The sequence below is a fragment of the Vigna unguiculata genome, chromosome 6, assembly GCF_004118075.2.
Source record: "Vigna unguiculata cultivar IT97K-499-35 chromosome 6, ASM411807v1, whole genome shotgun sequence".
NCBI classification, from domain to species: domain Eukaryota; kingdom Viridiplantae; phylum Streptophyta; class Magnoliopsida; order Fabales; family Fabaceae; genus Vigna; species Vigna unguiculata.
Window position 1 is genome coordinate 27,981,127 of NC_040284.1, and position 52,353 is coordinate 28,033,479.

The 52,353-nt window shown below is 28.8% G+C and overlaps 4 protein-coding genes across 4 annotated transcripts; 1 reads left to right on the forward strand and 3 right to left on the reverse strand.

The window, feature by feature from the left end:
• Positions 1-4,235: 4,235 nt before the first annotated feature.
• LOC114189179 (RPM1-interacting protein 4-like) lies at positions 4,236-5,636 on the reverse strand. The gene is made up of 4 exons (XM_028077885.1): positions 5,523-5,636; positions 4,894-5,349; positions 4,564-4,761; positions 4,236-4,479 (listed from the first exon to the last, which is right to left on the reverse strand). Exons 1-4 carry the CDS (start codon positions 5,526-5,528, stop codon positions 4,432-4,434), a joined length of 708 nt encoding a protein of 235 aa, XP_027933686.1. The 5' UTR covers positions 5,529-5,636; the 3' UTR covers positions 4,236-4,431.
• Positions 5,637-7,734: 2,098 nt separating this feature from the next.
• LOC114188821 lies at positions 7,735-10,818 on the reverse strand. The gene is made up of 4 exons (XM_028077466.1): positions 10,179-10,818; positions 8,981-9,430; positions 8,435-8,744; positions 7,735-8,341 (listed from the first exon to the last, which is right to left on the reverse strand). Exons 1-4 carry the CDS (start codon positions 10,578-10,580, stop codon positions 8,208-8,210), a joined length of 1,296 nt encoding a protein of 431 aa, XP_027933267.1. The 5' UTR covers positions 10,581-10,818; the 3' UTR covers positions 7,735-8,207.
• Positions 10,819-15,915: 5,097 nt separating this feature from the next.
• LOC114186666 (ubiquinol oxidase 4, chloroplastic/chromoplastic) lies at positions 15,916-20,429 on the forward strand. The gene is made up of 9 exons (XM_028074643.1): positions 15,916-16,224; positions 16,295-16,472; positions 16,871-16,964; positions 17,216-17,331; positions 18,041-18,149; positions 18,888-18,956; positions 19,432-19,503; positions 19,583-19,630; positions 19,990-20,429. The coding sequence occupies exons 1-9, from the start codon at positions 16,130-16,132 to the stop codon at positions 20,202-20,204; spliced, it is 996 nt and encodes a 331-aa protein (XP_027930444.1). The 5' UTR covers positions 15,916-16,129; the 3' UTR covers positions 20,205-20,429.
• Positions 20,430-29,370: 8,941 nt separating this feature from the next.
• LOC114187947 (1-aminocyclopropane-1-carboxylate oxidase) lies at positions 29,371-31,537 on the reverse strand. The gene is made up of 4 exons (XM_028076385.1): positions 31,300-31,537; positions 30,961-31,187; positions 30,157-30,490; positions 29,371-29,970 (listed from the first exon to the last, which is right to left on the reverse strand). The coding sequence occupies exons 1-4, from the start codon at positions 31,402-31,404 to the stop codon at positions 29,683-29,685; spliced, it is 954 nt and encodes a 317-aa protein (XP_027932186.1). The 5' UTR covers positions 31,405-31,537; the 3' UTR covers positions 29,371-29,682.
• Between the last annotated feature and the right edge of the window lie 20,816 nt (positions 31,538-52,353).

Here is a 52,353-nt window from a genome sequence, read left to right on the forward strand (position 1 = left end):
TTAATTAATATAGAGCAAAAGGAAAGTCGTTTTGTAAATACATAAAAGTTTTTTTAGCACCAACACCACAATCTTAAGGTCCATCTTAAACAGTTTAAACATAATGTATTTTCCCAAATTAAATATAGCAAGTGTATAAACAATAACATAAACATACAATATATTTTCAATAAAAAAAATCCAAAGGACAAGCTTGAATTGGTTTGTATTCATCTTTCACACAAATAACTATTTTGTCAAAGTGGAGAACATAAAGTTCCAAAATTGGTAAAAGTCTAAATATTTAAGAAAAATATTATAAGACGATAAAAAAGAAGTAAAATGATAGTAGTGAAGCATTGAGTATAAAACAATGAGAAGAATGCAAAAGACATATAAGTGAAGGATAAAATGTTAGTTGGGGTTAAGGTTCAAAAAAAAATATATCAGTTGAATGGGATGTGAGATGTTAGGATTGCACTGAAGGTGATAAGGTGTGACAACGAGAGTAAGGCGACATGACCTTATATAGTAGTAATGGGGATGAGAAACTCACGATCATTGTCTCAATGGTGTGATTGAATTTAAAAAAAAGAGTGTGTGCGGTGTTTAGGATAAAATACTACTGAAGAAAAATGAGAAAATAAAATACATAATTCAATTAGTGAGCACTTAACCGGTAAAAGTTCAATTTTTTAGAAATAAACGATAAAACAATACTATTTAATTTTTATTATTATTTTTACTTGAATATTTAATTTTTATTAAAAATATTATTTTTTGTTACTTTAATATAATACATATAATTATAATTAAGTTTAGTTAGATTAATTTTGTTCTTCTATAACAATATAGGATATCCTCTTTTGTGTTTATATTTTGTTCTTCAAATTTTACCCTTAATTATTATTTTATAAATAGTTTACTTTTAACCGTTAGTCTAAAATCCTCTTTTGTCATCAATAGTTGTTTTAAAAACATCTCTTATGTACATATTTTATTTTTCTAATTTTACGTTTAACAACTATTTTAAAAATTCATTATATATTCTTTTTTGAATTGAACCGAACCGAACCGAATCAAATTGAACTGAATCGAACCGGACCAAACTGAATCGAACTGAACCGAACTGAACCAAACTGAACCGGATCAGACCGAACCAAACTGCACTGAACCGAATTGAACCGCACTAAACTGAATATAAGCGCACTAAACCGAAACGAAACGAACTGGACCAGACCGAACTGAACCGAATCGAATTGAACCAAAATGAACCGGACCAAATCGAACTAAACTGAACTTAACCGAACCGAACCGCACTGAACCGAAACGAACTGGACCAGACCGAACCGGACCGAATTGAACCACACTAAACCGAACCAAATGGAACCACACTAAACCGGACCGCACTAAATCGAACCGGGCTAGACCGAACCGAATCGAACTAAACCAAACCAAACTGAACCAAAACAAACCAAACTGATATGAAATACTCTTTAGTTGTGCTGAATTTTAAAACACCTTCAAAAAAAGAGGAAAAAACTTAAAGGAAAATTTTACTCTTTCATAATTAATTAATATAAAGTAAAAGGAGAGTTGCTTTGTAATGTGCGCAAGAAATGTCATAACAAAAAGTTTTTTCAGCACCAACACCACAATCGTAAGGTCTCTCTTAAACAATTGAAACATAATGTTTTTCCCCAAATTATATAGCAAGTGTATAAACAATAACATAAACATACTGTATATTTTCAATAAAAAAAATCCAAAGGACAAATTTGAATTGATTTGTATTCACCTTTCACACAAATAACTATTTTGTCAAAGTGAAGAACATAGAGTTCCAAAATTGGTAAAAGCCTAAATATTTAAGAAAAATATTATAAAACGATGAAAAAAAATGTAAAATGAGAATAGTAAAACATTAAATATTAAAAAATGAGAAGAATAAAAATATATATAAGAGAAGGATAAAATATTAATTAAGATTAAGATTCAAGAAAGACATATTAATTTTATAGTAATAATAATCAATTATTATTTTATTATATTTAATTTAAAAAATATATAAACAAAAATGCGATATCGCGTGTGTATATATGTTAGTTTTATAATAATAATAATAATTGATTCTTATTTTTATTATCAGAAGACAAAAGTGAAGGGTACGTCACACATAATTTTTTTTTGTTATGTACGTATACAATATATAATTATAAATAAAACATTATTTTTTATGATTATTTTTTTAATTGTTTTTGATATATATAACTTATTATCAATTTTATTCTTATCAAACTTATTATAACTTTGTTTATAGATATAAAAAAATAGTTAAAAGTAGGGTAGTATTTTGTAAATGAATTTGATTGATTATTTTATTATTACAAAACAAAATATATAAAAACAATCATCTCTCTAAAGACTATTATATTTTTCCCTGTCATTTCTCTATTTCTAACCATTTTATTCATATATTTGAAAATAAAAAAGTGGTACTGAGTATACTAATTTGTTCCAATTAAATCTTTTATTAAAGTGAACTTATCTTTTATCTTTTTAAGTTATTCAAAATATTACATGTACGAGTTGTTATGTGATTACATATGGCTTAAAAGGATTTAAGGTGAATCTCTCCTTATTGGAGTGTGTCTATGTAATTGATTTGGTAATGTATTACATTTTGTGTAAGTGAAAAGAGTAAATAAATGATGAGTTTATTTATTCAAGATAATTCAAGATACCATGGTTGTTGAACGTTGATTAAGATTTTGATTTATGATATTTTTATGTGATTGAGGACCAAACTAAGAATATGTATATTAATTTGATTATATTGATCTATGGTATCATATTTTAAAACTGAAATAAACTTATTTTAATTTATAAAAGAGATAAAAAGACAATAACTAATTAATTAAATTAATATGTATAAACATATGTTTTTTAATAATGTTTTTTATTTTAATAATTGTAGTGAGGTTTTTCTTTATTATAAAAAAATAATCATATAGTAAAAATTGTTTCCTATTATATAATAAAAAAATTAAGAAAAATAGAATAAAAATTCTTTAATCCCTATAAAAGTTTCCTATAAACTAAAGTTAAATCAATTTAGAATATATAAATGGGTGCAACCCCTGTCTTAAAAGTCTGTTAAGTTTTATAAAGTTGAATTAGACTTAAAAGTCATCTTAACATAATATCAGACTTAACTAGAATATATATTAGCGAAATTAATTGTTTATTGTTTCACCCCATTATTTGGCCGTTATTAAACCATTTATTAATGTTTAGATATATGTATGAGATATACATGTCTCGGCCTAAAGATATGTTAAAAATACCACATCTATCATAGATAAACTAATTAAAAAGTTCAAACATACTTTGCTAATCAATGTTGTAAGATTAAGTTATCCTTAAAGTTACTCTTTAATATCCCTTCAATTATTTTTTTTCTTGCATGTTTGAATTTGAAAAAAATCTAATATATATATATATATATATAGTATTAATAATAATATTTTATGGCATTTTTAGTTAAACGGTTATGTTATAATAAATAATTATTTTATTTATTTATGTTGAATTTAATAATTTTAATATTAGAAGAATATTCTTTCATTAAGCAAATTACAATTAGCGTTATTTTTAAAGAGTGTAAAGATATTAATTCTCTTTTTTTTTTCAAATAAAATTTAATAATGCTAGATAAAACATATAATTATTTAAGAATATACTCGACTAATACGGCGGAAAACATATAAGGCAAAATTTGATGAAGGTTTCAAAATAAAAATACTCATATTAGGAATCTTTGAAAATCATATTTTATAATGAGAATATTTTAGAAAACTGATGAAGATGGTGAATCAAATATTTAACAATATTGAGCATTTACAAATTACATCAAATATTGATAATAAACAAGTATTTTACTATGAGAATAAATGTAATCAGTACAATAGGTCTCACCATTGCACAAGTATATTGTCGACATAAGGTATATGTTAGTTTGTGAATCACCAAGGATGAAGGAATACACATGAATCGATAACAATACTACAATAAAATATTTAACATTGAACATCTACCAATAACATCAAATTATTGATAATAAAAAAAAATACACCGTAATTGTATGTATTGAAAATACAATATATATATATATATATATATATATATATATATATATATATTTACAAATTATTATAATTAGTATTTCATGTAAGATAGATTCCTCATTTGTCTTAAAATGTCACACCCAGAAATTATTTTTCCTTCACTCAATTAATATGTGCACATACATTATTACATTATATTAGAATGACAAAAGGCTCAAATAAATGAAACTGAAACAATTTGAAGAATTGGATGAACGTCCCAAATAAATGGAATCACACAACGGGGGAAAACAAAGTCAATGAGGGAAATGGGACCTTCATTATATTAAATTCTGCCTTCATTTGTTTTGGCTTGGAAACCACAGCAACAGTACTGCATCAAATTATGAAAATATTCATGACATCAGCACTACGGATGAAGTACACGAAATGAACTTGATTTGTTATATAGCATCACCTTAGAAAACCAGGAGAAAGATCCAGCATATTGGTTCTGAATATTTGATTTGTGAAGTGGTGGAGTATTGGTGATGTTGGTGGACTTGATTTGCCTCTCTTCTTTTATTTTGTTGAATATAGCAGTATAACCCTCTCCTGAATTGGGATTTGTGACATCCCAAGTACCAAATTTTGGTATTGCAGGTGCTCTATTGTTCTGCCCCAAATTCCATCACCACCATAGAAAAGATCAAGACGAAGAAAACAAGATGTAAAAATAATAGTAACTATTTATAATATTGACGCAATTGCCCAATCAGAGTATTTAATTAAGTAGTCGGAATATTACCGGTGGGTCGTTGAAGGAAGAGTTTCTACTCTTGTTTGTAGTATGACTCGACGAAGAGAAGCTCTTAATGCTGCTTCCTCCTTTCGATATGTTCCGCTTGTGATTTGATCGGGGGCTTCTCTGACTCTCAGATTCATCAAAATCCGTTGTGGAGCCACCATCACTACCCCTGCTCCTGCCACGCATATGCCGTTGAGTGTGGTTCCCCAAAGCCACAAACCTTCCATTTTCCAAAGAATTTCCGTTGTGGGAATACCCACCAAAAGCCGTAGCGTCATCCATATTAACACCAACTCTCATGCACTTGTTGTTGAAGGCCTCAGGGTTTTCTATTGGGTCATTAGGATTCATCATCGTCATCCTACCCTTTTCTCTGCGTGCATGCTCGAAGTATGCAGTGTATGGAACGTTGTCACTGTCCCAGTTGCCAAACTTGGGAACGTGATGAGAATGTTGCTGCCATCATCAACCATTGCCAAAACATTTGTAAAACATGAATATATAATTTGATATCCAAACATATGTACAAGCCTCGGGATCAAAGTTTCTCCCATGCTCGTTTTGCCAAGAAAGCACGACTTTTAAAGTTTATGAACATAAAATGTTTAGTAAGAGAAGAGAAAACTTACAGGCATTTTATTAAGAAGAGTGATCTTTGACCTCTCTGTGTGTGTCTCTGAGATAGGGTGTTTTGAGAGTTTCTGGAAGGACTAAAACCCTTTATAGTCACCGAGGAATGATTATTAAAATCAATATCTTAACAATATGCAGAATGAGAAAAAAATTGATCTCAAAAATCAGGGGCCACACCCCAGAAAATAATTCGGTAGTTACAAAGTTTCTTTGAATATGTTTATATATAAATAGGAGTCGTTTTCTTCTGGTGTAGCATTTTAAAAGACACGAAATGACTTCGTAGTTGGCTTGGCTTAAGTTTTGTTCTGCTCTTGGTAGCATTGTTCACCTTGTCACAATCTCATTTACGCGTATTAGAATTTCTTTCTAGTGGCATGTAGAAATTATTTTTTTAAAATATTTATGTATTAAATTCCAACCCATTTTTTTTTTTATCATGGTAGTTGCTCTCAAGTCTTACGTACTTTTGTTAACCGTATGAATGATAAAAAGGATAAAAGATAAAGCAATTAAGACAAGGAATGAAAATGAAGTGTAGAAGTAAGTTACCATATATATCATAAAGGTTAAAATACTTTGGTCCCAATTTTCGTCAAGTTTTTTGAAACAAGTCTTAATTTTGGTTTTGTGTTCAAATAGGTCACAATTTTCGTCAATTTTGTTCAATTGGGTCCTTTTTTGCTAACACCGTTTAAATCATTAACGGCCATGAACAGTGACTGCCACGTGTCACTTCGTGGTTTTTTTTATTTTTATTTTTATTTTTTTAAATTTTTTTAAATTTTTTTTAAATGTACACGTGTCAACCTAGGGGTGTGCCACGTGTCACTTTGTGGTTTTTTTGAATTTTTTTAAAAAAAATTTTAAATTTTTTTTAAATTTTTTTTTAAATGTCCACGTGTCAACCCAGTAGAGTGCCACGTGTCAAAGTCAATGTTCTAAATTCAATTTGGTCCCTATATTTGTTATTTTTGTTCAATTAGGTCCAAATTTTTGTTAACATTAACCAATTTGGTCCCTCTCCAAATTAAAACCAAATTTAATTTTTATATTAAAATTCATATTTTTTATTAAATATCTTTATTTAATATATTAAAATTCACATCATTATAACTTTGATATAAAAATTAAATTTGGTCACATCTTCTATAGGGACCAAATTGGTTAATCTTAACAAAAATTAGGACCTAATTGAACAAAAATAACAAATGTAGGGACCAAATTGAATATAGAATGTTAACTTTGACACGTGACACACTACTAGATTGACACGTGGACATTTAAAAAATAATTCAAAAAAATTCAAAAAAATAAAATAAAATAAAAAATAAAAAATTCAAAAAAACCACAAAGTGACACGTGGCACACTCCTGGGTTGACACATGTATATTTAAAAAAATAATAAAAAATTTAAAAAAAAAAATCAAAAAATAAAAAAAAAATAAAAAAAAATTCAAAAAAACCACGAAGTGACACGTGGCAGTCACTATTCATGGCCGTTAATGATTTAAACGGTGTTAGCAAAAAAGGACCCAATTGACCAAAATTGACGAAAATTGGGACCTATTTGAACACAAAACCAAAATTAAGACTTGTTTCAAAAAACTTGATGAAAATTGGGACCAAAAAGGTATTTTAACCTATCATAAATGGAAGCAATAATGTGAGAGAATAATAATTTTAGAACCATTGCTGGCGGTTGTGAGCTATACAAATGTATAATTTGTTTATACCATACAGAATAATTGGTTATTGAGTTCTGAAAGTTGAATTTCACCAAAGATGGAGAGCTGATGGTCTTAGTGGTGGAAATATGTTAAAGATCTTATATAATATATAAATGAAGACAAATCTCATTTTAGATTAAATTAGATGTAACTATCTTGATATATTAGAGCTCATGATACTCAAAAATATGCTAAATAAATTAGTTTTAAGAAAATGTTTTTTTAGCAAAAATATAGATGCAAAGGGGAAATTATTGAGAAGATGGTGGAAGAAAATTAATGTCCCAAGTATCTGTAGCTAAAATGGAAAATAACAAAGATTAAGATTTATAAGGATCCAGCTCCACATGAGTTGTAACATATAGGCCTTTGTTTCATATGAGACGGCGAGTTAAAGAAAAAAATAATAACAACGCTAATAAAATAAGCTTAAAAGGGTAAGGATCCAGATTGACACACGTAGTATCACAGTCCACTCTTTGCGATTGAACATAGGCTTTTGCTCAGAAGTGGAAAGGAGCTAATACATTTTCACTTTTGTAATTCGAGGAATATCAAATAATTTTAGTTATTAATGAATAAAAATAAATTTATACAAAAACCACGTACGCTAATACGTTTTATCACACTATTAACAACTATTTTGTTTTGATCTATAAGCCGAATGAACACTTACATATACGTTTCAGCCATGTATCACCACCAAAAGTTTGTTTCTGCCTCTGCAATTCGATGTGCTGTACCTGTGTCATCTGATACTAGAACTCGTTCCTTTGTACTGTAGTAGAACATGCAGTCACATTCACAATAGTCTCAGCAATTTGTGGTGTAAACGTGTATCGTTCACATTTCACAGATCATAACCAGATAGATCCAAATGAACGCTTGAAAATAAAAAAATATACAACAAACATGATACGAGGATCAGATCACAACAGTTACAGTCTGTCCCTAAACACCAACTGTCTTGTTAAGTAGCCAAAGGCAAAGGGCCAATTGAATGCCAAAAATGGAGTGGAGCCAGGTTCTGTCAAGCGTGAACCCAAACACTGTGATTCCTGCTCTATTGTTCTCCAAGTAAGTCACTGCATCAAAAGCTAGATAACTCAGGACAAAACACAATTGGACTAATACTTTGGACAAGAAAATTACCATAAAGAAAGAAATTCCCCACTTACCTAGAGCCTGCCTCTTGTGGAATGAGATTGTTTGGGTGTAAATTGGCATCAATTTTGTGTTATCCAACTCGTCCTCCTCATCTCCCACCTCATCATCCGATGATCCCCAACTAATATTTGCAGCAATAGCTTGGGCTGAAATTGCTTGCGCAGTTGTTGGTGTCTCTCCATCAATGTTGTCAAATGAATTTATGGTAGCACATATATGCCACTTAGCTGCAAGGCCTGTAACGGAGTGTGCTTTATGTGTGATCTTGGTTGCACCTCGCAAGAGTAAGAAAAGTCCACTCACCAGGGTGATAGACACGAACTGCAACATTGAACTCAACCTATTACATTCTATTTGCACTATTTAGTGCTTCAAACATGCCAAACATTTTGGACAAAAGCATAGTAGAATTCTCAATTAAGGACCCTTATGAAGAAAATTAAAAACATTGATTAAGTTTGAGTATAATTGTTATATAAGTACAATGTGTTATGACATAATGTTGTTTGAATAAGTACGTGATTAATCTGTTTATGAAAGGAGTGAAGAGGCTTTACCGCAAGTTCTCCAGACTTCATGATATCAACATCAGCATGGGGTCTTGTAACCATAAGCAGAAAAATGAGTTGGCTTGCTGTCACCAAAAGCAGAGAAGATAGAATGAAAACTCGGAAACGATGGCTTATGATCCGAAGATTCCTTCTCAATCTAAGGTGCTCCAGCAAGATTGACCCCACCTCAGTTTCTCGATGAAAAACTCGGGCAAACTCATCTAGTCTGAGTATTTGCAAGTAGCAGATAAGTCGAAAGAGAACACACACCAGGAAGAAAATGGAGGTTCTATAAAGCCAGGAACATAGCTCAAATGCGCACAGAATGATGCTGCTCGCGTATATATTACCGTAATATGGTATTTGTGATACTCCTGAGACGTACCACCATATCTTGTAGCCACATTCTGCTATGAAACAGGGAAGCCCCCACCTCATGATGAGCTTCATGGTTCCCTGCATAATGAGACCAAGTTAGCGTGAACGTTGAAAAATGCGAGTTAAATTTATCCTCCAACAAGTGATCTTCTCAGTTGATGTTCGTTGACCAATGAATGTTCTTCAACAAACAGATTATTCAACACTGACCAAATATTTATCACATAAGACTGATAATGTAATTGCCAAAACAACATGAGTGTGTTCCCTTCTTTGATTGCATATCGTACAATTCTGAAATTGATATTTGCATGCCAATTCAGAGGATACGCTGATTAATTATTGCAAATAAAAGAGGGCTGGATTGTACCAAAAATAAAAGTATAGTATTAATGAATGATATAATAGAAATTGAGAGAGAAAATAGAGTTGGAATCAAACTCGAATTTTTGGTGGTATCAAAATCTATCATCACAGTTAAGCCGAGGGAGAAAGACCAGAACTCGCAATTAAAAAACGTATACTTTTTATGGAAATAATTTTGTTCAATTCAGATTTTACATGACTAAAATGTCGTCAAAGCTTTTTCTTAGTACTTAATGATATATGTATACTTAAGTTGAAATTTGATAGTATTACTTAAGCTTAAACAACTCATATCACGTAATCATGTGGTCAATGCTAACTAAAAACAAGTTTCTTCGGACACAGGCATTGTAATTGGATGAGTCAAACAAAAAATTGAACGAGGGACACTTCGGAATTGTTTATAGAACTCATACCAAATAAAACGGGAAAAAGAAAAAAGAGAAAAGAGAGCAGAAACCTGCATCTGTTCCGAGTACCCTCGTTGAATCTTGAGGCTTTCATCACCTAATTTATCAAGGAAGAGAAACTTGCTGAAGCCATATTTACGATCCCAGGAAGAAATACTGATGAAAGAAAGGGCTGCAAAGACAGAGAGAGAAATCTGCACTGGTATGTGGTACGGTCGACTATGATCTTGATCGCAGGTGGGGCAATCAAGTAGAAAGTGTGAAAGTACGGGCACAACAAAGGCCAAGGTGAAGAACACAGACCAAGAAAAACCAGCTTTGCACACGTTGGAGTGATCCACGTAGACCCATCTCAGGTATGATCTGAAGTTCTTCAATTCAGTTCTTCCATCAAGTGGTAGTAGGTGCTCATCTTTGTTGTTTGGCAGGAAACTCCCTCTTTCATCGTCCATGGCCTTGAAATTGAAGTCTAGGCATGCACTAGAATCAGATAAAAGAACATGGAAGTTGAAGATCCAAAAGGGTGTGAATGTGATTGTGTATTGCGTTGACGATTGTAATCTGAAGTACTGTGAGGGATCTTAATTTGGATGTGAATGTTGTCCCTTTCTCTGCACTCTCTGCTTGCTTTTTAAAGTTTAAACTGCAACAATAATGTAATGTTTTGTGTCCCTCCTTTGAATATTTCATATTAGTTAAGGGTTTAGGATGGACTCTTTCAGAGGAATTTAATAGCTGAATGGTTGCTATGATCATGATGTCAGTGTTACTAATCCCATTACTTTAACCATCGTAGCTGTCATCATATTTTAGTAAAACTACGAGAGAAAAAAAAAAAACACAATTTGGCTTCGCTCATGAATTCTGATTAAGAAATGTTGTTGTACAACCCAACTGGACTCCTTATGGATCGGGAACTCGCTAGCAACGTGGGACATGTCAAAACTGTTTCCGCGCGTTTGCTTTAGAAAATCAATTAGCAACATTTTTATTTCTTTTATTGCACTTTTCAATTAAAAGATACTTTCTTTTCGATGCAAATGCAAACATGATCCTTATATCGGAAGTCTTCCTAACTAGAGTTTTAGGTAGACGTATCTCGTTAAGAAGAACGACGATACATAAAAAGAATAAAAAAATGAGTACTCGTAGTTGAGAATGCAAAAAAAGAAGTGTACCAATGTGTTTGAAGGAGCTCACCATTGAGAATGAGATCATTAAGAATCCAAGTGTGAGTCTAAGTCTCACATTGACTATAAATGAAAAAGTAGAGTACTATGTAAGGATAAAAACTCCTAAACTCATTGTCTTAAGATTTTTGGTTAAGAATAATATCAATGTTTTATGTGATTGGACTCAAGTGTCATTGATTTTTGTTCTCCCGGAGTTTATAAACCTTGTAACATCATCTTCTTCTGTCAATTCTATCAAAACCAATTTTGCCTAACTCAATCAAACAACAACTCGTCTACTTATAGTGTGATTGATAGACAATTTTAACAAGTAACTAAGCTTTTACAAAGAATTTGAAACGTTTTACCACAGAAAGGAATTGTTTGAGTAGGAAACTTAAAAAAAATAAAATTCTATAATTTTATAAGAGTAATTAAATTACTTAAAATTAAATTATTTTATATTTTAGATAAAAGACTTAAAATTCTTCTTTCTCAAATTAATGGATTTTCATTGAATTCTATTCTCTACTTTATTTTGACTAGGACATTGATGATTTGACTAATACTGAGATAATATTAGCTTGATTTAAGTTTTTGTGTCACAATCTCAACATTGCTTGTCTATTAATGGCGATGAACGTTTCTTTTAGAGTGACGTTGATCATGTTTATTTTTGTAATGATATTACTACAGTTATTATTCTATTGTTGATATCAAGTCACTTATTTTCCAACATCTTATTAGTCATAATTTTATTTATTGTAAGGAAACATTTCTTTGAAAACAATTTTATTTTCCAACATTATTTTTATAAACAATTTAATAAAATGTTGAATTTGACTACTGAGATAATATAAGTTTGATTAAAGTTTTTGTGTCACAATCTCAACATTGATTTTCTATTAATATCGATGAACATTTCTTTTGGAGCAAAGTTTATCATGTTTATTTTTGTAGTTATATTACTAGAGTTATTATTCTATTGTTGATATGAAGTCACACTTATTTTCCAACATCTTATTACTCATAATTTTATTTATTGCAAAACCTAAAAAATAGTTAAGAGTAAAAAATATTTTGTATAAACTAACTATTTTATTATTAAAATGTTAAGCTTATAAATAGAAAAATCAATTAGTCGAGTTAATTTTATAAAAGATCATTATTCATTTAGAAACAAATTTATTTTCTTTCTTTACCTTTTTTTTAAGTTTCTAAATTTTTTCCCATCTATTTGAAGATTATAGACTATCATAGAAGTCTATTTGAAGATTATAGACTATCATAGAAGTCTTAGTATAAAGCAAAACATTTTTGTCCTTATTAGAATTTTCGCTAGTGTAGTTCATCCAAATTATAAGTTATTTTAAAAATTTGCTGGCATATGCTCTTTCGAGTTCAAGATGAATATCCATATGTATGTGATCATTATATTTGTTCAAATCATTGAGTTGAGATCATTGATTTGAATTTACTTTGTGTATGTAAAGTATTTCGTGTGTGTTAGAGCCTATAGAGATACTTGAGTTAAAAGCTAAGTTTAATTAAGGTAAGCTAATTATTTTATTATTCTTTTTGGTGAAATAGACTGATTTGGTTGTGTGAATGATATCTCATATGAGTAAAGATGATTAGTGATATGGTCTAATTTTGAGATGTGAAAATATACGAATATTTGTACGAGGTGATGATTTTTATGAGTATCCACTAAATTGGTTTATCAATGAGTCAAATTAGTTCAATAAAAAGTTATTTTAGTTCAAATATATTACTTTTAGCTCGAGAAAACATTAATATACTCATCTCAAATCAATTTGAATAATTAATATCTTTGCTGAGGTTTTTGAGTTATGCATACTTATTGGTGAAAAATTTAAAATGCAGAGAGCTCATGTCGCTTCACTCATTGGACGAGTCTTGTAAGAAAGGCTTCTGGAGGGTTGAGTTCCTAAACGAAAATATTTTATGAAATTCAAAAAGATTAGGTGGTTGGATCATTGGACAAGTCTGGTCTTATTGAATAAAATTATTTCATTTTGGATGGATTAGTTAAAATATTTTGATAAAATCCAAAAAGTTCAAAGAAAATTGGTTGGATGAGTGTACCAAGGGTAGCTAAGTGAGTGAAGTTGACAATTGAGTAAGCTTGATTTTTTTAAAACTTTCGATTTTGTCTTGCATATGAGTTTGTGTGTTATTACTAAGTGAGAAAGAAATATTTTTGAATGAAAAGAAAATCAATAATTTAAAATTTTAAAAATAAATATATGTGATAGATTGGGTAGAATAAAAAATATAGACCATAATCTAATATATATATATATATATTTTAATTAGATTTTTTTCCTAAGATTAAGTTAAAAAACTTACAAATAACATTAACTATGATATTTGTTGTCAATTGATGAAAAGAATTCAAACAAAAAGCTCTAATCACTTATATAACCTAAATAAATGTTAGTTTAAACAATTATACTAGACATCAATTACCAAATAATCTTAGGTAAGGTTGATTTAGAAAAAACTTTATCAATGTTACTTGAAAAAATCTTGACAAATTTAACTGATTTGTTTAATCAAGATTTAATTGAAAAGTAACTTCAATCAAAATCAATTAGAGAACGTTAATATCGATATTTTCAATTATCAATAATGATTTAATATTTAAATAATTTTTTATATTTAATAATTAAAATATTTAATTAATCAATATAATAACTTTGAATTGTTTTAAAAACCTAAAATATTTAAAAAATAAAATAATTTAGAAAAAATACTTTAAAATAATATCAATTCAAATAAAGTATATTTAATTATTTTTTAACAACAAAAAAAGGTATAAAGGAAAGAAATTGAGAAGTGGGAACAGAATCTAACAGGAATAGAGTTCAAAAATAAAATTTTCACCGAAAACTTATGTTTATATGTGTTTGTTTAGAGTTATTTTAAATCTGAATAGACCTCCAAAAATTATTGGCTTAATTGAAAGAAAGTAGTTGTTGTTTGGTGCAAGGAACTTAGTTAGAAGACATGGAGGACCCAACCGCGAGAAAAGTGGCACGTAAAGACTGGTGTGTTCGGATTTGATTTTAATGAGAGCAATGAACAGCTCACAAATGTTTCTTGGGCGGTTCTGCATAAGACCACCACACACGTACACAAACTTGCAAATAATAAATCATTTTCACAATTTGTTCATACCTACCATTACCTGCCTCATATTTTTGCAAACACTTCAACTTCCTTACGAAACCCTTTCTCCATGCTCAATGCCAATTTTTCTGTCCTTTTGTTTCTCGCTTATTACAAATATTCTAATCTTTATTTAATTATATTCTTTAGGCTTAGATGTAACTTTCGTCGTATATTTTATAAAATTCAGTAATTTGGGTTTCTATTCTTTTACAATTGTATTCTTTAATTTTAATTATCTATAGTTTAACTTCTGAATTTTTACACAATTTTTATCTCTGAATTTTAATTATATCTAACTTTATTATTTTAATGTTATGTTGCTTTGGACATTCGATAACAAGACTAGGGATAATGGATAATTATTAAATATATTTTTTAAATTTTAAAATTATAAATAATTACAAATTATGGATTTTTGTAAATATACTAACCAAAATTATATAATTTTTACATAGATTTCCAACAATAAATAATTTTGTTATGCTAATTTGTTGGAAATCCCAGACCGACTAAACTAAAGATAAGATCATTTATAAGATATAAATAAATATAATTCTTTATTTACAAACTGATTTTATGGGATTAAGTTATATTTTAATCTCACTTCTAACATAATTAGAAAATAAATGACACTTTAAAACCTCTCTATATTTCTTTTTAAAATAAAAACTAATAATGGTAAAATATACTAATGAATGCATAACAAAAGAGTGTTACCTATTTTAAAATTTTGTGCTATTTATATCATTATTAATTCACTTTTATCTTTTAAATGTTTTAAGAAAAAACTCATAATGTTAAATCTTAATTTCGTAATTACACACTACTTGTTTTGTAGGGTTAAATATGTTTTTTATCCCTTAATTTTCTGTGAATTTTGGAATTAGTCATTTTGAAACTTTAACCAATCTAGTCATTCATCTTTCGAAATACGTGAATTTAATTCTTTTAATCAAATTTTGTTAGGTTTATTTAATGTTTCGTATGTATTTCAAGATTGTATTTGAGTTGTTTATACTGTTTGACACATTTTTGCTCTAATGTTAAGTCAAATACTATTATAAAACGTATTTGAGATGTCAAATAAACTTAAAAAAATTTGATTAAAAAAATTAAATTCACCTATTTCAAAAGATAAAAGAATAAATTGGTTCAAAATTTTAAAATTAACTTAAAATTATGGTACAAAAATATATTTATTTTTATGTATTTATTTTTATGAACCATGCACTATCTAAAATATTGAATTATATACTTTACTATCCAAACATGTTCTACATCTTAACATACAGAAAGAAGAAAAGGCTAGAAGAATTATTATTACCTGACATATAACTGGTTTTTAATTTTTGTGACGTATATTCTATGAACCCAAAGGTCGATTAAACTAAATTTTCCGTGAAAGGACAACGAAATACCGAATTTTGTAGTTGATAGAAAAAAACAAAATAAGGAAAACCGAGCAGAAAGAATATCCAATACAGGGGCACGGGAAGTCGCCGGAATTGCCGTAAATGCGGCATTTGATAAATCTAATGCCTCCGTGGACCTCTCACCTTGTCGTTCTTCTTTTTTCTATTCAACACTATTAATTCCTCACTCTCACACACACCTCTCTCTCCCTCTCAATCATGGCGGCGATTCTCTCTTCTTCACTCTTTGCTTCCTCCTGTCTCCCCAAACCACTTTCTCATTCCCGAACTCATACCGCTCCACCACTTCTCAGGTTCGTAACCCTAAGCTTCATTATTCCATTCCTATTTTTCAGTTCCATTCTCTGATTCCATATTCTCTAGGGCTCGCGCTTCTCTCCTTCAGGATAACGAAGAGAAAGTGATCGTGCAGGACTCCTTCCCCTCCAAATCATCTCCACTTCACACCACTAATGGAAAATCTTCTGTGGACTCAATTAGCACCTCTGCGTTTGAGAAAGGGATTATCAAGGTCGAACAATCGGTCAATATCTTTCTCACGGTAATTTCATTATCCTCTTTCAATTCTCAACTAAAATTCGCTGTCAGAATCACTGTTACTGTTGTATTGTTGCGGAGTCTTATTTATTGTTCAAATTTTTACCAAAACATTTTAATTGAGTTCGTAAGAGTAAGAGTATTTAGCAAGCGTCTTACGCAAGGTTTTAAAAAACGGTCGCAATTTTGTCGGTTTCCTTGGTATTGAAGGAATCCACACACAAATGAGGTTGATGTGGTCAAAATTGGACAACCTTGATGTTGGGCGGAAAACAGATAACCTTACACAGTTGAAACTTTCTTGACTCGTCAGCTCTGCTTTTGGGGATTGTTATTGTTAGGAAGAAGGATGTGAGTATTAGTTCGTTATTTACTTATTTTCAGCTTGGCTGATAATTTCAGGATTCTGTGATAAAGATACTTGATACTCTGTACAATGATAGATACTACGCCAGGTTTTATGTGCTGGAGACTATTGCCAGGGTTCCTTACTTTGGTAAGTACTTGGAATCCTTACTGCTACACTTGAATATCCTGTATTTATTTTTTAAGTGAAACTGTGTGTTATGTTTTGATTTTAATCTTAAGTTACTTGCAATATTTTAGCTATACTGTAGTAAAAATTACCATGCTCGTTGAGCATCACAGTCAATTTTGAACTTAATTTACTTGTAAATGTATGGAGTCCCTGGGCATTTCCATTGTGACTTTTCGGTATTAATTTTTGTGTATTGTTATCTATGGCAGCCTTTATGTCAGTTCTCCATATGTATGAGAGTTTTGGATGGTGGAGGCGGGCAGATTATCTGAAAGTACATTTTGCTGAGAGCTGGAATGAAATGCATCATTTACTCATCATGGAAGTAAGATCTCTGACAAAGTATTTCATTCCAGCCTGCAAATCTTGTTAGTTGATCATCCAACAGTTGTTTTGTTTTTAGAGGATCGGTATTTATCCTTTGTTCAGATAAAAGCTATTTATACTTTGTTCAAGCCCATCTTCAATGGATTGTAACAATTGGCCAGGAAGCTATGCTCATTTTTACCACTACAGCAAACATTGAAAACTGCTTTCTGATAGTTGTTTTGAGGTACCAAAAATAATAGAACATGTTTCTGCAAAAACTTTCAACCCAAATCCTAGAAAATCAAATCAAAATTAAAAATTAATATCAGAAAGTTATTTTTACGCATCCATAGAATGTTGCATTTCTAACTATTTTTTGTTGGCTGTTAAGTTTAGGAGAAGTCAATTTTGTAATGGTTGTAATTTTCTGTTTTATTGAACTTTCATGGAATGACAGTATCAACAAAGTGTAATGTATTCAGAAAAAGCTTTGTTTTTCCTGCACCTACCAACATAAAATGTTTATCTGCACTAAAATTGAAAAATATTTTCAGGAAAGATATTTTTTGTATGACGAATGAGCCCTTAAAATGAAAATAGAGATTAAAAGTATATTTCTTGAGGAAGGGGCCTTTGCAAGTTTTGTAGTTTCACATGCATTAGTATTGACTCTATTTTGATGTACCTAATTGCATGAGATGATAAGCTTGGTCCTCTGACTGCAGGAACTAGGAGGGAATGCTTGGTGGTTTGATCGGTTCCTTGCTCAACATATAGCAATATTTTATTATATTATGACAGTTTTAATGTATGCAATTAGCCCAAGAATGGCATGTAAGTATTAAATGCTTGGATTTTTTTTAACTGCAATTCCTGCTAGTGCTACATCTTTTAGTTTGTTTGTATTATCTTTGAGTGATCATGTGAGGAGTTTTGAAGACATCAAGTGAAAAGTTCCCATTTGTTTGATTGAAAATATAGAAGTTGTCTGCACATTACTCTTCCTTTACTACTGTCACTAGTTGTTACTTGGTTGGTTGTACCAGTAGTAAAGGAAGAGTAACTGCAAAAGTTTCCTCGACTCCCGTATGGCCTTCTTTTTCTCTGGCATCTATACCCATATAAAAAGGGAATATAATTAGGTTACAAATTTTGTATGTCCTATTTTACCCTTGTAACTATCATTGTGAATGATTATTTTCCTCCCACGCTCTTCAGATCACTCCAATCCTCCAATAGCATACCACAAAGCACTCATTTATTCTTTAACCTTAATTGTCACTTTTTATTTATTTAGTTTTTAAAGAATATAGAGACACGGAGGGCCTCTTTTTCCCTAATAACTGAAAAAAAAAGAGGTAAACAAAGGATATTAAACTGTAATGAGAAGCTTAAAACCACTAAAGTAACAGCTCAGCACAAACAAATAAGAATGGAGAAACTGACCTTTGTTGCTTTTGCTAAATTATCAGTATTTAGTCACCATGTTTGATTGAATTATATTCTACTGTTAGTTACTTGGAAGCTTGGTTCTTGAATTATTGATTCTGTGAATGGTTTATTCTGCCGCAGATCACTTTTCTGAATGTGTAGAGAGTCATGCATTTGAAACTTATGACAAATTTCTCAAGGTCCAAGGAGGTATTATGGATATTTCTTTTGTCTTTTTTTTTTGTCATTTATGTTTTTATTCTTTGTTTACACTTGGTTTTATGCTTTTCTCATTGAGGTCTGGAAAACCATTGGGTCATACGTGCTCATTGGTCGTGATTATTTGATACGATAATTAATTATAGATCAGAAAAGCAGTTAGCCCGTAGCACAGATTAATATCCACAATCTGTGGTTATTCTAGCTTTATGTGGATGCTTACATTTTTCATCTTTTGCCTTGGTTTAACTTGGGCTTGAAATCACCTTATTTGTTGTATAAGCCAACAGAAAATAAAACAGATAAATGATACTGCATTTTTTATTCAAAAATAATATATTAGTGATTTTATTTGATGAAAGTTCCTTATTAGATTGTTCCTCTTTCCTTCCCATGCCCATTTTATTGTGTCTATTTGTGCCAGGTGCTTAAATAACTCTAACATGGTTTGGTAAATTTTTTGCAGAGGAATTGAAAAAAATGCCGCCTCCTGAGGTTGCTGTGAAATATTATACAGGAGATGACTTGTATTTATTTGGTAAGCTTTTCTCTTTTATGAACTAGGGTTTCTTCTGGAGGAAAAACCTGGAATTCTCACTTCACATATTTTTCCTCAGATGAATTTCAGACTTCCAGAGTTCCAAATTCTAGAAGACCTAAGATAGGTATGCTTCGGAACCTGTTCCAACATTACTTTTTTACTAATTTTCTAATCTGAACTGTTGTGTCTGGGGAGGGGATTTTTTTGGCACAGGTCCTTCAGAATAATCAATGCCTCAAGTTTTTAAGTGGGCTGATCATTAATCACGTTTTCAACATTGAATATTATTTCTGCTGTTAATTGCTCCTGTCCTGAAGTGGGAATATTTGTACCGAAATTTCATTGTTGTGGTTTTCCCCAATCCCTTTATTCTTGTATAATTATTTGTTTATAACAAAAATAATGCTTCTTTGCAGTGGATTTTTGAATATGCTGTAAAAAATTCTCACATCGATGATTAATAGTTTACTTTTTGTCATCCAGACAATCTGTACGACGTATTTTTAAATATCAGAGATGACGAAGCTGAACATTGTAAGACAATGAAGGCTTGCCAAATCCATGGTAACCTCCGGTCACCTCATTCATATGCAGAGGATGATGATGATGTTTCAGTCTGTGCTATGGAAGCAGATTGTGAAGGAATAGTAGACTGTATAAAGAAATCAGTTAATCCTGATCCAGCCAATGTGAAGTAAGACCTGGCACAATACATAGTAAGATAGGAGTCAGGAAATAGTTGAAATTTGGATGTGGCAAGTAATTGCCTCATAGCAAGTAAATGTGCAATTATTTAACCTTAAATATTAATAAATCAGCATAATGAAATATCTTATGTTGACAATCTTCTGTAGGTTAGATGTTCATACTTCACTCAGTGAAGGTATCAAAGAAAATAATATTATGGAGATCATCTATAGTTCTGCTCTTGCTTTTTCCTTATTTTTGGAATTTGGAGATTTGCCATTAGAGGTAGAGGGTTCCATGCAATGCCTTGTAGAGCCATATCTATCACTGATCTACTCAGATTATGACAAATGGAGTGAAAAATAAAAAATAAAAATAGAAGAAAGGCTGGTTAGTGGGATTGGAATAGCGAGATTTCTACGGGTGTGGCAGTTTCTGGAATTTACACGTATGATTTCCTCAGGTGTAATGGATGCAACATTATGCCGTTTGAGATATTTGAGATATTTCTCTCGTTTCCACGGATGCCATACATCACAGCTTAAGATATGTGGCATTCATTTGAGAATACGAGTCACTTTCCCCTAACCTTAGTATCAGCACTGCTCTGCCAGTTAAATCCAATCCTAGGCATACCCCATACATTCCTTTTGATCAGACTTTTTTGATAGATCACATAACACCCATTGAATCTCCTAATTCGAAAAAAAAAATAAAAAAAATTAAGGAACACTTTCGTGAAGTTGGGGTTGCGCTTCAAGCTTGTTTATGATCATGAAATTAGGCTTCTAGCAGGTGAATTGAGGTTTTAGAGTAAGAAAATATTTCCGTTGTTGAAGTTAGTTTTGATTATTTTCTGACGATGATTTGGGGCCTGTAACCTCCTTTAGATTGATTATGGTAAGGGGACATATGACTTGCAAAATTGATCCAATGGGATGCTAAGACTCATCACTGAAGTTCATCCTGACCTTTATTAGACTAAGAAAAATAAAGTTACCTAAATGAGATTCCAATAATGTGAACATAATTTTTTAATAGAAAACAATAATTTGTATCAAATTACAAAATTTAAAAACGGAGATATGCTGAACTCTTTTACACGGAACATGTAATATTCAAAGTATAATTTACATATTTCGGAAGTTAATTATTATTAAAAAATTAATAACTATTTAAAAGTAGAACTTAAATATTAGACTGTTTTTTATTAGATCAGTAGAGTTTCTCTATGTGAACATTTCTACAAGAGGGATACTCGTTTTAACTCACGCTCTCTGTATTTATAATTACTTTTTTTATTATTATCTCATTTAACTTAAGTGTATTACGGTTATTTAGATGTTATTTCTTGTGTTCAGTATTCACAATTCGAGTGAATATTTTACTTTATTTATAGCTCGATAAAAGAGACTTATATTTTAGAAAAAAGTATTTGTGGAATTTCAGTAAAAATAAAATTAGGCTACACAAATTTGTGTTTTTGGTGAGGAGTTCATGCAAAAAAAACTCAACGCAAAGATTTTAGGAGCTTAAGGTCAAGGAACAAAGTGTAAATAATAATAATAAAATAAAAAAAGAAAAAGACAAGAGGTCTCAAGAATAAGTGTAATGATGATTTATTAGCTAGTTTTGTGTTTTTTCGTTATCTTATCTTTTAAGTTTCTTTTCTTGCTTTTTTTTTCTCTTTTGAATGTTTTCTTCTTTTTCAAATATTTCTCTATGCTTAATGTTTTTTTTTTGGTTTCATCCAATCATTTAACCTTGTCAAGGTGAGAGAACATAATAGAGAAATGTGCATAATGAATTGGAAAGCAAATTATAATAACCCAATGAGGATTGAAGCAAATTTGGACGAGTGTGAGACTATTCTAACCATCTCAAACCCTCACAAAATTAAAGAGTCCAACAACTAAGTGTAAAATTGACATCTCTAACTTTTTGCTTCCAAAGTTAGTGAAAAATATCATTATATTTAAATTTCAGTAAAACAGTAAAATAGTCAAATAGTGTTCATGTAATGAATGGATGAGTGAAAAATAAAGTATTGAATAATCAAATAAAAGTTTTGAATTCGATATTGTTTTTTATTTAACGTCACATGAATAGGTGAAAAATATTTTTAATCATAATTAAAATCCTAACAAAGCTATAATTAATAAACATGTAACATAAAAATAAAATACTAATAGAGAAATATATATATATATATATATATATATATATATATATATATATATATATATATATATATATATATATATATATATATATATATATATATATATATATCATGCAAGTTTGAATATCCACCATTCTAGCTCCAAAATAACATGGAAAAATGTAGAAACAACTAATACTTATGAAATTGAAATCAATAATAGAAAAATAGAAAAGTTGAATCTAATACAAACACGCCATGCAGTTTTGATAAAGCTGCTTCAAACTGATTCTACAATCTTTCAACAGTGCAGTGGAGAAATCAAGGCTGCAACAGATAGTAAAGTAGATAACAGGGTCCAAACACAAGCAAAAGAAAACAACTGTTGAGAAGAAAAAACAGGGAAGTGGCACTGTGATGAATGATGATATATGGAGACTTCAGGTGTTGGGGGTGACGAGGGTGACGTATATGAAAGAAGCAACTATTATAGATCTCATACCTTTTCTTCTGGACTAACCTAATTTCTACAATCCCAGGTTCAATGCATGTTAGGGTATGGTGATTGGAAGAAAAACATGGATGCTGCTATTTATTATTTTATAAGTTTTCAGATGATCTCAGATTCACCTACAAAAATAATCATTGTGGAAACGAACATGCAAGAAAACTCAATACAGTATCTCCTTTGGAGAAGTAAAACTATACATTCTGGATCCAATTTCATATGAATGACGAGTGGCTTTGGAATACTGTCCATGTTTGCGAATTGGCATCTGAAAGAAGTAGCTGGACAAAGTATCTGAGCTCAAAAGGAAATTCTTGACACCTTTTTTTTCAAAGGAAATACTTGGAGTACGTAGTTTTCCAGTTGCTTTTCTTAAATTTTGCTGAAAAAAACTCTTAGCAACCGAGATTTTACTTTTGGTAATTGCTTTCTCAGAATCATCAGCTTTTTAAGAATGAAATTTGCACACCGAAGAACAGTGAATTTGTTGAGCATTTTGGTCCATGAGGTTTTGTTTTATGCGGGCATAGGTTGAAGTTGTTACTTTTGGAGACGTGGTTTGATGTGGGTGAAGAATGCAAGGTGTGGTGGAGCTGAATCAGTTTCCGAAAAGAAAAAGCAAAAGTAGAAAAGTAAATGCATGAATACCTCTGCACTGCAGGCCTGTGCTCTGTGATGGATTGTTTCAATCAGGGAAAGGAAGTAGCATAGTGTAATCAACCGATTCGTTGAAACAAAGTGTTTAGGATAACTATATGTTGCAGTGCATGGCATGATGATGATCGTTATGTAGCATGAATTTAGGCACATGTATATATAATGTTAGGTTTACCGAGGAGGTTTTATGGAGCAGATATAACATCAATGAGACATGAATTAACCACATAAAGTATTAATAACACTCTCAACCAAAAATTTTAAGGCAATGGATTTATGAGTCTTTATTGTTATATGATGTTCTACTTTCTTATTTTTATCTAATGTGGAATTTAAACTTACACTTAGATTTCTAAGATGGCAAGATGATTATTATGTAGCATGAATTTAGGCACATGTATATATAACGAAAATATATCTTCAAGTTTCAGCTTATACATTTTTTTTTTCATTACGTGTCTAGTGGGTATTTCCCGAAGAGGAGAATCGTAAACCTTCTCCCTGCAATTGCCTCTTACTTCTTAAACCTGGAATCAATTATTGGAACAAAAACTTAGGTGTTGCTTTTAGCATCTTATGCTTTGTTTCATTTGAGTGATGCAAACTTTTTTAAACTTCTTTTTATTAATATATGTCCATAATTTTTATAGCCATTTTTCAATTTTATTAATTTTTTATAATCTTCATTTGTTTAGAAAAACTCAGTTCTTATAATCTTCGATATGCACGGTTCATTGCGTGATGCAGATCAGTGAAAAAGAAAGGAACATTTAATTATTAGGTTTAGGTTGTGGATGGATTAGGAGTGAAAAGCTGGTTTACCGGTTAAAATGAAGAGAATATAGGAAAAGGTCATGGATTAAATCTCTTCTCCTAAGAAGGTATTATGCATATTTTTATAAATAATTCTTTTATAATTTTAATCATTCAAAAAAATTTATATAAATAATTCTAAATCATTTATATATCATTTTATTTTATTTTTAACATAGAAGAAAATTTTATAATCTAAATTTTTTATCTATTAATTTATTTTAAATGTCACATTAGTCAATTCAGTCACAAACTTCGCTTTCTAATCTATTTCAAAATTAGCTTCAAATCCCTTAAAAGAAAAAAAAAATACCAACTTCATCATCTAATTCATCTAATCTCTTCCTTTTCCTCCTCTAAATCAATCTATCATAAAGAAAGCACCCTTAACTACAAGAAAAACAAACAAATATCAATACAAACAAAAATGATTAATATCTTAATTTTATTAATCTCACTAACTAATATTAATTTTCTAAATAGTGTTTTAATTAAATTTAATAAAATAAAAAAATATGCACACGATTTTACATCGTATTTAAGGATTAGATTTTACGTATAATCATAACATAGTAGCAATGGCGGAACTAGGATATGACAAAGGGAGCCACGACTCCCCAATTTTTTTCTTTGAATTTTATATATATATATATATATATATATATATATATATATATATATATATATATATATATTTAAAATTATATTATATATTATTTATATTAAGATTATATTATGGAAAATTATAATAAAAGATAAAATAAAAAATTTTAATAAAGACATTAATTTATAAAAGAGATTAGGGTTTTTTTTTTTTACTATAAGATCTTTCCACCATGTAAATTATCATAAAAGTGTCTGAAGAGAGATAAATACAAAGAGATAGATTGGAAAATAGAGGTTGGAAACACATAGATTGAGATTCTTGTATACATTCTTGCATGATCTCTCACAAATCAAGGTTAATATCTTATTATGATTTATGTATGTTAGTTAGTTTATGATTCTTTTTAGGATGTTTCTTCCAAATTAAGTTTATCCCAAATTAATATAAACCCTAATTATGATTTTAGGGATTCTTTTATGAAATTGGTATGAACCCTAATTATAATTTTTCCTAAATTATTATAACCCTTAATTATGAAATTTAGGGATTTTGTGTTTTTCGCTACTTATGGTAATTTTTTTTTAAGTTTTGAATTTATATAATATTGCTTATTTAATTAAAGTAGTATGAGTTTTGTTATGTTTTGCATTGTGATAATTGTGATTTGTGAATATAAATTTTATTTTTTCTAAATAGGTGAGAGGTGATAAATTTATATTAGAAAGATTATGATAAAAAGTAAAAAAATTGATTCCTTTTTTCAAAGAGGAAGATTTGTGATGAAGATGAAAAAGAAATGCATTTATGTTAACTAAACTTGAGAAATTTAATAAGAACCAAGAATTTAAGACAATATAAAACAAATCTCTAAAGTTCTCAGAGTTACATATAATGAATTTAAAAATTCATTAGAATGTGATATGGGAAAAACGACATCAAATTTAACAATACCACAAAATCAAATTGATGAGATACGAATGACTTATCTAAAATGGTATTCATGAATTGATATCATGATATAATAACGAATGATAGTAATATTTTTTTGAATTCTACTATTATGTGTGTTTGTTTTAAGGAGAAGAAATGAAGAGAAAAAAATGAATAGTTTTTTTTTTAAAGAAAAATTATATATAACAAATCTAATTTGGCGCCCCTACAATTTTAGTCCAAGTTCCGCCACTGCATAATAGTATCAAAAAATCATCATACAAAATTGTAAAATGTTATAAAGTTACGTTTTCTTTGATTCTTGTTGTTATACTGAATTCAATTTAAATTAAACCTAAACCCAACTAAAAACTAAAAAAAAATGTATTTTTACGTGTGTAGTCATCACATTTCATCCACTTATAAATTAATACAATTATTGTTAAAATTCATTTTCCAATTAAAAATTAATACAAACATCACAACATCACCCAACTAAAAATAATGTAATTTTTTTTTTGTGACCATTTTATCTACGAATTTTTTTTCGTAAATAATCCATAGGTAAATTAATCTTATGTACGAATTTTGTGTGTTATTTACGAATTTATTCGTAAATAATTACTTATCAATAAATCCATAGATAATTACCTACAAATATGTTTATAGGTTCTCATTGGTACAATTTTGATCATATTGGTTTTTTCCTATCTTATCAATCATCAATATATTATAATTTCTCATGAAATTAAAAAAAGAGGCACCAATACAATTGTAATGAAATTATAATATATAATTAAGAGTAACACATATTAAAAGTATAATGTTCATATCTAGATTTAACAGTATCACGGCTACAAAGATTTATCCAACCATCTAAATAAAAATACATCCAACCAAACACGATCATATATATATATATAAAAGAAAAACTAAAGTTTCCTAACACTGATAATCAATATAATCAAGAAGGTATTTTTGTTATTCTTTATGATCATGTTGCTCTTGATTTCCTTGGTGGTAAGTATTTGCTGGCTCAAACATATTTTGTGTAGCAGTGGTTAGTTTAAAATCTTCCTATTGAAATAAGACATATTTGTATTGAAATAATAAATAAATAATTCAAATGCATTAAATAATATATATGAACAATTGAACTAGTTTTCAACAGCTTGTTAAGCCTTTTTATAGCGACAAAGAATAGCTTTTGTGTAACAAAACTATCATAATTTAGATATCAACTTTGTATACCGACTGTATTAGTAATGATCGTATTATACTCAGATCAAGATTTAGATATCAAGTAGTATTATTAAGATAAAAATTTAATTTGTCAAAAATAGATAAAACTAAATAATATTCCGTTTATTATTAGTTTGTAAGATAATAGAATCATTAAGAAAAAATAAATTTCTAGTTATTTTGAAAAGTATTTGTTCCACCTTTTACAATAAAGACGTGTGTTTTTATGTTTACAACTAAGAAGAAACTTTCATTTTGTAAAATCTTTAATCATCAATAAATCACTTTATAAAAGTTTGAGAAAACAATATAATTGGCGCATCACACATACACATGTCTAATCTCAAAACTAAAAAGCAAAATCCCATGAAAACAATATTGAACTAATATGTTGAATTAACGAACAATTACCACAATTAACGAACCATTAACTCTTCAAAACATTTTTTCACATAATTAAGGGTTTTATAACAGAATTTTTTTTTGGCGAACTGGTGACAAAGTCATTAAATAGATACTAAATTTGGTAAATCATTTCCTTTATAATAATAATAATAAGATATAAAGTATTTATACATTCATGTCTATGTGTACTATCTGTTATCGTGTTATCGTGTTATCCACTGTCATTTTTCTCGTACTCACCAAAAAAACTAAATAAAGCTTCAAATTAATTTTCAGTGGTTGCGGGTATGTTTCTTCTTTGGACACTATTTGCATGGCGGAAGGCATAAGGATAAAATCGTTATCCTTATATTAAATAGAGAAGCATAATTACCTTAACAAGTCACCTACGACTGATGTTTTATTTATCTTGCCTTGTCATTTTCATCAAAGATTTGTGTACTGTCATGAGTTACATGGTAGCGTGTCTTTTTGACGCCAAAAGTTGCTGCTCTCAATGGGAATGCATTATCTTAACTGCACAACCGCAATTTTCTTTTCTCGGCCAACACATTAAACTATTAATCTTATATCATACAAGCTCATACCACAAACTCTCGTTTCAGATTATCAGCGATAAAGTAATTTTGTGTTTGAGTTATTAGATATGTATGTTGTTATAGTACAAAGGAAAACAATAACATATTGAATTATAGAAAGATTGTTTTTATATTGAAGAAATTAAACTAGATTTGGAGGAGTGGTGGTTGTGGTCCCACTACAGCATTATGAGTAGTAGAAATTCCCCATAAGAAGTTTAAAAATGAGGTTGAAGAATATAAAATTAAGAAGAATCATCTAGTTCTCTTATGAATTGCAGTGACCTACTTTCCCCCGAATTCTTTAATGAATTTCCAGATGCTACTGGCAGCCATTCAGTGTTGGGTTTGAAATCCAAGGAAGCTGCTTTCTTACCAACTTTAGATTGCCAACATGATTAAAATTCTTGTTTGGTCGCTATCCAATGCTTATAACTTATCATTATTGTGCCTTTCGGTTCCTCAAATGGAAACTTAATTAATTACCAATCAGAAGGATTGGTATTCTCCCCTGTGAAGAAAAGTAACCACATTAATTAATAGCCCAACATGGAATTCAACCTTTTTTTAAGGTACAAAAACAAGACACAAACAAGACTTGAATGTTTGACATAGACGATGAATAAGACGAATGACATCCGAAATGCACGTTTGGAGTAATTGAAGTTAACAAGGGAGTGGTTACTCAATAACGATAGATTAAAGCTTTGCGCTTTTGCCTTTACATCACATCATCAACTATGAAAAACCAAAACCACGGGACATGGTACTCAATCCAGATTGGAACAAGATCTGACAAGTGGGTTCGACAACTGTTGCTACATGTGTCCATATTTTACGTGCATATTCAACTTAACTGCCCAAAATAAATCCAAATAACCATTGTTTGTAACGTCATCAAACTAACACAATTGTTCAAATAAGTATACATTAATTACATCAAGTGAAAATCATCTTACCTTTTAGTATTTCCATTTATTTCTCAATTTCTTCTGTCCCCACTTCCCACAAAAAGAAGGGAATAGTTGATTAATAGTGCTAAGAGTCGTCAATTCCCTTTGGCCACTTCCAAACTTTAACTGTTTCCACTCTCCACTTTTCCAGTGGGTATAATCGGAGTTTATGTTGCCTTTATTTCAATGCATGCAAAATATTTATCTTTCTCTTCTAAATCACAAGAAAGGGGCGATAACATTTATCTGTTCATATAAAAAGATAGAGAGAGAAAGAGAGAATATATATAGTACTGTTCACAGAATCATAAGGCAAAGAAGAATTATGAGAGACAGATTCTTGTAAAATGGGCAAGAGGAGGTTACTTTCTAAAACAGTGTATCACTACATCGCATTAACTTGACCATCATATCACAGATCACACACACACCAACTAAGATCAACCTAATACTTTATTTTTGAACTAAATATTATATATATATATATATATATATAAGGTTTGATTATACTGCACAAGCTTCCATACCAATTATCAAGGGCATCAAACACTATACGGTGAGCTGAGTAGCCTTTGTTTATTATTAACATAAACACACATACGTTCCCATGCTTATATAATATATATTTAAGAGGCTCAAACTGTGGCTATGGCACCCACATCAACGCTTGACACGGCCTTCATAGCTTCAAACCTTGGCTCTTTAGCCTGAAACTTGAGACCAGCATAGAGCTTCATGTAATCGTTAAACACAAATTTCGGGTACACTTGGCTTGTCTCATCCGATTCCTTCACCAAGGCTGGTGCGGGAGAAATGACAGCATCATCTCCGGGGTTATAGAAGGAAGCCAGGGACATTCTGGTGCCATCCGTTTGAGCAATGACTCGGTGCATCACACTCTTGTACTTCCCATTGGTTATGACCTGTTAATGTCAGATAAATTATTTAGAGGAATTAAAGCCAAGAATAATGCACTGAAAGCCAAGGCTATGTATGAGTATATATGGTGTTGGTGTGATCTGTGATTGGAACGTTTATGTTTTGTTGTATGAAGAAAAGTGACAAGTGAGAAACATTATACGGTAGTGGGGTATGCAGTGTGTATGTACCTCAAGTTGGTCACCAAGGTTGATGACAATGGAGTGACGCATTGGTGGGACATCGATCCACTGCTCATCCTTGAGGAGCTGCAGTCCACTGACCTTGTCATCTTGGAACAGTAGGATAATGCCACCAGCATCGGTGTGAGCTCTTAGACCCTTTATCAGATCAGGGGTAGGACAAGGAGGGTAGTTGCTAACTTTCGTCCCAAAATTTGGACCCTTCGATCCATAGAACACCTTCTTCAGGTACCCTTTCTCCAGTCCAAGATTCTCACACAGCAAGTCAAGAAGATGCTCTGCAAGTTTCTCCAATTCCACTGCAAACTGCTTCATTATCTTCCTGAAACAATAAAACATTAAACATAAATCAACAAGGGTGTCTAGTTTGGTAGATCACTGCATGGATTGATTGAATACAAGTTTACAAACATAAATTTGAAAATGGATTCCATATTTTGCTTTGCTACTTTTTCTTTTTTTGTTTCAAACCAAACATAAGCTGTGGAACTACCTTATATATGGTGAAACTTAGTTTATTATCGGATAAACCTGAGTTGAAGGTAGGGAGAGGAAAAATGGAACATAGCCTTACAGTTTGGAGAGTCATAACATCCTTTCAAAATGTAAAACTAAAGAAAGAAAACTTTGGTTAATTTTATTGTTATATGGGTCTGATTGAAACAAGTTTGGTCTTAGTTCTGTGTTGAAATTTAGATTGAAATAACGAAGGAAGGTTGATTTCCCAAAACTGGGTTTGCAAACAAGTTGATTCAAACTTAAAAATATACAGTAGATGTAATTAAGTGTGACCTGTAGTTTTCATCAAGATCTGTGTTCTCTGAAACATTGGAGACTGGGAGATGGCGCAGAAAAAAGGTGCTTTCCCAGTCCAAGTCATTGATTTCTGACTGAACTGACTCAAGACCTTTGTTGGCCACCATTTCTTTGAACCTGTGCTCCATGGTCTTCTTGTAGTGCTCTTTTGTTAACCTCTCCACGGTGTCCATCAACTCAATGGATATACCATGGTTCACCAACTTCAAAAACAAACACGCAAAACAAAGTTAATTAGTTAAGCCTTTTTCACAAGAACTCATGCATGAGAAGATTTGATTGGTGAGTGGTGAGGGACGTATGTGATAATAGTACCTCAAAGAAACCCCAGTTCTCACAAGCATCTTTTATCATCTCCATGGCAGCACTTCTCTCTTCAGTGTTAAGCTTCCCCATGTCAACAACTGGAAAGTTTGCCATTTGTTTCTTTCTTTTCTTTCTATCGCTTTAAAAAACTATGTGATTGTGAGTATATGCTGTGATCTGCAATTTATAGCCAATCTGCTGTATTTATAGGCTTAAATTCAAGGAGAGGCTAAGAAAGGAAGATGTTTATTTAATTTAAGAAAAGAGAAAGTTGTGTGCGGACGCATGTTGCCTAATTATCTACTATTCTTTTTTCTTTCTTTTTTTCAATTTTCTTCCTTTTTTATTATAAGGTAAATCAAATTAAAGTAAGTTTACAAGAAACTCTAACTAGTGTGCGAAATGTTTAAGAATTAAAAGATGAACTAGAGAGGTTATGTACACCAAAACTCGCATGGTTTTATGAACAGTATTTTTTTCTTTTGGCTATCTTTGGTTCAAACATCAACCAACTTGATCCTTTAAATACTTTTGAATAAGAAGAATGAAACCATAAAAAGCACTAAAATATGGGAGGGGTAACCACCGGTGACAGCTATCCTATAATCATTATTTTTTAAAGTAAAATATTTCATTCTTGAATTTGAATAGATATGAAATTAATTTTTATTTCATTCTTTTACGTGCAAAGTCACTCTTCTACTCACCTCTTATTATTTTAAATATTATTTTTTACAAAAAATAAAAATTATGGTAAAAAAGTATAATATTATTAGTTATTCAATATCATTGACAGTGTTTTGAATTCAAAATATTTTTAAGTGAAAAAATAAATATGAAATAATAAATATTAAAAAGAGAGAGAAAATAAAAATTGTATCTTAAAATTTATTTGATTTAATAAAATTATGATTTTCTTTTTGCTTAAATATAATATATTATTCGAACAAAATCCGAAAAAATATATAATCAAATTGTAATTACCAAAGAGTATACGAAGGACTCAAGTGAACTTTACAAGTAAATAAGATTATTTTGTTTGATTTCTTAATTTATACCATTATCTAAAGAGGATACACCATAATGTAACTTCTTCTGTGCTATCCTATAATTATATGGTATTATCCTTTAATAAATGAGAATTATTTATTTATTTCAAAATAACTAAATAACTTCTCTCTTTTTTTTAAAAAAAAAAACCTGTTATATATTTTTTAATACTATTTTTTCAAAATTATACATATTTTAAATTGTATCGTTACCTATTTTATAATTAATTACTCATAAAAAAACTACAACTATATATATATATATATATATATATATATATATATATATATATATATATATATAAATTATATATTTTTTAAAATAATAAAAATGTGAATACACGTACCTAAATAAGTTTTTTTTCAATAAATTATAAATGTTTCACTAATTTTTATAATGGAAAGGGATGAAGATGTAAATGTGCATATACTCAAATTAAAAATTATTAATGGTATTAGGTAAATGAAGATATTTTTCATCAAAATCATAATAAATTCAAAAATACCTATTTGTCACATTCAATCAAAATAATTAAATCATTCAAAATTCAATTCACAACGTTTTTCTGTTTAAAATGAAAATTTAATGTACTTTAATTCTCAATAATGTATGAATGTAATCTATTTGATATTCTAAAATATATCATTTTATTTCAATATAATGTCATAATATATCATATTATGTACACATTTTGCACAATTCAAACACATGGTATTGTCATGTGCCACCATATACTGAGTTAAAATACTTACTTTTTTAAGTTTGCAGGATGTTACATTTTGTTTCCAAACAAACAAGATTTCTTCTCTTTCATGAATAAAGTATTAATCACACTTTTCATTAGAGTTGAAGTAATAGGATATGGTCTTCTCATGTCCAACTTCCTGGTAACTTCCTGCAAAAACTTTACATTCTATCTCTTCATGAAATATATGATATCGATAAGATCTTGCTTACTTAAAGGGATAGGCAACTTCTTTTGTTTTTGTTTTTTGTTTTAGAATATTAGAGTTTTAGTGCATGCAATGGCAGGTAGAACACTTAAGTAATCTGAATTTGAATTTTTTTGTTTTTTTTTAGAAATTATTAAATATAGAGGGAACCAAGTTGGGTGGGAAACATTAATATAGGGAAAAGAAAAAAAAAATGGTAGAAAAATACGAAAGTTTCAAAAGACAGAGCAAAAACTCGTGGAGAATGTATGTGTGCACATATTGATGGACCCCTACCACCTTTGTCACTGAAAATTAATGTGACCATGTTCTTGGTTAAGAGTTTGAGTGATCTTGGGTTTTGGTAGGACATGTCAATGGGACCCTCTTTCTGCGTTTTCTTTCTTCATTACAATTTGACCCAACCCCACAACCACAAGTGGCTACACCAATTACCACCTTTCCTCTTACACGCACGATTCAAATGTCTTTTTCGGTTTTCATTCTTTCTATCTTTTTTATCCTACAAAGTATTTTAAACTCTCTTGTCTTTTTTTTCTTTCAGAAACATGGTCACGTTAATGAAACCACGACGAAAAGATCTAGGTAGCCTCTCTCATTTGTATACATCCCATAAAGATCAGACATAAATCTAAGCTTTAGATCGACATCATCATGCACCAAAATCAATCATCCTATAGTCTCGATCCATTGTTCTTTATCTCGACAAAAAGAACCGCGTAATAATCACCTTATTTAGGCAAATCTAATCACGTAAACTTACCTAATATCATTCATTGTCACACACATTACTGTAGGTATCAAAATCAAATTATCTTTACCCGAAAATGTTTAGACTTTATTTATTTGATAATGCATCAAAAACAAGAATTTGGTAAGAGGGGTTTGATAATCATGTGAAGAAACAGCTAGAAAAATGAGATGTCGTGGTCGTTAATATCGTTCATTGCATGAGATGGATGCATGTATATGAGCACGATGGTGGCTTTTTCTTTTTTATTAATCTTATTTGGTAATTTGTTACACAGAAGAAAAGCTTGTAGATGAAACAGAAAAAAATAGGTGTCATCAGGCTTAATTGTTCATTGCATGAGATGGATGCATGTATACAGGACCAAATTTAACTGTTTTTAATGCTTATTTGGTAACAAGAGGAAACTTATAGCCATAGAATTTGAAAGTAGTTATACAATAAAAACCAAACCAAAACATAATAAGAAATTAAAATACAAAGAAAAAGTTGACCCATTACCTCATTATGATAAATACCCTAATATAAAGATTAGGCAGCAGCCAGCAAGAGGGTCCAAAAATGACACAACATAAGCCATCCCTGTAGGGTGCATGAATTTGGCAGCCCCTTAATTATATTTTGGAAAATTCAATAATAATAATAATAATAATAATATAAAACCTATCCCACTCACATATTATTTTCTTTTTATTCCTACTTTTTTTATACGAAACATGAATCTTTGTACCATATGTTACCCCTATGATATCTCTTTCAACGACAACCATCATACGTATTATATACACGTGCTGTTAAAAAAACGTAATATCTACACGTTTGCTGGTTGACTTTGATGTTCTATTTGTATCTACTTGTTTTGTTTAATGGATTCATGTATTTTGTTTTTTCAATTATAACTTCTCTTTGTTTCTTAAAAAATGCACGTATTTCATTTGTACTTTATGTGCAACTGTTTTTTTTTTTATATATAACTTGTCTTCTTATAATTTTGGACAGCGATAATTTAATTGGTCACGCATTATGTGATGCCAACGTATTTAAAATATTTATCTCAATTATACCCTATACAATACAACCTGAAAATTTTGAGGTTATTAAAAACGAGGGAATGTACTGATTAACAAAGTAATAATCACATATATAATATTATCTGGGTTAAAAATATACATTTTGTTTTAATAACACTTATATGTCGAAAAAATGTTTTTAATGATCATTATCTATGGAAGAACAACAAATATACATGTTTATTACATGTGAAAATAATGTTGATACATGTTATTAAATTAATTCAAAAACTGATTAAACTTAAAAAGATGATCGAAAGTTTTTGGATGAAAATAGAGAATTGATAAAATATATCAATTTTATTATATAAATAAAATTTGTATTATTTAATTAAAATTTTATTATTTCAAAAAAAAATAGTATTTATACTTATTTTTTAAAGTTATATATTTTTATTTGGATAAGTCACTTTTTTATGAATTTAACTAATAATTGCTTATCGAATTTAGTTTTTATTTGTAATTGTATTTCTTATTTCTATATTATTTACTGCCGATAAAAAGAAAATATCAACGACATATTTTATTACTTCAACTTGTAATGTTAAATATTTTATAATTTTAATTGTATAAAAAAATTAACAGGTATTAAAAGTAATATGAGAATTAACTGAGCGTATAAAATTACAATGAAATTAGAATTTTTATTATGTAAAAAAACAAAATTTATTTTATTATTTGTTTCGGTTAACCTAATAAATCTCGGCTTAGGAGTGGAGGTTAAGCAAAGTTTAAATATTTTACTTTCCTCCACCCTCCGAGATACTTTTTAATGACACAACCGTGACAGAAGTCAAATGTTTCAAAGCGGACAATACCTCGGGAATACAGGTGATTGTTCCTAATGATGACTACTGGACAAATTTGGGTTGAAATCAAAAAATTATTAATTTTAATTATCAGGTAATTCTTTTATAAATAATTATTTTCTACAAAATTTAAAATATTACATACAAATTTTATAAAAAAAAAGGTTTTGTCCAAAATATTTTAAAAAAAATTGATAATATTATTTTTTAATTATTAGCCATAACAAAATTTATAAGAATTTAAAAAGAAATTCAAAAGAAATTTGCAAAAAATCTGTCGTTTTTAACCGGTGAATATTAAATAAATTAAAATATAAAAAGTTATACTAAAAAATTAAATAAACTGAAAATTAATTAAAGTACTTCAAATAAAACTCCTAAAAAAGTTATTCTGAAATATTTACTATTAATAATGACAAAATTAATGTGAGCTAATCAAGTGAACTAATAGCTCACCAGATATACTCTGTCTTTCCCTCTTGAAAAGGTTAATTCAACAGAATTTATATAAAACAATGTATGTGATAATATAAATAATTGATAAATAATGCTCTTTTCTTTTTTCTTTATATGTAACATTCTTTTGTAAGTTTTGAGGGTGAATTAGGACCATAATCATATCGTGTGCATAAATTTAAAAAGCAAAGGCATGGGTTAGCGAACGTGTGAAGTGAGGTAAAAAGTGGCACCGCCATGACAGGCACCATAATTAATAAAGAGATGAAATTAACTTGTCTCAGCTCGTGATTCAAGTACAAGACATGCCTTCAGATATTTCGGAAAATGTTTTCCACTTACATTTAATATTTATATAATTTAAATGATCATGATGATGTAACTAAGTGATTTTATCTAAATTATTACCCTGCCTTTTTTTTTTACCAATCTGCTACAGATGATTTATTAATAAATTATTAAAATAGAGAATCGTGACTTTGAACTGAGAAAAAATTAAAGTTAAAAGGTATTAATAATTAAATAAGTGAGTAAAGTTTAAGTTTGATAAAAAAAATATATATAAATAGCAAATAGAAAACACATTATTACTTTAAGAAATCAAAGCAGAGGTTATTGTGAAAAAAAAAACCAAAGTAAAATTTGCAAGTTCCACTGATTGAGAAGCAAATTATATATAATGTCTAAAGTAATAGAAAGAAAATTATTTTGCAAACGAATCTTTGCATAAAAGATAAGTAGGTGTTCCGAACACATGATGAACATGCAAGCTGTCAATTTGACACACCCATATAAATCATTGAATTGTGCGACTAATTGGTTTAATCAGAATTCAAACTAAAAATTATAAATTATATATATATATATATATATATATATATATATATATATATATATATATATATATATATATATATATATATATATATATATATATATATATATATATATATGAAGGATGTTTTTAGTTGTTTAATTTTTAGTAAAAATTAAAATTAGTTTATTTGAACTAATTTAGTTTTTCATTTTTAAAAATGCGTGAATTTGGTTATTTAAATTAATTTTTAATTTTTTTAAAGTTAAGTTGACCTTTCAAACCCATTTCTTAGATAATATTGAAATTAAAATATATCAAACAATGTAAACAAATTAAAATACTATAATAAAATATATTTGAAACGTCAAATAAATTTAATCAAATTTGGTTAAAATGATTAAACTTATGCATTTATAAAGTTAAGAGACTAAATTGGTTTAATGTTTCCAAAAAGAACTAATTTCAATGTTTACTAGTTGAAGATAAAATCATATTTAACTCTATATTTAAATATGTGATTGTGAAAAATCAAATATCGCTAAAATAACATAAAATTATTTTACTCTAAAGTTGATTACAATTTATTGTATTAAATTTTACTGTTTTCATGCAATTACGTACTTTAATTAATTTAAATTGAAAAATATTATTAATTTTAAAAAACTCATTGTTATAATTTATTTTATATTTAAACCAATTCCAATTTTATTTTTCACATAAAACAAACAACAATTACATGAAAATATTTTTTGAAATAACTTAAGTTGATACTTAATTCGATCCCCAAATTAAGAAAATAGACATTTTTGTTTCAACTTAATAATTATTGTTTTTTTTTTGTTTTTTTGAATCCATAATGTTATTATCTCGGTCTTTTTTTTTTTCAATTTGGTTTTTTTTAAGGTATTATTACAAAAAAAAAAAAGGAAGTCGACAATGTATATTTGCATCTTAAATTTGGACGTTTTAATTTCTAATACCATAACTAAGGTTTTTGCTTTGTTTTTTATAATAGTGGAAACATGGCCATTTATTGTTTGTTTGTGAAAGGGGAAATATGTGAGACCCAAATATATAGTCACATGTATTTGGTTTAGTTAGGTGAGTTTTGGCCATAAACTATGCTTTCTAGATACATCTTTATATTGACCAAATATGTTCTAACATTTGGCTTGGTTATTATCATTATGCATGTTTGATTTCAACCCTAAAAGGGAAGAAGAATATTGGTTGTTGCGTATGCATTTATTGTACATATATCGAGGGAGAGTAAAATTGTGAAAGTTGTAAAGAAAGCAACAAAGGCCACTCTATTCTGCTGCATCACAATTTAAAGATTCCAGAATAAGTCACAGTAATTTAACCTTTAATTAAATTATAAGTTAAATCTAACTCAGCCAAACTCATTTACAGTAACATCTCATCATTTTTTTTTTTTTAAGTTCAAAAGAATATTTTCAACTGGAGGTAATCTTATTTAAGTCAGAAAATATTTTATATCCGTCAAAACTTTTCTCCAAAAGTATTTTTTATACTTAATATTAAACTTGAGACCTCCTGTTAACTTTAAATAATTTCTGTTAATCATCCACACTCTTAAATATTTTACTATGATTTATTCAGGGATTAAACATTCTGGTCATTTTCTAGTACAATTGATTACATATTATTCTCTTTTTAATTTTTTGAATAAATAAAAGGAAATACATGGTTTATTTTGTTTTGTTGGGGAGAAAGATAATCCATTTAACGAAACGTTGGGAATGTTTGACCAAAAGGATTGGGTGAGAGGTGACTGTTTTGATACGTGTGTTTCATGCAATTTTAGGGCGAGTGGACATGTCCTCCATCATCATTTACAACCAAACAAACAACCTCTTGAGTTAACTGCTACTACATTTGTTGTCACTCACAATCTATACTCACATGTTAATTAATTTTACTTTTTCCATTCATTACTAAAATTGTGATATTTTTCCTTTCAGCCCCAAGTTATAGTATCCCTTTCAGAAAGTTATTTGTGTTTTTACAAAAATAGTTTCTAGTTAAATGAACCATGGATTATTACTTTTTAAAAATATTTTTAATTTCACATTTAAAATAAATTATAAAAAACTTCTCTCTCTTATTTTGATTATAGAATACAAGTATATATTCATAATAAATGCTTTAACTTTAAATGTGTAAAAATAATATCTTAACAACAATTCAATTTTAATTGATGATAGAAATATATATTTTCTATTTTTGTGGTTATTTTACGTTTACTATTTTTTTCCTTTCCCTCCTGCTCTTTCCAATATACCATGAAAAAGAAAAGACTCACACTTAAAAGGAGATTGTTAGAAATAATTCAATTATGAATCACAAGTTTGACATTGGATATAATAGACAAAGTTAAACACTATATAAGAATAAATACCCACAACATTATTGTCTTAAGATTTTGGTGTAAAAGTAGTGTCAAATACCTTATATATGTAAAATTAGTGTCATATAATTATATGGAATTACAATATCTAGATGATTATTACCATAATCATATATGAGAAAATATATAAGCTCATTATATATATATATATATATATATATATATATATATATATATATATATATATATATATATATATATATATATATATATATATATATATATATCTTTCGTATTATTTTAGTATTTAATACAGGAGTATTTTATTTTTGATTCTGGATTTTCTGTATATTATTTATTGTTTGGGAAATGAAGAGGAATGATAGCTTAGTTGAATAAGTGTGATGATATCTAGAGAGAATTGATAGTGAAGAAATATAAATATAAAGTTAATGATTATATTGTGTAGTAGTTAAATGGAAGGGAATGGGCCTGGGAGAGTGAGAAGGATTTGGGTCTTCATTCACATGCAGTGTTGCTTTCTATAATGTCAGTGGCAGATTGTGTCTTACAGTGTGGACGGATAATTACTGAATGAGCGCAGAATTTGGAGTTGCAATACCCAAAAGGAATAATGTTGGAAAATAGCACCAACACCTATGCCAACCACGCCTCACTTCCCACAAATCTTTTTCTTTCTTTTCTCATGTCATTTCAGTGAGTTTCATTTGTGGAAAGTGGAAATTCAAAAGGATAAATAATAACTGATTATTTATTAAGTTCGGTTCAAAGAATATAATATATTATAATATAAATATCTGTGGGTCATTCCATTCATGTGTTGCCATCAATTCTGATTAGAACTCACATCGCTACCTGCAATTCCCATCCAAGCTTTTGAGTTAAATGGACCATCATTCTACTCCAGAAGTCTAAAAGATTTAATACCATTTTCTTCTATTTTTTCTTCGACACCTCAACATTATTCCACATCCGAGCTCCTATGAGCACAAACAACTCTTCCAAACTCAACCAAATTCAAAATAGCGGCTGAAATAGAATATCTAAGAAACTTTATTAACATATGTTCTAATTTTGTTTTAAATAAGAACTTTGATACCATATTAAAAATGTATTTTAAATCTAATTCAATTATACAAAATTAATTTATAAAGTAATATTTACACCTTATTTATATATTATAAAATTATCTCTAATCGATTCGAGACTTCCAACAACAATGTAACAATCTTTTCAAGTACATATATGTTTTTGTTTTAAGTTTATTACTTTAAGGTTTGACAGCAAACCCGCAATGTAACTATCATGTCTTTGACGTTATATCTCTTTAGTGGTTGCAGGATATGAGCACACGCACACAGAGCACATGTGAAGCAGTAAAGAGGACATAAAATAAATGGCCACGTATATATCCAAAGGTTTATGTCGTACTTTGTTTCTTATTCAAAATTCCATGAATTTGTTCTTCTATATCTAATATGTGGACACCAATTTCAGACCTATAACCATGGGTCTGTAATCATGGATTCCCAAGACAATAAAGATCCTGCATCAACAAATATCCTCTGGCGTGCAACCAATTCTCATAATCTTGGACTCTTCCCGAGACTATAACAATACACTATTATTTTTTTCTTCTTTTCTCCTTCAAAATAATGTTAGGCCTAATATTATTAATATTTTTTATGCTGCAATGTGACCAAGAAAATAGCCAATGGAGAAGCATTGTGGTGAACACCAATTAATAATGTGCACATGATATGCTGTTCATCTCACTAGGGGACAAGAAGTGGAGCCCTCTCACCTTTTTTATATCCTCTTTCCCTTTCTCATTTCCATTTCTGTGGGCCTTTAACTAGAATTTCTTCATTTCTATGTTGTTTCTTAAATTCTAAGTACATTTCTACATTGTCCTCTCCTGTGCTGATTCACTGAATATATTCACTAACACCAAAAAACCAAATTTCCTTTCTAAAATATAGCACTAATTTGATACCCTCTTAAACTTAATCAGCTTCATATTCTTTCTTTTTCTTTAGCCTTTCAAACACTACTTTCTGATAGATAAACATCATAACATTGCGTGTCTATCATGTTAACCAAAACATGCATTAATTCCCTGTTTGTGGCAAACATATCTCTTGATTTATTGGTTAAGATAGGTTTACGTATCATAAAAAAAAAAAAAGGAAGAGAATTGTGTTTTTTCTTTCGAGTGTGCTAAATCTAGGTTTGAGTATGTCATCACTTAAGAAAGATTTCTGCTATGATTCTAAAAATGAAGATCCAGGAAAACTAAAAACAAGCATTAATTAATGATGATGGGAAACACCAGTGCATGATATCTTCTTTGTTTAATTCCCTTTAAAGAATTTGTTGGACGGGTAATTTACGGTATTCTGTGTTGAGCTGGAGACGCTATCTGCATTATATACTCTGATAAAGATATATCAATTAATTGAAAGGTTTTGGTTGAAAGATACATGCATCAGTACCATAAATTACAAAATTTGTGTGTGTTGCTGTGTTATTCTAAACGAAAGCTTATGCAGTAGTCTCATTCATCCCTTTTGGAATCAATCTATGTTTAATTTCATAAGTAAAAATGGGTCTTCCCATTAAGAGGAATATATTCATATTTTGCAAGTGTGATAGGCATTTAAATTCGTACCACGATTGTGTCTGGAGTGTTAAAATTCTGGAAATAGTTTGCCATATGATGTGAGAATCGAATCAGGCATTTATAATGTTTTGAAGAGGTCCACTAGCCATGCATAACATACTCAAATTGATTTGCTGCCATCAAACAGTGGCCATTACAGGGAATATAATCATATTCCCAATAAGGTTATTCTTTTGGAATATAAATTGGACCAGCAAATTTTATATTTTTACGCATCCACACGTAGCCTTGCACACAACAAACACAAGATAAAAGTGATTCCCATCATTTCTAAAAAAATCCTAATACTTGTAACCAACAATCCTAATTTGAATGACTTCACAAAATGTCAATTTTCTACTTTGTCGAAATTCTCTTGTTAACAACTGAAGACTAATGAATAATTTTAATGAAATAGTTTTTTACTCCGATTAATGAATTATATATGCTGGTAACAAAATAATAAGTAAACAAAATAATAAGTAAAAGTTATCTACATACTACTGTGTGATGGTTCAATAATATAAATATTAGACAGGGAATTTTAAATATATAAGGAACCAAATGTTAAAAGATCGTTGCATATAAAATAATTGAGAAGAATGATAATACTTTTAATTTTGTGGACTAGTTCACTAGCGCATTAATTAAGACAAATTTAGTTCAGATTCGGATAAATGAGATGACTGAAGTTTTAACTTCATTAAAAATCTTAAGATGCCAGTATTTTAATTCTTATCCAAAATACTTATTTATTATCAACTCACAAAATTATTCTAATTTTAATCCCTTAAATAAGAGAATCTAACCTTAATTGTTAATATACATTGTGAGAGAGAGAGTGTGCGTCTGAAAATTTTAAATTTTTAAATAAAAGTGATTGAAACCAAATTATTGTTCGCTAGAGATCCATATCAATGCCCTACCCTAGAGACCAAAATTAGAAGTTTAGTCTAAAATGATTGATTTTTGAAAACTTTACGACATAAAATGCAATTAAGAAAATATTAAGCTTTTAGGTATATGTGTGTATAGTTAGTTTAATCTTTCTAATATTGCTTCATGATATGTTGGGAAAATTAAAATTTTATTGTCAATCATTGAAAATTTTGCAATTTAAAAAGAAGGCATGAATTAAAAATATTTTAAATATGTATATGCTGGTTTATTTATGTTCTTTTTTCACTTTAGATTTAAATCAGCAATCATAATTTATTTGGCTAAAGAATTGTTTTTTTTTTCATTTGAATCAATCTAATTTTTTACTATTTGTATTTTATCAGTCTTGTATAGTTATAAAAAATAAAAAATAAGCTTCCCAGAAAGAAAGAGTACACGGTTTACTCTCTGTTGGGTGATGGAAAAATTTTCTATAAAAGGAAACAGTATGCACAGATGAGTGTGAAATTGGCGATTTGACCCATCTCAAATTTAAGCACACTCTATAGGTGGATCACATGACATGGTTTATTGGAATACATGTTGTGTTTGCAATGCAACCAAGAATTCAGTGTTTCTTTTTGTTAAAACTTAGAAGGAAAATTTATCAAATAATTTTTTATTCATCAAATAACATAACTGAATTTTAAGTTTAATTTGATCTTAACCAAGTGAGATTTACATCTTATTTATATATTTTAAATATGTTTTATCTATAATTGATGTGGATCTTTTACACATTCTTTACATTAAAACATTAAAACATATGATATAAGTTTAACAAACAACAATTTTTTTTATAACACCTAATCAATTATATTTTTTTAAAATTTTTTATTATGATATACTTTTAAATAACTTTGATACTATCTTAAGTAGTTGATTTAATAGTTTCATTCAACATTAACATAAATCGGGGATTTCTCAATAAATGACCAGAAATCTCTCCACAAATATCATATCAGGGATCTCTCAGTAACTTCTCAATAGAGACTAAACACCTCTTAATAAGAGATCAGGAACCTCTCCACAAATCACCGAGAACCTCTAAAAAAAGACTAGACCAGATGATCATGAACTTCTAAAAAAAAAACCATAAATTTGTAAGCAAGTGATCACTGAACTGAGAGATCAAGCATTAATAAGTCAGGAGTCATTATATGGAAGAAGATTTCAATTTGAGATTTTTATACATGTACCCGTTTCAGTTTTTAAAATGAGGTTGGAGATCGCTATTTCTTTTTTTAATTTTTTACTTTTTTTATTAAATAACTTGTTATATATTTAGTAAATAAAGTATTTTAATTCATATTTAATAATTAAACTTCATTGTACTTTTTACTTAAAGTTATATTTTTTGTTGATTTTGAATAAAAGTTCACATTTCAATTTAAGTATTTACCATAATTAATATCATTTCTTATTTCATCTTTCAATAAATTAAACTCAGCCCGAATTACAAATATTGTATTCAAAAATTATATCTAAAATAAACCTGACTATTAAAAAATGATAAACATTTTTATAATATTAAAGAACATAACTTTATACTGATAAAATTTAATTCTAGAATTTAGATTAAAAATACTAAATAATTAAATATATTACAAAATCTCATTTAATATGTAAAAGGAAAAAAAAAGTATTATTAACGTGTTAAAATGTGATATTATATAATTAATATTATGTTTAATATGAAATAATGGTTATTTTGTATTATTTTAATTAAAAACTAGTGTAAACACAGGCGCTATCGCGCCTGTGTGTACGCATTTTTTGAATTATATTAATAATTGATGATATTGTAATGTTATTAATTTAATAAACAAAATAAAAGTATATTTATAAAAAATAAAATAAAATGTACGGAGAAAATAAGAGAAAAATAACTGTTGATGAATAGTAAGAGAAAAAAAGAAAAAGGAGATAAGTAAATAATTTTATAAAAACTTGTAAAAGTAACCGTTAATTTTTAAAAATTTAATAAATAATTAAATTATAAAGGGTAAAGTTGGAATTATGAAATGTGGACACAAAAGAGGGAATCCCCTTTATATATAGTTATAGATATATTGAATACTCTTTCTATTAAATAGCATATGTAAAAGAATGATGAAAGGGGTAACAGGTAATGTAACTAGAACCACAGAAAAAATATAAAATCTTTAGGAATAATTAATGTACGTACTCTATTGGTAAGATTTTTTATAAACAAACAAATTTAGCCAGAAAGAGGTTAACAACACCAATGAAATGAACAATCCCATCACTCTCCATTTTTGCTTGAAATGCAGTATGATATAAGAAGCATGTGTACTGTGATTAGTTAGTTCATGGGTCAACACTGTTACGTTTTTTCATCAAACTAAAGCGTGCAAGTATGCTACAAAAAATTGTGAAGAGCAAAACACCATACACACACCTGATTGAAGTGCATGCATATCCTGAACACGAAGCTATATTAATTTGAATGTGTGGTTTGGTTGAAGAAATAGAAATTTGTGGTCCTCGTGCATGCATATGTGTATTTTGCAGTACGATATAGTTTTTAAGTGAGACAGAGACGAAATGATTGCATCCAACGGGTAGAGACTTGCGGCTAATTTGAGCAACTGGGTTGTATACAAAGAATGTTCATTTTTAGTAAAAAGCTTGTGGTGGCATGCTCCATGTTTTGAAAGCTGATGGGGACTGTTCTATGCACCAGTCACTGTCTACGCCAATTCATTATAATAACCCAAAGTTTTGGAGCTCTTCTTACGAAGAAATTAATAACATATGAATGAATATGTAAGAGCAGGGATAAGTCTGGTGAGAATTATGAAGATAGAGATTCTACGATTGGGAAAGAGACTTCACAGTTCTGAGGCCACATAATTGGAACAAAGAGCCAAAAACCCTTTTCAACTTTCTCTTTCTCGAGTACTTCTTGAATTCAACTTATGAGATGTTGCAGATGAGAGTCTTATGGACACCCCCACTAACTCTTAAAATAATAATTTAACATATTCACCTTCAGATATATAAATAAATATGCATTCGTTGCACCAAACGGAAAATATCATGCTTTTCCACTTATATGTGCTGCATTGCATATGTTTCTATCTGTTATATGTTCCCAACCCTAAATACCTACAACCTAATTAGTTTCGTAGAATCTAACGTGTTTCTTATTTTAAGGGATGTCCGTAAATTTTGGCATGTGTTAAATATCGGTAACAAGCTTTGCTACGGTAAGAATAATGATATTTTTATTCGCTTTCTTTTACTTATTTTTAATTTATATTCTAATCATCGTTCAATTATTATATTATATTATTAAAAAAAATTAAAAAAATAATTAAAAATGATAATTGAGATAATAGATTAAAAATAAGTAAAAAAAATGGATCACCATGTCATATCATTGTCTTTACGTACGTTAATTTCAAATTTATAGTCCGGATTGTTCCATGTGTTAACATTTACATTATTTTATTTGAATCATTGAAAATCATAAATAATATCTTTTCATTTTTATAATCGGTATGGTATATATCTTAATGTCAAGAAGATTAAGATTTAGGTTTAATATTTTTGTTATATAATAAAGGTTAGAATTTATAAGCACTCGCTTTAGTATTAATTCATGAAAATGTCTACAGAGAGGAATTATTATAATATTTTCAATTACTTTATATTTGAGTATTTTATCTTTTTATTTATATATTTGAGTATTTTATTTGTTTCATTTATTTTACCTTGAATGATTTATTTAATATATTCATTAGTTCTTTTCTGCAAATGCACCCATTGACCGAGTGAACAGTAGGACTAAACTTATTAATTATATTTATAAAAAAAACTAATTTGATTTCATGTTTTGATGAATTTAAATTAATAATAGTAACTAAGAAAGTTCAAGATTACTTTGAAAGAAAATAAAACTTTAGTATGTATAGAAATGGGATTGAATTCCATCATTCATCTATATTATATTATATTATATATATATATATATATATATATATATATATATATATATATATATATATATATATATATATATATATATATATATATATATATATATATATATATATATATATGTGTGTGTATGTATGTATATTATCAATATATTTAAAAGTGAAAATTACATCTAATTCCAATGGGAATGTCTAATTGCTCATGATACTCATCACAAGCAGAAAAATCTCAAGAAAATCTTAGTAAAGGGCAACTCAGATCCAAGATTCTTTTTATCTGATTTTTAATTTTTTAGTTTCTTACCTTCGTCCCTTTTGTTTTCAATCCACCAACCATTTATATTTTGCAATTAATGAACTTTGGTTCAAGCCAAACAGTTTTACTCGAGGAAAAAATATTTCAGATTAAAGAAAAGTATTTTTGTTTAAGCAAAAATAATGTCAAAACCAAATTCTTTTTTTTAACCAAATTCTTTTTTTTTTTACCAAATTCTAACTCAAGAAAAAAGTATTGCACTATTTGTTTTGTTATTTAGATATACTTTTGGTTGCTTAATCATTTTATTTACCTCTTTCTCCTCTCATTTGTTGTAATGTTGATAAAATTTGTAAAATTTTGATGATGTGCTTTCTCTTATTTCTAGAGCTAAGCCCAGGAAAAAGATTTACAACCATATATTCTATATTGAAAGAAGTTATACATAAAATTTAAAACAATTAATTACTAAGTACCCAATTATTTTTTTTTTACCCATTTTTAATTTACGTGAATTTATCAAGTCCCTTTCTAGTGACGCATTCTTCCATCAGCATGGTGCATTAGGGAATTAGAAACTTAAATGGGCCTAATACACACAATTTCAAGGGTTGTTACTTGTTCCCATCCAATTTTTAATTTAATACCGACTTAATTATGTTTATATATATTGAATGGAAACAAAGAAACAAGCGGAAAATACAATTTTTTTTTTGGGGATAGTCAAAGTTCTTATTTAAAGCAGGTACGTTAGAATGAGTAAATAATAGGATACATATTTATTTAATATAATTAATGTATATAATAAATAAGTAATTTTATAATTGCATTGCTATGACAAAAAAATCACAATAAATAGATACTTAGATTTTTAAAATTTATTTTCACTTTATGATATATAGTTTGTACTTTGATAAAAAGATGTGTTAACCATTAATAATTTCTTTTAAAATTTTTAAATTAAAATTTTTAAAAATAAAAAATATATATATATATATATATTAAAGATATAAGAAGTTTTGAAAATCCTAAATATATTCTGATGAATAAATAAATCTAAACATACTCTAATTGAATAATGACTCCTGTATTTTCATTGACGATAATAATTATAATTCATTGAGAAAGGATATGTATTTTGAATACCTCTATTAGTGGTGGATAGCATAAGATATACGTTAAGCTTAAAATTTACTTAAATGTAATTAGCCACAGTTATCGTTCCTCGGATTAGGAGATAATAAATTTAAATGAAAAACATGATAATATTTCAAGTTCTTAAAGGACCTACAAGACTACCAAAATTTCAAGGACACGTTTCGAATAACACCTATAACTTCAAAGGACCAACAGGGTTTAATCACCCACAAAAGAAAAAAAAAAAAAAAACATTGCCGATTAATTATTCTTAACTTAGCAATAAACTAGGGTAGCTACGAAAACCTGGAATAGTTTCTTGGAATTATTAGGCATTGGGCCCTTCATCCTTTTGCTTTCATATTATTGTTTTGAAAAGGACTATTTCTTCCTGCACCTCTATTTTTGTTTTTTTGCCGCATACCTATGATTTTTTAAGGAAGGATGCGTCAGGTGTATTGGGGAAATGAGGGAGAATACATTTCAAAATGCATTTATTTTTCAGAATGTATTTAAAAGAATAGTACAGTCTAAATGAACTTATACATCCAGAAATACAAATGTATTGGAATAATTTAGGTTTTTATTAATTTTTTCAATAAAGGTAAAGTGGTCACTTACTCACGCATATCAGTGCAAAAAGAAGAAAATGAGGGCGTGCAGGAAGTAATAGTCTTCTGGAAGCGATGGCATTTGGATCAAATTTATGGTCCAGACAGATATACATCAAACCGAGCTAAGAAAAGGGGCTTCTCCCTGTACCTCCAACACTTCTTCTGTACCCCCAAAAAAGACCCTTATACCCTTGTGGTAAAAGTCGTTAGGACGCAATAAATTTCATTTACTGCGTCACCAACCTCCTACACCCCCAAGCGTTTCGTTTCTTCTCCAGTGCTTTCTTTTAAAATTTTGCCCTCATTCTCTTCTGTTCCGTGGTCCCTAAATTTTCCATTTCATAAACTATATAATAACGCGTTTCAAACTTTTACTAGAAAAGTCGTTTTACTGAAAAAATCAAAATTTATGGGAAACGGATTACACAATCCGTTTCATACACTGTAAAACGGATTACACAATCCGTTTCACAGTGTATGAAACGGATTCTGTAATCCTTTTCATAAAAAAATTTGCAAATTTTTTTGAAATCCGTTTCAATCTTTTTTTATTTGTGAATTATTATTGCTAAATGAAGCTCTCAGCTGTTATTGTTTCAAAACCCCTCTTGAATGTTAACAAAATATGTCGAAATGTGGTTACGAGACCAACTCTTGTTCTCCTATCAAATGTAAGGACAAATACTGATTTTTTTTTTTCTTTTCTGGTGAGATTTAAAGTTCAAAACAATAAATTCAATATTTTTTTACTAAATATATGGTCTAAGTGAAATATCTTGGACATAATAGATAAGTTGAATATAGCATAATTTAAGTCCATGATGTAGGACATGAAGATGAGCTTTTCTTCCGCATCCTTTTTTTTTCTTCCTGCACCCCATAAAATTGGTAATTCTCAAATTAGTCTTTATTAAAAATATAATAAAAATCTTGCACGTTTTTTTTTTTAATTACGAAAGTATTTTCGAAAAATATCTTTTGAAACTCAATCCAAAAATACAAAATCATATTTTCAAGTATTTTAAAATATATTTTTTAATTCAGAAATACTTTAACGATATCTGATCCAAAAAAATATTTTTATATTCAAACAAGAGATATTTACTTAAAAAGATAAGTGTAACAAAAAACCAAAGATAAGTGAAACAATCTTATGAAACAGATTTCAAAAAAATTTGCAAATTTTTTTCTGAAACGGATTACAGAATCCGTTTCATACACTGTGAAACGGATTACACAATCCGTTTCACAGTGTATGAAACGGATTGTGTAATCCGTTTCCCATAAATTTTGATTTTTCCAGTAAAACGACTTTTCTAGTAAAAGTTTGAAACGCGTTATTATATAGTTTATGAAATGGAAAATTTCAGGGACCACGGAACAAAAGAGAATGAGGGCAAAATTTTAAAAGAAAGTACTGGAGAAGAAACGAAACGCTTGGGGGTGTAGGAGGTTGGTGATGCAGTAAATGAAATTTACTGCGTCCTAACGACTTTCACCACAAGGGTATAAGGGTCTTTTTTGGGGGTACAGAAGAAGTGTTGGAGGTGCAGGGAGAAGCCCCCTAAGAAAATTATATTGGGCCACAACATTTTATGATCTGTTAATATTGGGCCGTTTTGTTTATCTATGTGTCCGTCCTCCAGTTGAGCGATTCAGCCGAAAGCTATCCAATTTAATTTACATTGCATCGAAGTGGGCTTAGAAATTCTAAATAATCCAAAGACCAGAAACCCGGCTTAGATTTATTCCGAAAGCTTTTAATCTAATAATTTGTTGTTAATGTGCTTCGTGGCTTTATAACGAATTTCGATTTTATTTTATTGTCCTGAAATAGAAAACGTTGTATACTTTCTGATCAAAAAAATACAAGAACTATTTTTCAAGTAATTAAGAATTTAAGTATAAGCTTAAGTTTATATTGAATATTATTACATTAAAGTTTAAAAGGAAAATGATGTAATAATTCTTTTATGGTTTATTCATGACGCATTGATATTAAATCCCTTCAATGATATAAAAATCAATGTATCTTGATAATTTATTCACTTAAAGTAGGTGTAAAATGTTCAAGTTTGTAAATTTATTTTATTATTTGGTATATTCAAAGTTTATTTGGTAAAATCGGTGACATTTGATCATTCATTGTATTTATTGTAAAACTAATGAACCAATATGAAGTTGGATGAATGTATTAAATTTAGTATAATGAGAACTATGAAGTACTACGTTTCATGCGTTGCCGATCTACAACATGAAAAGAGGAAGAAAAAAAAAAGGGAAATAATCTTCACTAAGCTTACTGCTGTGTCATGATCCGCCGTTTTCTTTGAAACAAAAGCGTTGACAACGTAATGCTTTACGTATGGCTATTCTTCATCATGTTAAAATAAAGTTTATTTATTGTCTTTCATTATTATTTTTGTTTTATACTAATGACAGCAACAAACAAAGGAACCACAAAGTATGGTATTTATATCATTTTGAAGAAAAATACACCAACCACAATTCATACGGGTAGCAAAAGGAAATATATGTAGAGATTATGACTAAAAATACATAATTTATATAAAAATATATATTTGACAACCCTTGTACTATGACCTCGATACAATTTTAACTAGAAACTTATATTTTATCATGGTTAAAGTGTCTTACTAAATCACATATTACCTGAGAAGTCATTTAGTTCAATTAAAGTCGTTAATTTTGGCAAATCAATAAATAGTAAACTTAGTTGAATCTTTGGTAAGATAGACAAGTTGACTCACCTAATTAAAATAAAAAATCAAATATAATATTATTTAATGACAACATATTAAATTAATTAAACATCTATTACAATATAAACAAAAACAAAACACACACATATTCAAGAATATTTAAGGAAAATGATAGAAATCAATATGTTCGTGAACTTCAAAACCAATCACTTCTATGTTATTTAAAAGGATTCGATTTTTAAAATTAAACGTGTAAAAATGGAACTTATACATATTTTAAGGATTTTTAAGTTTTAATTTAGATTAAATTAACTAGTCCGTGTAATTATATTTGGATTTATCTTTTTTTTTAGATAAAAGAGAACTAAAAAACCAATAAATGTTATAAAAAATCTCCGGTTTATAACCTTTTTCCATGATCGTCTTTTTTATAACTAACAACTGGGTGTTTACTTATTTTGCTGGAGAC

Coding starts and splice junctions, on each gene's coding strand:
- LOC114187947 (XM_028076385.1), bottom strand. CDS start 31,404: ATGGCAAACTTTCCAGTTGTTGACATGGGGAAGCTTAACACTGAAGAG. Junction 31,188..31,299: donor AGAACTGGGGTTTCTTTGAG/GTACTATTATCA, acceptor TTGTTTTTGAAG/TTGGTGAACCATGGTATATC. Junction 29,971..30,156: donor ACCTTGGTGACCAACTTGAG/GTACATACACAC, acceptor TGACATTAACAG/GTCATAACCAATGGGAAGTA.
- LOC114189179 (XM_028077885.1), bottom strand. Junction 4,762..4,893: donor CTTCCTTCAACGACCCACCG/GTAATATTCCGA, acceptor AATTTGGGGCAG/AACAATAGAGCACCTGCAAT. Junction 4,480..4,563: donor CTTTCTCCTGGTTTTCTAAG/GTGATGCTATAT, acceptor AATTTGATGCAG/TACTGTTGCTGTGGTTTCCA.
- LOC114188821 (XM_028077466.1), bottom strand. CDS start 10,580: ATGGACGATGAAAGAGGGAGTTTCCTGCCAAACAACAAAGATGAGCAC. Junction 9,431..10,178: donor GGTACTCGGAACAGATGCAG/GTTTCTGCTCTC, acceptor CTCATTATGCAG/GGAACCATGAAGCTCATCAT. Junction 8,745..8,980: donor TGAAGTCTGGAGAACTTGCG/GTAAAGCCTCTT, acceptor TCAATGTTGCAG/TTCGTGTCTATCACCCTGGT.
- LOC114186666 (XM_028074643.1), top strand. CDS start 16,130: ATGGCGGCGATTCTCTCTTCTTCACTCTTTGCTTCCTCCTGTCTCCCC. Junction 17,332..18,040: donor ATCATTTACTCATCATGGAA/GTAAGATCTCTG, acceptor CTCTGACTGCAG/GAACTAGGAGGGAATGCTTG. Junction 19,631..19,989: donor TTCTAGAAGACCTAAGATAG/GTATGCTTCGGA, acceptor TTTGTCATCCAG/ACAATCTGTACGACGTATTT.